Source organism: Pinus tabuliformis, chromosome 2_1 (genome assembly GCF_031772625.1).
Source record: "Pinus tabuliformis cultivar Carrire ecotype Pingquan chromosome 2_1, CPIR1, whole genome shotgun sequence".
NCBI classification, from domain to species: domain Eukaryota; kingdom Viridiplantae; phylum Streptophyta; class Pinopsida; order Pinales; family Pinaceae; genus Pinus; species Pinus tabuliformis.
This window is the reverse complement of record NC_142299.1, coordinates 865,153,218-865,225,306: the sequence shown is the minus strand read 5'-3', so window position 1 is coordinate 865,225,306 and position 72,089 is coordinate 865,153,218. Positions and strand designations below refer to the sequence as shown.

Below are 72,089 nucleotides of genomic sequence, written 5' to 3'. Positions count from 1 at the left end.
TCAAACGTAGAGATAATTTCACGAATTAGGAAGAGGACCATGAGAACCTCAAGGTACGATATGAGTATCTTGAATGGTAGTATGGGGAAACTACGAGTGAAGTCAAGAACTTTGAAGTTGTGAAGGATCAAGGATTAGAAGAGATCACGAAGTTGCAAAAGTGTCTTGATGAGGCTCTCAATGAGATTGTTATCTCAAAGGAGGCAATTGAGTAGGGACCAGTTGGAGGAGCTACCCACACCAAAATCAAGGAACCTGATTGTTATGATGGAGTGAGAAGTGCGAAGACACTTGGAAACATTTTATGGGATATGGAGCAATACTTGGAATGCTTGGGGATTTTGATGAAGAGGCCAAGGTGAAGATAGCTTCTCAATTCTTTACAAAGGATGCCAAGATGTAGACCAGATTGCTCATGGTTACGTTGAGGACATCTCTACTTGGGAAGAAATGAAGGAAGCATTACAAACTCACTTTAGCCCACAAGATGAGACTTGGGATGCAAGGACGAAGATTAAGTATGTTGAGAAAAGGGGAGTCTACAGGCATATCAATGGGGATTTTCAAGTGTGGTCTTAGAACTACCTGATATGGAAAAGAAGGACAAGGTGTTCAACTTCATCGTTGGATTGAAACGATGTTCTCCAACAGAAACCCAAACTTTAATTGGACGAAGCTACCAAGTAAGCAGAAACACCCCACCTCTGATGGTGTTGTATTCGCTCAAATCCAAACAAAATCGTGTCGAAACACCCTAGCTTTACTGATGTTGTATTTTCTCAAATCCGGAACAATGGTTTGGAAACATTGGTTGAAGATTTTTTGTATTAAATATTGAAAACTAGCAAAATTGTGAAATGACATACACAAATGTCAAAAGACGTGTCGGTCCTGATTCGACAAGAGCCGTGAGATTATATTCTTTTTTTTAAGAAAAAAAACATACATACTTTCATTAGATAAAAGGTAGTTACAATTACTTTGGTAGAGAAATATACTGTCCCATTCTTTTGGAACATAGGCCTATCCACTATTTTCTTCGTGCTATGACTGTTGTCTTTAACAATATCCATGAGTTCTTTTTAATTTAAAACATGTATCTCAGTTCTTCCGGGAGGCTAAATTACTTCAAAAAAGATATTGTTTCATATTGTTACATAAACATTTTCATTCAAAACTTTAAAAACATATGCCTCTTATATTTGAATGATTGGTGACCATTGTATGTTGTCATTTTCAAACTCTAAGAACTTGATCTTCCTCAGATCCATGCTACACCCTTCTTTTTACAGTCCACCTTTTACCTGATTGATTTTGTTCTCTATATACATGATAGAAGGAGATCTTCTTGAATGTCATGATCATCAATATGATCCTTTTCATCTAATTAGATAGTGATGGATGCAGAAAGACAAATCTCCTTAAGCCCCAATCAATGATGACTTTAGAATCTCCAAGGATATCAATCTCCTCTATTTCAAGCAAGTTGGTGCAAAAGATGACTCCCCACAGAGCAAGGAGCTTCGCTCTATTATTAGTACCATCTCCACTAGACCAACAAAAGTGAGAAAAGTGCCCGGACTTCAAAACTATAAGCACCCCACTAGCACACGCTTTAATGATGGTCCATCAAAGAGACCCACTAGAAATTTTGACCATATATCCTTAGAAAGACAACTTCTTCTAGATACCGTTTTCCTCTTAGGCCTATCTCCATGTAATAGGCCACCACCGTAAGGCACGTTCTCCTTATGACAGGCTTGATTTGATAAAAAATCCAAGCATTCCTTGCCCTTCATATGCCCCACATAATGTAGAAAGGAAACCCTTTGTGCTCCTTAAAATCCTTAAACCATATTGTGAGACAATCTCCTATTGAAGACCTGTCCCAAGTGCCATAAACCTTTAAAATCTGAAAAACCCTAAACCAAACTTAGGCCACAAATGAGCAAGTGATAAATAGATGCCTCGAGCCTTCTAATTGTACCCTACATAGTTTGTAGACCCAAGGCCATAGAAACCTCTGCTTAGTCAATTTTCCCATGTTCAGGCCTTATTGTGGACAACCAACCATATAAAGCACTTCAATTTGAGTTGCATGTCCCATTTCCATGCCTTTTGGAAACATAACTCTCTATTATCTGAATTTGTATGCATGCAAATACATGAATAAATGTCTGTGAATAAGATTTGTTCTTTAAATATATTTCCATCCTAGCTCTACCTATACTCATGGTGTGACAAAATGATTCCTACAAGAGAAAAATATAGCTTATACTAATCCCATTCCTCTCTTAAAGGCCCTGAGAGGCCAATTTTCCTCGCCCCTAACCATGCATTCAATCCAAAATAGGATTGTGCACCACATAAATTTGATTCAAATAAGAAAGACCATTATTATGCAATAAACTCAGCAATTGAATAAATGGATGAGTTATATCTGTCATACTTTGCATGGAAGAAAATACGATCTCTACCCTCGACCTTGAGCCTACCTCCCACCTCAAATTTCCCAAAAACCTATGTTTTATCTTCATCATACTCCTTGCCCCTACATTGATCCAACTTACCACCTGTTCATTTTTGAGATATTTAGCTCTAATAAATTGTTGCCAAATTCCATCACTGTTTAATTTCGTCCACAAATCTTTAACAAGAAGAGCCACATTGAAATGTGGATCTTTAGTATCCCATCCTCCAACTTCTACCATGCTTTTTAACACCTCAAATTTGACCAAATGGAATTTTTCAACACTGCCATGGCCTAGGCTCTAACTAATGCACTTTATTTATTCTATTTTAAATTAATTTATTAAAAATAAAATCAAGTTATATTTTTTAATTCACCTATAACTTCTATCCTACATTTTTAGGTCCATCTCCTTCAACAATCTTATTGGTGATTTGTGCCTAAAAAATATTTAGTTTCAAATAAGTGATGATGGCATACATTGTGTCAGGGCCTCAAGTTGCCTCGTGCCCAAGAGAGTCGAAAAATCGACACCCTCGATTAAAGGTGTATGGGTGCGCCCAATATGTGTGATGGACACTTGTGTTCGGTTAATGGCAACTCCAATGTTGGCGTTCGGTTCAAGGCGACTTGGAGGTGGATGTTCGGTTATGTGCGACCTCACCACCAGTTAAAGGCATGCATTGGGTGTAGCGATCAGTTAAGCGTGATGGATGGGCAAGCGCATGTAGTGGGTGCACCATGATGGGAGGGTGCCCACTCGACTGGACTTGTGACAAAAGTAAGGAGGCGACATGGGTGACATGAGTCGGATGCCCGGGGTGGGCAAGCCCCTGGGCGGCTGAGTCGCTAGGCAGTGCAACTGCTCGACTGGGAAAAGACGTGTAGCGGATGTATGGTTGGATTGGGTAGAATATTTTATGAATGGGTGTGTCATGTGGATTGTACAAGTTGGGAGGGCAACGCATGGGCAGGTTGACTCGCAGGTGGAAATGAACCGATGAGTCTCTTGGAGAAACATTAGGGAGAGAACTGTATAATTATGGCATGGGATGTTTGAGTGGGATCATCGAACCATCGCACAAGAAAACACAAAAAATAGTGTGAGAAAGTGCAAGGGAGATGACGCATACATGTCAAGGTTTGGCATGACCGCAAGACTCAGTATTTCCAAACGGGTGTGTTTTTGGATTCCGTAGGTTGGGTGAAGATCGGGTTAGGCATGTTGCAGGTCAGGCAGACTGTGGGTAGAATGTGTTGGTGGAACAACGTAGAGGGTCGTTGCACGATTGTGTGGGCAGGCAGTCAGGACAGGTGTGTTCAAAATAGTACAACGGACCAAATGGTCAGACAGACCGCTACCGGAAAACACGTTTAGGAGAAATGACTATGCCTGAGGCCAAGTTGCGATGAATGAGTAGACCACCGGGTGAATCCAAGGGTCATGGGACCTGTAAGGAGTTGGTGGACCATGGGTAGAGGTAGCACAATAATAGGCAAGTATGTGGATGGTGCACGATTTGTGAAGAATTCCGGCAGGGTGGACATAGGTCATGTACAAGGCAACATACAAGCAGAACATGCACAGACTACGCGAAGGTTGTGAAAATTGTAAAGTTTGTAAATTGTACATTGCTGAATTATAATTGATTGTCCAAACTTATATTTGGGAGTTGCCCCTCCCTTATGATATGTGTGTTCATTGTTGAGTTATATTTATTTCCACTGCATGTGAAGATTAACTAATAAAAGATAAATGAAATGATTTCCGTTGCATGATAACACTTAGTGAAAAATTTGTTAGGTGTTGAGTAGGCATAGCCCTTGAATTCAAGTAGTAGAGAAACAAAAAAATTCGGTAGTGTTGCACCCACCTATGTGTGGTTGGAAGACATCGTTGGCATAGGGGTGTGACAATTGGTATCAGACCCCATTTTGCAGAAAGGAGCTTTGACAAAGAGGCAGGAATATGACAGGCAGTGGTTGCAGTTGGTATTAAAGTTGGGCATTGTGTAGTTGGTCACAGCGCGACATTAGGGATTTTGTAGGGGTTAGGACCAAGCTGAATGTTGAAGTGTATGGTTGTGACACATTCAAGGGCAAAGCTAATTGCAGACAATGTAGAAGAACCACAGGTGGCAGGTTAATCTAGTATGAGTCCCGAGACAGTTTTCATGAACATGATGTTGGATCATATGGATGAGACAACTTTGAAGATAAGTGCATTGGAAGTTGAGAATATTGAACTTAGAGATAATTTCATGAATCAGGAAGAGGACCATGAGAACCTCAAGGTGTGATATGAGTATCTTGAATGGTAGTATGGGAAAACTGCCAGTGAAGTCAAGAACTTTGAAGTTGTGAAGGATCAACTATTCGAAGAGATCACGAAGCTACGGAAGTGTCTTGATGAGGCTCTCAATGAGATTTTTATCTTGAAGAACGCAGTTGAACAGGGACTAGTTGGAGGAGCTGCCCACACCAAAATCAAGGAACCTGATTCTTATGATACGGTGAGAAGCGTGAAGACACTTGGAAATGTTTTATGGGATATGGAGCAATAATTGGAATGCTTAGGGATTTCTAATGAAACGGCCAAGGTGAAGGTAGCTTCCCAATTACTTACAAAGGATGCGAAGATGTGGTGGAGAAGGAAAGTAGACCAGATTGCTCATGGTTATGCTGAGAACATCTCTACTTGCGAATAAATGAAGGAAGTGTTGCAAACTCACTTTATCACACAAGATGAGACTTGGGATGCAAGGAAGAAGATTAAGTACACTGAGAAAAAAGGGATATTGCAGGCATATCAATGGGAATTTTCAAGTGTGGTCTTAGAACTACCTGATATGGCAGAGAAGGACAAGGTGTTCAACTTCATCGTTGGATTGAAACAACGTTGTCCAACAGAAACCGAAACTTTAATTGGACGAAGGTAGCAAATAAGCAGAAATGCCCTGCCTATGATGGTGTTGTATTCCAAACAAAATCGTTTCGAAACGCCCTGGTTTTATTGATGTTGTATTTTCTCAAATCCGAAATAATGGTTTGGAAACATTGGTTGAATATTTGTTGTATTAAATATTGAAAACTAGCAAAACTGTGAAACGATGTACATAAACGCCACAAGATGTGTCGGTCCTGATCGAGCAAGAGCCGTGAGATTATATTTTATTTTTTTAAGAAAAAAAAACATACATACTTTCATTAGAAAAAAGGTAGTTACAATTACTTTTGTAGAAAAATATATTGTCCCATTCTTTTGGAATGGAGGCCTATCCACTATTTTCTTCGTGATATGTCTATTGTCTTTAACAATATCCATGAGTTATTTTTAATTTAAAACATGTATCTCAGTTCTTCTGGGAAGCTAAATTACTTCAAAAAATACATTATGTTTCATATTATTACATACACATTTTCATTCAAAGCTTAAAAAAAAATGCCTCTTATATTTGAATGATTAGTGACTGCTGTATGTTGCCATTTTCAAACTCTGAGAACTTGATCTTCCCCGGCTCCATGCTACACCCTTCTTTTTACAGGCCATCTTTTACCTGATTGATTTTGTTCTCTATATACATGATATAAGGAGAACTTCTTGAATGTCATGATCATCAATATGATCCTTTTCATCTAATTAGATAGTGATGGGTGCAGAAAGACAAATCTCCTTAAGCCCCAATCAATGATGACTTTAGAATCTCCAAGGATATCAATCTCCTCTATTTCAAGCGAGTTGGTGCAAAAGATGACTCCCCACAGAGTAAGGAGCTTCGCTCTGTTATTAGTACCATCTCCACTAGACCAATAAAAGTGAAAAAAGTGCCCAGACTTCAAATCTTTAAGCACCCTACTAGCACACACTATAATGATGCTCCATCAAAGAGACCCACTAGAAATTTTGACCATATATCCTTAAAAAGACAACTTCTTCTAGATATTGTTTCCCTCTTAAGCCTATCTCAATGTAATAGGCCACCACCATAAGGCACGTTCTCATTATGACAGGCTTGATTTGATAAAGAGTCCAAGCATTCCTTGCCCTTCATATGTCCCACATAATGTAGAAAGGAAACCCTCTGTGCTCCTTAAAATCCTTAAACCATATTGTGAGACAATCTCCCATTGAAGACTTGTCCCAAGTCGCATAAACCTTTAACATCTAAAAAACCCTAAACCAAACTTAGCCTACAAATGAGCAGGTGAGAAAGAGATGCCTCGAGCCTTCTAGTTGTACCATACATAGTTCGCGACACCTAAGGCCATAGAAACCTCTTCTTAGTCAAATTTCCCATGTTAAGGCCTTATTGTGGACAACCAACCATATAAAGCACTTAAATTTGAGTGGGATGTCCCATTTCCTTGCCTCTTGGAAACATAACTCTCTGTTATCTGAATTTTTATCCATGCAAATACATGAAAAAATGTCTGTGAATCAGATTTGTTCTTTAAATATATTTCCATCCTAGCTCTACCTATACTCATGCTCTGATAAAATGATTCCTACAAGAGACAACTATAGCTTATACTAATCCCATTCCTCTCTTAAAGGACCTGAGAGGCCAATTTTCCCAGCCCCTAACCATGCATTCAATCCAAAATGGGATTGTGCACCACATAAATTTGATTCAAATAAGAAATACCATTATTATGCAATAAACTCAGCAACTGAATAGACGGATGAGTTATATCTGTCATGCCTTGTATGGAAGCAAATTTGATATCTACCCTCAACCTTGAGCCTACCTCCAACCTCAAATTGCCCAAAAACCTATGTTTTATCTTCATCATACACCTTACCCCTACGTTGATCCAACTTACCACCTGTTCATTTTTGAGATATTTAGCTCTAATAAATTGTTGCCAAATTCCATCATTGTTTAATGTCCTCCAGAAATATTTAATGAGAAGAGCCACATTGAAATGTGTATCTTTACTATACCATCCATCAACTTCTACCATCCATGTTAACACCTCAAAGCTCACCAAATGGAATTTTTGGACACTGCCATGGCCTAGGCTCTAACTAATGTGCTTGATTTATTCTTTTAGAAAATTTTAAATTATTTTATTTAAGAAAATATCGAATTATATTTTTTAATTCACCTATAACTTCTATTCTACATTTTTAGGTCCATCTCCTTCAACAAGAGTATTGCTGATTTTTGGCTAAAAATTTTTCAATTTCAAATATGTGATGATGGCATACATTGTGTCACAGCCTCGAGTTGCCTAGTGCCCAAGAGAGTTGAAAAACTGACGCCCTTGTTTAAAGGCGTGCAGGCACGCCAAATATGTGCGACAGACACTCATGTTCGATTAAAGGTGAATCAAGTGTTGGCATTCAATGCAAGGCAACTTTTAGGTGGACATTCGGTTATGTGCGACCTCACTGCCAGTTAAAGGCGCACATGGTTGTAGCGATCAGTGAAGCACGGTGGATCGGAAAGTGCATGTATCGAACGCACCGTGATGGGAGGGCACCCACTAGACTAGACTTTCAACCAAAGTAAGGAGGCGACATGGGTGACATGAGTCAGATGCCTAGGGTGGGCAAGAGCCTGGGTGGCCGAGTTGTCGAGCGGTGCAACTAGTCAGTTGGGCAAAGACGTGTAGTGAATGTATGGTCAGCTTGGGTAGAATAGTTTATGAATGGGTGTGTCATGTGGAGCGGACAAGTTGAGCGGGCGACACATGGGAAGGCCGACTCGCAGGTGGACATGAACCGACAAGTCACTTGGAAAAACATTTGGTAGATAACTGTATAACTATGGTGTGGATGTTGGAGTCGGATCATCATCGAACCATCACAGAAGAAAACACAAAAAATAGTGCAAGAAAGTACAAGGGATAGGAGGTGTTGCAGAGGTGTGGCACGACTGTAGGACTCAGTATTTCTAAACGAGTCTATTTTGGGGTTCCGTAGGTTGGGTGAAGGTCAGGTTGGGTGAGTTGTAAATTAGGCAGACTGTGTTGGTGGAACGTCATAGAGGCCGTTGCATGAATGTGTGAGAAAGCGGTCAGGATAGGTGCGTTTAGAATAGTATAGTAGGTCGAATGGTCAGATAGACTGCTACTGAAAAACGCATTCAAGAGACATGACTATGCCTGAGGTCGAGTTATGATGAATGAGTAGACCACTGGGTGAATCCAAGGGTCGTGGGACCTATAAGGAGTCGGTGGGTCGTGGGTAGTGGTAGCACAACAACAATCAAGTGTGCAGATGGCACACAATTTGTGAAAACTTCTAACAGGGTGGACACAAGTCGTGGACAACACTGTACGAGGGAAGCATATAGGCAAAACGTTGTAGTATGTGGACATGAAGGTTGGGTAAGGCACATTGCTCACTATCATGGACAATGGTGAAACCCATAACTTCATTAGAGAGGAGGCTACAAGGAAATTTGGGTTGAAATTTGTGCGAACCCAAGATCTTCTTAAGGCAGTGAACTCTCCACCAGACAAAGTTATTAGCATTGTAGAGAATGTGGAGGTACGCATTGGTGAGTGGTCTAGGAAGATCAACTTCATTGTGGTACAGATTGATGACTATGAGGAAGTTCTGGGGATAGAATTTATGAAGCAATATGAAGTTGTGATGATGCCACATATGAAGAAGCTATATATTTATGATGGACAGGAGGACAAACCATTGGGGGTACCTACTGTGGTTTTTATGACAGGAGGATGTAAATTGACAAGGATGAATGTGGAGGACATCAAGCAAGATGAAGAGGTCTATGAGAGGTTGAAACGTGTGGAGGAAAAACTCATAGAGAAGGAAGATATTATGAGAGAATTTTTTGATAGTGTTCTGGACTTGACAAGTAGACTAGAGGAAGTGGAGGACAACATGGATGTGAATTCGAAAACTCATCAGTAGGAGAGTCGGGAAGCATACATGTAGAGACTGGAAAAAGCGGATCCTGATAGATGGATTGAGATGTTGGAGAAGGAGGATGGAAGGCCTTCAACCTTCCCATCCCCTCCCTCTTTCTAGACTTAGCATGGGGACAAGGCTCATTGTCTTTTACTCATGTCAATGAGTCCTCTTTTACATAATGGACAAAAACTTGAGGGGAGATAGATCTGATTGAAAATGGGATATGATTATAGTCATGACAATATGAGATGCATGTGTTCTTATGCAGGAGATTCTATGTTTGGATTAGCTACCAAAGTAATCACCATAACAGGGGGATCCAACACATGAGGTTCTAGTAGAGTTATGACCGAATTTGGGCGTGGAGCAGGTCACAGGCAGAGCTAACCCCTTTTAACCCCCTTAGTACCATCAAAATCTCCCTCAAGTCTCTTAAGGACCTAGTTGACCCTAAATAGATGAAACGAGTTTATTTAATCTCGTGCTCTTGTTGGATTCCCTAGATTGGGAAACCGTCCGTTCCATTAAGCTTCATATTTAGGAGCATGCTGCAGACATTAGACACAATCATTCCTGCTTCTCAGCTATAGTTGAGCATGCGGAGAAAACCATGCACCATGTCTGCATTGAGGACTCTCAAGTCATCGCTAGAATAAATCACATCCATCATAGGAAGTTACGTGAGGCCATTAAAATTGAAAATCATGTGACAAATCTCAATAGGAATGATGGTTGGAAATTGCGTAAGAGTTGGGTTCCAACCCTTTCTTCTTGATCTCTCAATTTATATTTTTTCATTTTAAAACCTTTTATATTTCTATTTTTGTTTTATTTTTTAGTTTTATTTCTTTTATTTATTCATTTTTAATGAGGTCTTGTTTTAATCATTTGCTAATATCTTTATCTTTTTTACTTATCTTGATCTTTATGATATTTCAATTTTATTTTTTATTTATATTTTATTATTGTGATTTGTTAATAGAAATATGTGATTTAGTTATTTTTTATCTATTTGGTTAGACATTTTATGTTTTTTTTTTAATCGTTATATTTTTTTTCCAAAGACTATCTCTGAGACATGATGCATTTTGACTATTTATAACTAATAATAAATATAATTTTCATCCTCGTCCTAAATATTATAATTATAATTTTTATTTAAATAAAGTTTTATCTCTTTTGATTATCAATGATTGGAAGGATATTATAATTTTTATTGTATAATTTTTTATAATAAAATTTCTATACTATTTCTTTGGACTATTTTGATGTTTTGGAGGATATTTTTTACCAAAAAAAACAACATATAATGAGTATAACAAAATAACAAATAGCAAAATTGATTACTTAACGAATAAATTTACATATATTATATTTTGTTTTACACAGAAAAATTTTAAATAAAAAGTTTCTATGAAAAAAATAATAATGAAGAATATTAATTTTTATTTACATGAATAAAAAATTATGTTTTCTTAACACCATTTCATATACAAATACAATTTTTTTTATTTTGAAATTTTGGAGCCGTTTCTTTAAATTATTTCAATGGTGATGTTCAAAATTAATGTGATATACAACTAACAAAGTAAAAAGTCAACATTATTAACATCACTACGTTGTTAAGAAATTCCATTTTGTCATGCATAGAGTTCCCATAGAAAATAATACTTATAGCCAAAAGAACTTAATATTTGATAGAAATAAAAATGGTCTCTTTCTAAATGAATTAAAAACTAATTTGCTTCCTGTATCTAATATAGACAACATAGAAGACCTCTATCATAATTTTACAACCCTCTCATATTCTATTAACAAGTTCTCAATTGAAGTTTCAAATAATAAAAGAAATAGCAAAACCAATCCATGGTATGACAAATATTGTAAAAGTGCAAGGAGAGCAATTAAGGAAGCTGTTGATGAATCTTTTAAAATGGACAAGATAAAAATATACAAAGCCCTAACTAAAAGGAAAAAGAGGCAGTACATTCGTCAAAGACAAGAGAATCTCTTACACCTCTCTAAGGTAGCTCCTAAGAAATTTTGGAGGCAGATTCTAACTAGGAAGACTAAGGATAATAATAAAATTTCTCTTTGCGATTGGAATTCCTATCTTAAAAAGCTTTATGAATCTCCAAATGTCATGGATAATTTGGAAACCCTTCTCACAACGAAAGAAGTTTTCTCTTTAGAAGACATTAAGTTTGGGGTTAATCGCCTCGCTAATGGGAAAGCTAAGGACATTGAAGGTTACCAAGCGGAAATCTTAAAAATTGGAGGTCCTATCCTCATCCCCCACATCCACAAGCTTTTCAATCAAGCAGTCAAGCAAGGGTTCCCTAAACCTTGGACTGAGAGCCTCATTATCCCTATTTTTAAAAGTGGGGATACAAATAACCCCTCTAATTATCGAACAATTATGATCAGCCCTCTCTTAGCCAAGTTATATGGTAGTATTTTGGAAAAAAAGTTAAGCATATGGCTTGAAAGTGAAGGTAAGCGGGCTAAAGGCCAAGTAGGGTTCAGAAGGCATCACTCAACAACAGACCACCTTGTTACGCTTAGGATCATTGTGGAGGAATGTCGTAATGATAAATCCAATTTATTTTGTTTCTTTGTGGACTTTAGAAAGGATTTCGATACGGTTCCTAGATCCAACCTTTGGAATAGATTAGAAGAGCTAAAGGTTCCTCTCGAGTTGAGAGCTGCCGCTATAAGGTTATACGAGAATGTAATTGCCAAGCTAAAGAGCAATGAAGGGTGGTCGAAAGATATTAAGTGTAACATCGGAGTTAAACAAGGTTGCCCCCTCTCCCCTACCCTATTTGGCATTTACATCGATAAGCTCGAAGGCTATTTAGAGGAAGCAGGATGTGATGGCACGATCTTAGCTGGGATAGTCGTCATCCTTCTTCTTTATGCTGACGATATTGTTCTTTTGGCAAGGTGCCCATCTGATCTTAATAAGCAACTCAGGCTTCTTAAGGATTTCTGCTCTACCATGGGTATGACTGTTAACACTGACAAAACAAAAGTTATGATTATCAAATCCAAGAAGGACACTTACGCTAATTTTATGTATGACAATAATAACTTGGAGGAAGTGTATTCTTACAAGTACCTAGGAATTGATATTAATCACAAGCTCAACTGGAACCATAGCATTGAGAAAAGGATTAATGGGGGGTGGAAAGCTTACTATGGTCTTGAAAATAATTGTAAAATTGCAAACCTTGTAATGTGGGATAAAAAGAAGTTCCTCTTTGAAACTTTAGTCACTCCTGTTATCTTATATGGCTGTGAGGTTTGGGGTTGCAGTATCTCCAGAGAATCATGGAGAAAGATTGAGCAAATCCAGAAGCATTTTATAACTTATAACCTGAAAATTAAAAGTAATACACCCTATCCTATTCTCCTTATAGAAGCAGGTATTTCCCCTATTGAGAGCCTAGCTATGCTTAGGTTTCTGTTGTACAAGCACAAAATCAGTAACATAAACGATCATAGACTTCCTAAGATAGCTTTAAATTCTAGCCAAAACTACCTAAGGCTCAATCGAGGGTGGCATAAAGACACAAGGGCCTGGTTAAACTATTGGGAGATCAACGAAAATGATGCGTTGCAAAACATAAATAACATTAAAGATATTGTTACTTCTAAGTTCAAAGAAAAAATGTGGTGTGAGAAAGACTTAGCGGCTAAAAGAAAATTAAGTTATTATAAGAAGGTCATCAACCCGACCCTAGAAGATCAAAAGTATCTCTCTATTTTAACTAGCTCAAAGAAGAAAATTAATATAGTAAAGATTAGAACGAATTCTCATGAGCTCCATAGTGAAACAGGTTGTTGGGCAGTTCCTAAAACGCCATGGACGGAAAGGATCTGCCATATATGTAAGAATAGGAACATCGAGGATGAAAACCACTTCCTCTTAGAGTGCCCCGCGTATAACCACATTACATCTCAGTTTCACAATCTTTGTTACAATACTGACCTTCCTAGCCTTTTACAATGCCAAAATTATAGTGAGCTCGGGAGGCTTCTCTCCAAGCTTTTTGAGCATAGGAATAAAATCTTAAATCAAAATAGACAATTTGTTTCTTTAGGTCTGATAGACCATTATTTGGTCTCAGCGGACGTTAACCATCATCATCATCATCATCAAAATATAATAAAAAATATATTAAAAGATTTATATTTTTATATTATAATATATATATATATATATATATATATATATATATATATATATATATATATATATATATATATATATATATATATATATTTTATGGTGACATATAATGAATATAGAAAAAATTTCAATGTAACACCCCTTCGTATTAGTTTTTCTTTATTTTTATTAATTACATGAGACTATGAGTAAGTCGGCTCCAGAAACTTAGTGGACCTTGTGAATTACTTAATTTTACATAAATATTATGTGCATAAAAATTGTTGGAGTTCAAAAGAGTTGGCCTGTAATAAATTGTAAGACAATTATGAGAGTTGTTATTCTTTCTTTGGATAAAAGAGAAATTTCTCAAAAGAGAGGGGTTCTGTTTTCTTGGAGTTTTGGGGACAAAAAAGAAATAACTAGTTTCTCATGTTGGCATGACGCTTCCTAGAGGGAACCCTGAGCTGGACTGGGCTAGGCAAAAACCTTGAACAGACATAGAATCATATGGTATTAGACTGGACAATGGTCCTTATGTCTATTGTTGGATTCTTATAAGGCTGTGCATACTACTCTAAAGTGGAAGCTCGAGGCGTAGAAGTGGACGTAATTTCCCTTTTCATGATTGGGTGGATCAACTCAGCCTGATTGAATTATTGGAAGGCTATGAATCAAATAAATGTTTACTAGTAAATGTGTATACTTATCTGTATTCTGTCAATGACAAGTAGTTGGTTTAATTAATCTTATTATTTTCGTTTCAATGTTGAAAATGAATATGTGGAAAGAAAAGAAACCCTGTAATTGCACAGTAGTGGATTTATGTAAACCTTACCCCTTTATGTTAATATGACAGGTTTGCAAATTGTAAAAATATTAAGTGAAGGAGTCCTTGGAAAGTTATCGAAAATATTGCATGCACACACATTGCTATTTTTTTTATATTTAGTGAACATAGTGAAAGTTACATAAAATATTGCGTCTGTGCACAATTTTCTTTTGTTTATATTTAATGAATAGAATGAGTATATCTGTGATTGTATATTATCCCTGAGACTAAGCCATAACTGGACAACAAGAGTGGGGGCCTAAGAGGTAATCAAGATTAGCCTCATTTTTATGACTAACCTTAAAGAAGGCTAAAAATTTAATAGAAAATGACCAGGACAAGGATAAATAAAGAAGAAGAAACCATTATTACTAATTTTCCTAAGGAATAACCATATACATAATTTATGTGTTAGATTTCTTGTAATAATTTGATTATAAGGAATACTGATAAAGGGTTGTTGGTGGTCCTAGAGAGGGTTGATACCCGACCATGATAAAGGAACCGACAACCAATTCTAGTCCCCCTCTAGAAGCAAGGAGTGAAAACTATTAACTAGACTTGACAATAAAATCAGGTGGAAAAATACTTTTAACACTATGTACGTAACAAACAAAAGAAACCTAATACATAACATTTAAAAAAGACAAGTATTCGAATTGGAGATGAAATACATAAAGCCATAATAAAACATGCAATTGACCGAAAGCTGTTTCGTAAATAATATTTACAATTTCCTAAAAACTGAAGTTCATTGTTTCAGAAATTTCATAGCGAAAGACAAACTACATCATGCTCGAGCACCAATCTAGCTGGTTGAGACCCTCGAAACTAGAGTTTGGGAAAAAAGATTTAGTTATAATTATAAAAATGACAATGTATACATATAACAGTATTAAGTCCATCAACAATAGCTTTAAAGACTGTATAAGTTTGAAAAGAAATCGGAACCCTCACATGGGTCTCCCTAATTCATAATTAATTTAGAAGCGACCAAAAATGGAGAAACAGTAAAAACCCTAATAGAAAATCCACGGGATATGGTCTCTCAAACTCTGTTAGGAAATATTCATTGCATGGAATCCATCGTGGGTACTTGCAAAGAGACAAAATTTGGGGCTTGGTCTCGGAGGATGAAGAGAACGCACATGACAGAAACCATAAAGTTAACTAAAGGCATACCTGAAAAATTTTGTTGGGTTCATGGGTGAGCTTGAAAATTTGGTTCGTGAAGCCAAAAAGCATGATGGGTGATGGAGTTCAACCTGTTCAGTTTGACTAGTAATATTAGAACAAAAACCTGAAAACATTCAAGGAAATAATCAAACTATGGTTTCCTTGCATTAGAGGTATTACCTTAGGACCAACATTCAACGATTAAAGACCTTCTTATGCTGAGAAGGACCCTTCTCTGAAACCTACCAAAACACTGAAAGGTTGCAATCTGGTTCAAGCCAGGTTGGTGTAACCTTGCAAGGTAAAAGAGTTGCAGAGTTTAGTCAAGATTTAAATGGATTTAAATGAACCCCTTCTTGGAAAAGAATGTAAGTACCCAAAGTCTTTGTCGAGTGATTACCTGTGGATGTTGGGTAAATTTAGTGAACATCTGGTTGGATCTGCCCAGAATCATTGGGTCACTATGCCGAACTTGTAGGTGAGAAATGGTGGATACAGAAGGTAGTCAGGGTAGGAGTTATTTACCCTAACCCTTCCCGACAAGCCTCAATCATCATATTGAGGAGAAAACCATCAACGACTATGAATAATCCACCCGTGCCATCATTGACTAGAAGTTTCTGGTAGGAAACCTTTCCAGAATCTTCCATTGTGTAATTTTCTATAGATATAATGACGGGTTAAGGTCAGAGGACCCAAAAAATGGGGTCACTGATGAAATTAATAATCTTTGTAAATATAAACTGTGTAATTAATTAAAACATGACTTACACCTTTGCAAATATCTGAATGGGTATCACCAATGTGTGATTTTGATTAACACATATTCTTTTTATATACATGGGGTTGATCTTGTTCACGTTAATAGAATTTATTTTTATGCTTGGTTAATGTATGTGATAAGTTTGTCAGAGAGCACTTGGAATGCCCTTTAAAGTGGTAACAGAGCCACAGCTTGCAGCACTGTGACCTTGTGGGAAATTCAAAATAACCAAAGTGTTCATAATTCACAGAGATGAAGTGAGGAGTAGCTGAAGAAGAATGAGGAGGGGATTTGGAGCTACCCCACATAGGGGACCTGCAACAGGAGCTCGGACCAATCCAGAGATGTGGTTCCATTTAGGGGAAGGCACTACAAATGTAAATGGTATGTTGTTAGATACCGTCCAGTAGTTTCGAGCTAAGATGACGAATTTAAGGGCAAATAATGAGAGATTAAGTTTGGAACAAGAAAGGATCGTGAAAAGTCTGTCGAATAGAAAAAAAAACAGAAGAATATGGATCCTAGTATAGATAATAAAAATAGGGAAGAGGCACAGCGACAACAGAGAGAACATGTAGAAAGTGAAGGAGCTCGAATGGATAATGGGGAAGAGTATGGTAATAGCTCTGGTGACAGGGGGGCTAAGAGGCCAAACATAAAATTTCACGGGTAATTTAAAAAGATAAATCCCCCATAGTGTAGGTTTTAACCCTGTACAGAAATTACCTGCATGCGAATTCTAAAACACAGAAAATAAACAATGCAAGAGCATAACACATAAAACACATATACACAGAGATTTTCCCCTGGATCCCCAAACCGGGACTACTAGATTGATTTTTCATTATGTTCCTTTCAATGTTACAATACATACTTATACATGCCAAAGCATCCAATACCATGGAGTGAAAACCATCACATCCAAAACCATGGACCGAAAACCATTGCGTCCAAAACCGTATGCGAAAAATCATGTGCAAAACCATAGGTAGGTCTGCCCAACCTAATATAGCGTCCAAAAACAAAAATTTGTGCGGAACTGCCTCGGACACCATAGAGTGGGGTTACCTGCACCCCTCAAACCCCCTGTGACCCCTTCGCTACGCAATTGGCACAACGAAGGGGAGGCTCTACCCCCCCTCTAACCCCCCCTATTAACTACGTGGACTAGTCGCGGAAAGAATATAACACAATGCAACATTCTCCCACTTGTTGTTTTCTTTCCACAGGGGGCCACAAGAGAGCTTAGTCATTTATCCAGCCCTGCGATGCCCATTGTTTCTCTACACCAAGAGAACTTCTCAGAGCTCACAAATTTTGTCAATGCATCTGCAATATTCTTCAAATAGTCCACCTTTACCAGCAACACCATTTTGTCTTCTATCATACCCCTCACAAAGTGATACTGAACATCAATGTGCTTTGTCTTTGAATGATATTTAGGGTTCTTTGCCAAGAAAATTGCACTTTCGCTGTCACAGTCTATCCTTATAGCTCCCTGTACTAACCCCATACTTGAACATAATCTCTGCAACCAAACTAATTCCTTTCTTGCATGAGTGGCTGCCATGTATTCTGCCTCTGTAGTTGATAGTGCCACTACATACTGTTTCTTACTCATCAAACTGTCTGCACCTTTTTTATAGACATTTTTGTGCCTTACAGCTCTAAGCATGAAATGTCCATAAACCAAGGGATCCTAAGTCCCTAAAAGTGTTGTTCCTACCCCTAGAGGAACAAGGTCAACCAATTACAGCTTCTCCCAGAAGTTCTCCACCAGAAACTGCTCAGAATTAGTCAAATCAGGATCATTTCAGCTGCTCCACTAGCCAGCTGCGTTGCATAGCACCCCAGTACACTAGCTAGGTGCGTTGCAACGCACCTAAATGCACTACCAGGGTGCACTGAGTGGGAAATGACAAATGGCAGTGTCATTCCGCGAGGTGGACAGACAATGGAAGCTTCCAGAATCTTCCCCAATGACAGTTGCCTCACTGAGTTCGACCAAGGATGAGTAAGAGGCTCTCAGTCTCCAAGTGGAAGCAAGAACTGACAGAGAGAAGCCACAAGTCAAATCATAAGCTGACTCATCCTCTTTGCGTACATCTATATATGGATCCCTCATCCCAGAGATCCAGGGGCTGGAATTTTGTACTTTGCAGAGAATTTTTGTTGGTTTTGAGATAGAGATCAGTGCATTGGGTGATTTATGCTTTGTTGGAGGTGAAGAGGGGATTCCTTTGCTGGGGGGTTGATGCTGGATCAGGAATCATCGGTTGTAACTCCTCTTGGACCTTCTTGTTATATCAATAAAACTATTTGAGTTTCTCCTACATGCTTGTGTATCAATGATGTTTTGTTATATTTGCATGTTTAGCTTAAATCTGATCCTAAGCTATTTACGAATGTACATCCATGTCTTTGTGTAGTTTTCCTCTTCTGTGATCTTGCAGGAACTTGGTGAAGCTGGGCAAGTAAGGGAGCAGGTAGCTGGAAGCTGTCAAAGAAGAGAGAGATTGGATTAAAGGACTAGCGAAAGACACAGGTTGGTTCATCCTATTCCTCTTCGTTTACAATTCATAAAGAAGAATACGAAAGTAGTTTTCCTTGTTTGTTGCTAAGGCACTGTCACACCTTAGTGGGATAGGGGCATTCTGAGTAGACACTTTTCCCATCAACAAAATGGCGACTCCGCTGGGGATCCTGTCTAGTTAGTTTGTTTGTGTTTCCCTTGTTGTTCGTTTCATGAACACAGAAGTAGCAATCGAACTGCATTTGCCATTATCAAATGCAAAGTAGACACCTGCTACTTCAATCCACTCACTGGATTTGTTTATGATTTGAACAGCTGATTCACAAATGATCTGATTACCCTTTGTGATAGCTCTTAGACCTCTTTTAAATCCACCCTCTGATTGTGCATTACTGATTGCTTTTACTCGGCCAAAATCCATAGATTAAACTGCAAACCGTGACCCAGAACCCTGATAGAAGTCTCGTTTCTGCCCCAGCGCAGGCATTGTGAAGAGACTCTGCATTTCAAAGCAGTTCCTGAGAGGGCTACCTGCGCTGCAATTCAGTTTCTCTGTGTAATAGGTGCGCTGATCAGCCTAGCCCTGTGCAGCTGAGGTTCTTTGCTTCATTTTTTTCAGTTTTTTGTCTCTGATTTTGCAGCCTGTGATTAGTGTGTGTCTGTTTTAAAACCCCTTTTCTTTGCCTTAATTCCGCCTCCTTTGTACAAAAAGGTTGTAGATGTTCTTTGTGTGTTTGTTACATCATTTACAGTTTTCCATTGAAAAAGTAGAATAGTCATACTGTCATCCTTAGATTTAGATCTGTCGTAAGTGTCGATTTTGATCTTAGGAGAAAGTTTGTTTGCCGTTGACAGTTGATTATACTTTTACTTTTACCTTTGGTTTGAATTTGTCACTTTCTAGTGTCGAAACGAGTGTTTATTTCAAAATCATAAAGTGTCTTAATCTTCTCTACCTTTTGATTTCGAAAAGAAACTTGTTTGTGTTTTTCAGTTGAAAGCAAATTTAGATTTGTACATCAACTTTCTTTTTAGGCATCAATATTAAGAAAGTGAAAACAAATACATGCATATGTTCATTTGCATATTGATAGTCTGTTTGGCTTGATTTAGGAAAAGTGCATCTACAGTGTGCTCTTTGCTCTTTGAGAAAAGATTGTGTCTTTCTTTTCCCCTTGTAGCTATGATTTTCATTGCTGAAAAGAGATAAAAGCTTGCTTATCATCTTTAGATTGCATTTTAGGAATTACATCTACATCTCGTGGTGATCCCAAAAGGCAAACTTCTAAGAAAGATCAACTTAAAATAAACTGAATGAATCTAACAACGCTTTGAAACTTAACGCACAACATTTAGAGGTCTAGGCTAGAGACGTATTCTGGCGTCGTAAAGCCTGATAACTGTTGTCCTCACTGATGGTTAGGTGATTCCTCCACTTTGAGACGATAAGTGCCAGTACGGACTTGTGCTCCCACGTACCGTCGAGTATATATTGGGAGAACCCTATAGGCTTAAAATATTTTATCCTTAGGAAGCCGTGTTGGCCGCCCTACTGATCACAATGCACCGAACACAGCATTCAGGAAGATTGACTGCCATACCGTGAAAAGTATTCTGCAGTTTTGCGATTGGTTTGGTACTCCCTCTACCTAGATCTCCAGAGCAGTCCCTTTCGTTCCTTTTCAGACTCCTTAACGGAAAAGGTCCATCTGAGCACTTGTCACTTCAGGCTCATTAAAAATCGAAGGAGACTAGAGTCATCTTTTGTTTTTTCTCGACTCTTTAAAATTGAAAAAACAAGTTGTGTCCAAGCGGCTTAAAATTTATTTTAAACAGAATATTCATACCCTTTTCCTACGTTGATCTTAGGTTGAGAAAATGGAGTCTACCAACCAAGGAATTCCCCTTGGTGGAAATCCTAGTCCCTTCTCCTCCTGGGGAGATGTTGGTGCACCCCATATGGCCACATTGTCGCTTCCAGGACTAACAATTGGCTTGCTGGTCTGGCTCCTCTCAACCAGTGTCATTCAGAACACCATTATTCCTGAACAATCGAATCAGCAACCAGACGAGTCCAGAGTTGCCCACCAACCTTCTACTTCCTCTAATTCCTCCTCTCCCCCTTCCTCTTCGCTTGATGGGGCTAGCAAAGCCAAAAGTCAAGTTCCTAAGGAGAAGAAGGAGAAGAAGGAGCCAAAGGCGAATGGGGGAAAACGAGTATCGTCTAACGAAAATCCACACACTGCACCAACCAGGCCTAAATCGCCATGTGTCACTTGCAGAGGGGACCACTTTCACAGAGATTGTCCTTACATCCCTCGGATATTAAGGGACTGGTCTCCTCGTTTGCACAATCCGGTGTCATCAACCTCTGATGATCATGTTGAAAGTACACCGTCAACTAGAGAAAGTGAAGCCCCATGACAAAACAGGAAAGCCAAATTTCCCTGTAAACTGTGCGAAGGCAATCATGCCGTCCACCGTTGTCCCTTCTTAGATGAAGCGAAAAGAGTTTTGGATGATCGTCCGATTTCACCATTACGACTTCCTCCTGGATATAAAAAACTCTTGCCGAGTCTGTCGCTAGTTGAGAATCCAGCTGGCCCGCTCAAGTGGTCGGCTGAAGTGCCTATCATCGAAGATAAACCATCTGAATCCATACCAGATGAAAGTCAAAAGGTCGAGACGGTAGTTGACTCGGTCTTGCCTTCAGAGGTTTTATCTTCGGATGATACAGTCACTTAAGAGAACAAGGATGACACCGTCCAAATTCTCTTCATCAACACAGACTCCGACAAACATGGGGGCACTCTACCCATTCCCTTACCGCAGGAGGGAAGTTCGTCAGAGCCATACCCGACCGTCTACTCGGTCCCACCTCCAAGCAACCTAGTTGTCTCCTTCGACTGGAATCAACTAGGCAGACCCCGTTTACCAGCAAGCATACCATTCTGAATTATCGTTCAAATATATAGAATGGTCATGGCTGGTACCATCATAGATGAGGGGGCTTCTGTGAGTATCCTTTCCTCTATTGCTTGGAAAGCGCTTGGTTCACCATCACTTTTTCCTGAGATGAGAAATCTGACAGGCTTTGATAAAGGAACCAGTCGACCTTTATGGATCCTTCCCAATGTGCCCATAACATTGAGAAGGAAGACAGTTCAAATGAACGTAATGGTTGTTCAAGGACCCTTGGATTATAACCTACTCCTTGGACGAGACTATATTTATTGAATGGGAACCATCGTCTCCTCACTCTTTAGAGTAATGTGTTTTCCGCACGAAGGAAGAGTGGTCAAGCTCGTGGACCAGCTTTCATTTCCCGGATCACGCATAGCAAATAGTCATATACCATCCCTAAATGGTCTCTTCACGCAAGAAATGTCTCATTCTCCAGTCCGTCCTCCTGATGAGCGTGAGTAATTCGGAGGGATATGACTGAAACCCAGGGGGCATGCATCTTGGTCTGCTTCGACAGGAAAACTTCGGGTATAGGGTAGGTTTCCGCGGGAGAATATGACTAGTCTGTACCCCATCCGTCGGTGGAAGAGGGGTTATTCTAGAACAACATTCTCTTGTCAAAGTTATGTGAGTTGACAGAACTGAGTCAATCACCTTTGTTTATCTCGGTAGACATCGCCGAAGAAGTGTTTTGTTTGCACCGCGAATAGAACAATCTTTGGGTGACCTGTAAGAGGTAGGCCTTTCCTGATAGAACAAATGTTTTGTCTGCAAATTGAGGGGTAACCTTGAAACCATATTTTATACCTTGGGGCATGCAAACCTTTTGGAGTGCAAGCAAAGGGGCGGCTATTTATTTTTTAAATTTTTAGGACCTCTAACCCTTTAAACTCGTAGGATTAGTCGTCACCTAGCTTGCATAAAGAAAGGATGTGGGGCAAAAATCTAAAAATCGCCGTTTTATATGAGACATTCTTATCATATGACTGGATTAATCGAGCAGTTTTAGCACATAGTTCAAGCTCGTTAAAAAATAAACATAAGACATGAGCAAGTGTTTCCACCCGCATTTAAGCTCGTTAAAAAATGAACTATTCCCCGGTAAATAACCACCGTGAATGAAGCATTTCAGCCATTAAAGCCTTGGTCGTGTTTGCACCGTCACCTCCACTTTTCCGTTGGCCGATCATTCACCTCCATTTGATTGTTTACCCATTTTGAGGAACAGTTGCGAAGAGTGATTTCACTAGCCATCCTTGTGACACTTCCGTGACTGGAAAATTCCAACCATTACCTGGAATCAGCTGCTACCCATTTTATCACTCGTTCCTCAAAAGACGAGTCTTCTTTAAGCTCTTTTCAACTGACTCGTAAAATATGAAAAGATTGCCGAGTTTTGGCCTTCCAGCTCGTTAAAGTGACCGGATGTGCTATCCCTCCTCTAGATTTTAAACTTTTTGGACCTGAGGGATTATTGCACAAAAAGATCGAGCGCTTGTTTTGTTCGGCTCGTTAAAACTATCGAAAATTCATCCCTTCTGTATTGTTTTATACTTTTTCGGACTTAAGGGATTAGATGACGAAAAAGGAATTTCGGAGTTACCTTTACGTACCTTTTCAGACTTTCTAAAAATGAAAAGGACCAAGTTATCTTTGTCGTTAAACTCGTTAAAAAGATTAATAGTGACAAACTTGTCTTTAGACGAGAACGAGTTTCACTATCGCTAGGCCCGTTAAAACATAGCGATGGGTTTGCCCGAAAGGCAAATTATAGAACAAGCATATGTTATCCTCCTCAAGCTTGACAAAAATAAAGAGGTACTGGTCAACAATGACTGGGGAAAAATTGGGAAGAAACTCAAAGAATCTTTATTGGTAGCAAGTCACTCTTGAACATGACACTTCCACTCCGTGCCTGAGTCGGGTTGGGTTGTTTCATTCACCGGTCACATCACCATGGTCACGCCATACCATCCACATTTGGGGTAAATGCTACCAATCCATCACATAAGTGTCGCCGACATGTTCAAGAGAAGTCATCCAGAGAAGTCACCCATGTCCCATCCACTACCATACATTATACTTCATTCCTTCATGACTGCCATCCTGAACCATATATCATCAGATCGTTTTCACCTCCATGAAAATAATTTGCTCCGTTCCGTGTCATCGATGTGGGATTCATTAAGGCCCTCCTTTGACGGGTCGCTTCTTGTCGACACCAGCTCATTATCCAAGAAGTTGATCTAGGAACACCCCATTCAGTACTTTGAAGCTTGCATGCCTCAATGGCAAGTTTCTCACTTCCGGCGACAGGTATACATCAATGACCTTCGACCGAAAGATTTTGCGTGGTGTTCGATGCCAAGTCCTTTATTCACACCACGTGAATTGTACTGCAGTACCTTGAGGGTCATCATCATTATCGGTGATTCCTCTCGCGCTTGTTAACAGTTTACATCATCGACTAGTAATCAAGCGATGTCTTTCCATGTTCGACTTCAAAAAATTTCTCACATGGATCGACTTGTACTTCGAGTGAAGATCGGACGAGATTGAAGACCCCGGATCTAGTTTCATCCATCTGGGCTGCGATATATATTCAAGAAAAATAAAGACATTGACATGTACAGCATTGCAGCACAGATAATCATCCTACCAAAAGGATGATGACTTCATCAAAATCATCAGTCTACCATCAGACGATTGTCTGTCCTGTGTACATAAAAATGAATTTATAAAGCTGAGCATGGGAATGCCCGCCTCAGCTAGATCATGAAAACAGTATGAAGATAATGTATTGAATCTTATTACAGGTCTCCTCCCAGCATTGAAAGAACTTCGGATCCTCCTAATAAAGCATTTCACCCGATAAACAACCTCATACTTTAGGGGGCAACTGTTATAGACATTTTTGTGCCTTACAGCTCTAAGCATGAAATGTCCATAAACCAAGGGATCCTAAGTCCCTAAAAGTGTTGTTCCTACCCCTAGAGGAACAAGGTCAACCAATTACAGCTTCTCCTAGAAGTTCTCCACCAGAAACTGCTCAGAATTAGTCAAATCAGGATCATTTCAGCTGCTCCACTAGCCAGCTGCGTTGCATAGCACCCCAGTACACTAGCTAGGTGCATTGCAACGCACCTAAATGCACTACCAGGGTGCGCTGAGCGGGAAATGACAAATGGCAGTGTCATTCCACGAGGTGGACAGACAATGGAAGCTTCCAGAATATTCCCCAATGACACTTGCCTCACTGAGTTCGACCAAGGATGAGTAAGAGGCTCTCAATCTCCAAGTGGAAGCAAGAACTGACAGAGAGAAGCCACAAGTCAAATCATAAGCTGAATCATCCTCTTTGCATACATCTATATATGGATCCCTCATCCCAGAGATCCAGGGGCTGGAATTTTGTACTTTGCAGAGAATTGTTGTTGGTTTTGAGATAGAGATCAGTGCATTGGGTGATTTATGCTTCGTTGGAGGTGAAGAGGGGATTCCTTTGCTGGGGGGTTGATGCTGGATCAGGAATCATCGGTTGTAACTCCTCCTGGACCTTCTTGTTATATCAATAAAACTATTTGAGTTTCTCCTACATGCTTGTGTATCAATGATGTTTTGTTATATTTGCATGTTTAGCTTAAATCTGATCCTTAGCTATTTATGAATTTATCCATGTCTTTGTGTAGTTTTCCTCTTCTGTGATCTTGCAGGAACTTGGTGAAGCTGGGCAAGTAAGGGAGCAGGTAGCTAGAAGCTGTCAAAGAAGAGAGAGATTGGATTAAAGGACTAGCGAAAGACACAGGTTGGTTCATCCTATTCCTCTTCGTTTACAATTCATAAAGAAGAATACGAAAGTAGTTTTCCTTGTTTGTTGCTAAGGCACTGTCACACCTTAGTGGGATAGGGGCGTTTTGAGTAGACACTTTTCCCATCAACAACCTCCAAATAGGTTAAACACATACCCACTTGTAGATCTTCTCTGATCCAGATCTCCAGCCCATTCTGCATCAAAAAAGCCACAAATATCCAACACTCTGTCCAATCCTGGTCTTCCTTGGTAGCATAAACCATAACCACTAGTGCCACGCAAATACCTGAAAACCCACTTCACTGTTGCCTAGTGCTTCTTCCCTGGTTTTGACATAAACCTTCTCAATACTCCCATTGCATGTGCAATGTTTAGTCTAGTATAGATCATTGCATACATCAGGCTATCGACTACACTTGCATATGGAACACGGGACATGTCCTCTTCCTCTTCTTGTGTCTTGGGACACTATTCAGCAAATTACCTCACACCTACATGAATAGGAACATTCACCAGTTTACTATCCTGCATATTAAACCTCTACAATATTGTCTCAACATACTTCCTCTGGTTTAACCAAAGCTTCCTCTTTGTTCGATCTCTTTTAATTTCCATGCCCAAAATATAGTTTGCAGCACCAAGATCTTTCATGTCGAATTTGGAGGACAATTGGGTATTCAAATCGTGGATAATTTCTTTGTCATTTCCAACTAGCAACATATCATCCACATACAAGACCAAATAAATAACACAGTCACCAATTAATTTAAAATACACATAGTGATCTTCTTCGCTTTTGGTGGAGCCAAGTCCCCGCATAAATGTATCAAATTTCTGATACCACATCCTTGGTGACTGTTTTAACCCGTACAGAGACTTCTTTAACTTGCATACTAGTTCTTTCTTACCCTTCATCGCAAAGCCTTCAAGTTGCTTCATGTATATTTCCTCTTCCAGATCCCCGTGAAGAATGCTATCTTCACATCCATTTGTTCTACCTCAAAATCAAAAGTAGCAGCAATAGATAAAAGTAATCTAATAGAAGTTACATTGGCAACAAGAGAAAAAATATCACCAAAATCAATTCCTGGCACTTGGGAATAACCTTTTTCTACCAACCGAGCTTTGTATGTCTCCACCTTTCCTTATGCATTTGATCTTCTTCTTGAACACCCATTTGCTACCAATGGGTTTCCTTCCAACTGGCATCTCCACCAGATCCCAAGCCTCATTTTTGTGCAAAGATTCCATTTCATCAAACATGGCCTCTTTCTAGAGTTTTCCATCCTCCAAATCTACTGCTTCCTTCACAGTTCTGGGATCATCGTCAGTAATAGATAAAGAAAAATTTGAACAGAAAGCGGAAGGACTATACCTTTCTGGCTACCTTCTTTCTTGAATTGATCTTCTCACACCTAGAGTTTGTGGCTCTTCATCTTCTGATTCCTCCTTTGTTGTAGAGTCTCATTCTTCCTCCTTAAGCTCAAACTCTATCTTCTCAGGTCCCTTTGGTTGGACTTCATGTTTAATAACATCTTTTACCTCTCTGAGCACCACATCTCGACTGTACACAACCTTCCTTGTTACTGGGATCCAAAGCTTATAACCCTTTAAACCATCCGTATACCCAATAAAGATGCACTTTTCATATTTACTATCCAACTTGGTTCGTTTGTCCTTTGGAACATGTACATATGCATCACATCCAAATACCTTCAGATGTGAAAGAGAGGGTTTCTTACCAATCCATACCTCTTGTGGAGCCTTATCCTCCAACGCTGATGAAGGTGATCTGTTGACCAGGTAACATGCTGTCTCCACCGCCTCTGCCCAGAATTCCTGTCCTAACCTGACACCACTGAGCATGCTTCTTTCCCTTTCCATCAACGTCTTGTTCATTCTTTCTACAACTCCATTTTGCTCAGGTGTGTATGGAGTAGTCTTCTGTCGTGCTATACCACACTTCTTACAGAATTCTTCAAATTCCTTGCTATAAAACTCTCCACCATTATCTGTCCTCAACACCTTTATCTTCTTCTCTGTCTAGTTTTCCACTAGAGCCTTAAATTCTTTAAACCTGTCAAAGACTTCAGATTTCTTCTTAAGTAAATATATCCATGTATTCCTTGAGAAGTCATCTATAAATGATAAATAGTACACAGACTTACCCAGTGATGGAACCTTCACAGGTCCAAACACATCGCTGTGCACAAGTTCTAGTATATGTTTCGCCCTCTTAGCACCAGAGGGGAAACTCACCTGATTCTGCTTCCCATATACACATTTTTCACAGAAATCAAAATCTAGAGAGCTATTACTCATACCTTCTACCATACCTTTACCATGAAGTATTCGAAGGCCCTTCTCTCCAATATGTCCAAGCCTTTGATGCCACATCATGGTCTTCTCTCCAGAGACCACTAGATTTTTTGCTCCACTTTTAGGAACCACAGAATTGTTGCACCCATCAACAACAATGCTACCTTGTAGCTTGTATAGAGTTCCAATTCAAACTCCTCGCATCAATACCAGTGCCCCCTGAACCATCTTGTAGGTATCCTTCTCGAACACTATTTTTACACCTGCATCATCCAACTTGCTTACAGAAATCAGATTTTTGGCTAATGCAGGGATATGCAGAACACCCAGAAGTGTTCTAACCCTTCCACCTTGCAAATTCAACTTTACTTTTCCGCGACTAATGATTCTAGCCTTCTTGTCATCCCCTAAGAGGACATCACCAACATCATATTTCTCATACTCGCAGAACCACTCTCTATAGGGAGTGAAGTGAAAGGATGCACCTGAGTCAATCAACCATGCCTCATGATCTACATGTGTACATGAAGAAGCCAAGTACACATCCCCGCCTTCATCTGAGGTGGTTTTCGCCTCTGCAAAAGTAGCATCATCAGATCCCTTTCCTTTATTAGGAGTTTTAGATTTACAGTCCCTTTTGTAGTGCCCTTCCTTTTCGCATTTCCAGAACACCACATTTACAGGATAGATCTCCTCTAGATTTAGATCTCCCACTTAATGACTTATTTTTGTTTCTGTTCTGGGACCATCCTCATACAGACAAGGCATCACCATTTTGGCTCTCCATATTTTTTTGTCTCATCTCCTCCGTCAGCAAGGATGAGACTATTTCATCAAAATGCAAGGCAGTTGCATTGCTACCTATTGCAATAACCAAACTATCCCATGAATCTGGTAGAGAACACAACAAACTGATGCACTTATCTTCATCTAAAATTTTAATATCAACAAATAATAACTGACTTACCACAGTATTAAATGCGTTTAGATGCTTTTTCACCGAGTCTCCATCTTTCATCCTTAGGTTATACAGTCTTTTCCGTAGGAACAGTTTATTCACCAGAGACTTAGATTAGTACAAAGTCCCTAACTTGTCCCACAAAGCCTTTGTCGTAGCTTCCCCTGATACATTCAAGAATATTGAATCTGAGACACACAATTGTATTGTGCTCTTTTCCTTCCAATCCAACTTCTTCTATTCTTCACCTGACACTCCTGTTGGTTTAGTACCTGGATCTACCACGATCCACTGATCTTTGTCCACTAATATATCCTCCATCTTGAGTTTCCACAACTCAAAACTCTGACCATTAAATTTATCGATCTCTGTCTTTCCACTACTCAACATCTTCTTTCACCACCAGAATCGATCTCGCAGATCTCCCACTGAACAAGGTCTTCCACAGGCTTGAAGAAAACCCCTCAGCAACAAAGGCATCCCCTTGAAGCTAAAACAACTCTGATACCAAATGTTGGTTTTAACCCTGTACAGAAATTACCTGCATAATAATTATAAAACACAGAAAATAAACAATGTGAGAGCGTAACATATAAAACACATATACACAGAGATTTTCCCCTGGATCCCAAAACTGGGACTACTAGCTTGATTTTTCATTATGTTCCTTTCAATGTCACAATACATTTTTATACATGCCGAAGCATCCAATACCATGGACCGAAAACCATTGCATCCAAAACCATGTGTGAAAAATCATGCACAAAACCATAGGTAGGTCTGCCCAACCTAATATAGGTCCAAAAACAAATTTTTTTGGGGCACTGCCCCAGACCCCATAGAGTGGGGTTACCTGCACCCCTCAAACCCCCTGTGACCTCCCCGCTATGCAATCGGCACAACGAAGGCGGGGCTTTGCCCCACCTCTAAACCCCCGGTTAAATACATGGGCTAGTCGTGGAAAGAATATAACACAACCCAACACACAGTTTGATGGAGAAGCAGAGGAGTTTGTGGAAGCTTGGCTAATTAATATGAACAAGTATTTTCATATTTATGAGTATCATGATAATTTAAAGGCTAGGCTAGTGGTTTATCAGTTGTAAGGTAAAGCTACATTATGGTGGGAGGAAATAAAAATAGTGTGTAGAATTGATGAGAAAAATGTGACTTGGGACACCTTCCCGAAATATTTTAACCATAAATATCTAATGGAAAGATTTTATGATGAAAAGGAGAAAGAGTTTCATGATTTAAAGTTGGGATAGTAGTCCATGGATTATTTTGTAACCAAGTTTAACTCTTTGTTATGTTATGTCCCTTATATATGAGAGGATAAAGTGAAGGTGCAAACTTTTATAAGCAGCCTTCCATCGTACATGAAGGAGATGTTGGAGTTCGATAATCCTAAGACAATGGATGATACCATAAGAAAAGCTCGTATTTGCTATCAGTATATGTGACAAAAGGGAGAAAACAACAAAGGTTGGATGGGTGAAAATGGACTAAATTTTTTTCCAAATCATAATAAAAGCACCAAGTTTCCTCGTAATAAATATGTACCTAGGAAGCAAGTGGGAGGCTCCCTAGGGAAAATCCAACAAAAAACTAGATCACCTAATGAATTCAAGTAGACATAAGTACCAACTAAATTATAATTAGGACAGTCATAGAAGTCACCCTTGTAGTGTTGGGGTTGTGCAGAACCCCACTATTACAAGAATTATTCCCACCGGGCTAGAACAAAACCAATTGCAAGTGTTCAAGAAGCCTCTACAATGGGAGATGTAGCTAGAAATATACCAAGAATTAATGCAGCCTTGGAAGATCATCAAGTAGAGTACCAACCTGTGATGGTTGAATTTGAAGGTAAGATAGCTAATCATCCTATCTCTATTTTAATTGATCCAGGGGAAAGTCTTAGTTATGTCAATCTTAATATAATTGAGTTATGTCAATTGCCAAGTATTAAGTTTAAAAAATCTTGGTTAGTGCAACTAGCCACTGGGGCCAAACGCAAGGTAGCCGCCAAGGTGGAAGGTTGTCTTATAGATATGGGAGGACGAAAAATTGACGTAGATTTAAATGTGTTACCTCTAGGATATTATGGCGTGCTGATTGGGATGGGTTGGTTGGAAGGGCATTGGACCCTAATAAATTATAAATATAAAACACTTAATTTCTTCACAGAAGGAGGGAATAGACAAGAAATTTAGGGTATTAAAAGAAATATTAAGTTGAGATCTATTACTGCTAATCAATTGAAGAAATGTGACAGGAAAGGTTTTCAAATTTTTGTAGTACAGGTGGCTTCTACCAATAACAAGGATAATATGACCTCTATGGAAAGCATACCTATAGTTCAAGAATTTGTAGATGTATTCCCAAAGGATATCTTGGGGTTACCACCAAGAAGGAGCATTTATTTTACCATAGAACTTGTCCCTGGAGCAACCCCATTGTCAAAATCCCCATACCATATGAGCATCCCTTAGTTACCCGAACTTAAGATGCAATTACAAGAGCTACTCGATAAGGGATACATTCACCCGAGTGTATCACCCTGGGGAGCACCAGTCTTGTTCGTGAAGAAAAAATATGGCACCTTGCCATTATGTATCGATTATAGATATTTGAATAAATTAACTATAAAAAATAAGTACCCTTTGCCAAGAATCAATGATTTGTTTGACCAAGTTAAGCATGCCTCGGTCTTCTCTAAGATTGACCTGTGATTTGGGTATGATCAAATCAAAATTACGGATGAGGACATTTGTAAAAAAACATTTAGAACATGTTATGATCACTATGAGTTTATTATGTTGCCTTTTGGGCTTACAAACACTTCTGCAATGTTCATGAATTTGATGAATGGAAATTTTCACCCCTATTTAGACAAGTTTGCTTTGATTTTTATCGATGATATTTTGATCTCTTCGAAGAACACGGAGGAGCATAAGGAAAATTTGTGAATATTTCTACAAAATTTAAGAGAAAACCATTTCTATTCCAAATTTAGTAAATGTGACCTTTTCAAGGAACAAATACAATATTTGGAACATGTAATATCTTCCGAAGCTATTTTTGTTGATCCAAAGAAAATCAGAACTATCCTGGATTGTCCTGTTCCTAGAAATGTTGCGTACATTCAGTCTTTCATGGGATTAGTCGGGTATTATTATCATTTCATTGAGGGGTTTTCCAGAATTTCTTACCCCATAACATCTCTACAAAAGAAAGGGAGAATGTTCAAGTGGACAACTAAATTCCAACGCAATTTCAAAGAATTGAAACACTTATTAACATCAGCACCAGTGTTAAACGTTATTGATCCAAAGAAGGAATTTGTAGTATGCATGGACACATGTCAAGTTGTGGGAGTTTTAATGCAGGACGAAAAGGTAGTAGCTTACGAATCATGTAAGTTGAAGGATCATGAGCAACGATATTCAACTTATGATTTATAGCTTACTAGAGTAGTACATGCTTTAATAGTGTGTCACGATTATTTGTTGGGGAAGAAATTTCTACTAATGACAGATCAAAGTAGTTTAACAGTTTCTTCAAAGAACCTAATTTGAATGTGCTACAAGCCAGGTGGAATACATTTCTGAGCGAGTTTGACTTTGATATAAGATGCGTTAAGGAAAGGATAACTGGGCAGTGGATTGCTTAAGTAGGAAGGTGCACTATGTTTATGAAATTAGGTATCACCGCATTGAATTTGACGTATCTAAACAACTTAAAGAAGTTACTATTAAGGACCCATAATATGAATTTATATGGCAACAAACCAAGAAAATGCAAAACTCTGGTAAGCAATCTGAATATAGTATAAATGGTAAAAATCAGTTAACTTACAAAGGAAGGATATATGTTCCTAATCAAATGGTTATTAAGCAAATGTTTTTGGATAAATACCACCGTAGTCCCTATGTTGCTCATCCAGGGTGCCCAAAAGTATTCTCTGCCATCAAGAGGTTGTATTTTTGGCCTGGTATGAGGAAAGACATCGCTAAGTATCTGGCCAAATGTTTGGAATGACAACATGTAAAAGTTGAGTCTTAGCATCCTGGAGACTACTCAATACTCTCCCTATTCCTGAATGGAAATCATAGATGATTACGTTATATTTTATAGCTAGGCTACCCAAAAGAAAAAAACAGCATGACTCTTGGTGGTGGTAGTCAAATTTAGTAAAACAACCCACTTTATTCCTGGTAAATCTACCTATAAGATAGTGGAAATTGTAGACATCTTTTTGAAATAAATATTTCAATTGCATGGCATGCTGAAGGTCGTGATTTTAGACAAGAATGTGAAGTTCACATCCGCATTTTGGAAGGCTCTTTTTACGGGGCTAGGTACATAAATCCAGTTTAGTACCATGTGCCATCCTTAGATGGTTGGTCAGACCAAACGAGTGAATCAAGTGTTGGAAGACAAGTTATGGATGTATGTAATGCAACAACCAACAAAGCGGGAATAATACCTTCACTTGGTCGAATATTCCTATAATGACAGTTACCATGAATCATTAAAAATGGGTCCTTATGAGGTACTATATGGTAGAAGATGTAAAAAAACTACTAATTGGAGTAGTCTAGAAGACAAGATGATGTTAGGACCTAACATGCTCAAGGAAATGGTGCAAGAGGTTAAAAGAGTTCGGTATAATTTGAAAGATCCCCAAGAAAGGAAAAAGATATATGCATATAGGAAAAGAACTTATAAAGAGTTCCAAGTGGGGGATCATGTTTACGTATGAATTAAACCAAAGAAAATTACCTTACAGTGTGGTGGTTGTGCTAAATTGGTGCTTTGCTACTGTGGATATTTCCATATTTTGGGAAGAACAGGGTCGATAACCTATTAGCTTGCCCTCCCAAGCTATGTAAAGGTTCATAATGTCTTCCATGTCTCCCTGTTAAAAAAATATGTGTATGACTCCAGACACATTGCTATCTGGAAATACATATAGGTAACTGATGAATTAAATTTTTAAAAAATATGTACACAATGAATTGAGGATATATGAACTAATCTCAACTAATGATTATTTGATAAGTTGAACTGGACAAAGAGTTCTTGGTAGAACCGTAGTGTATCCTCGATCAGAGAGAAGCAACAGTGCGAAAGTGAGTTTTCACTGAGGTTAAGGTGCAATGGAAGCACTTTAGCCTAGAGGAGGCCGCATGGCAAGATGGAAATATTATGCAGCAATCCTATCCTGATTTGTTCCATGGGCTAGACTAAACACTAAGGACAATGTTACGCCAAGGGAGGGAAGATGTAAGACCCACTGGTAACATAAATTATTGTTAGTTATTTTATTTTTATTTTTATTAATTACATGAGACCATGATTAAGTGGGCTCAAGAAGCCTAGTGGACTTTGTGAATTATTTAATTAAACATAAATGTTATGTGAATAATTGTTGGAGTTCAAGAGGGTTGACTTGTAACGAATTCTAATTGTTAGACAATTATGACTATTGCCACTCTCTCCCTGGATAAAAGAGAAATCTCTCAGGAGATAGGGGTTTTGATTTCTTGGAGTCCTGGAGGACAGAAAATAAAGAAATGATCTGTGGTGTTGGCAGGACGTTGCCTAAAGGTAATCTTGAGCTAGACTTGGGCTAGTGGAAAACATTGAACAGATAGAGAATCAGATGGTATTAGACTAGACAATGGTCCTGATGTCTATTGTTGGATTCTGATAAGACTGTGCATACTACTCTAAAGTGGAAGCTTGAGGGGTATCAGTGGATGTAATTTCCCTTCTCATGGTTGGGTGGATCAACTCAGCCCTGTTGAATTCTTGGAAGACTGTGAATCAGATAAGTGATTACTAGTAAATTTTTATACTTGTCTAAATTTTGTCAGTAAGAAGTAGTTGGTTTAATTAATCTTATTATTTTGTTACAATGTCATAAATGAATATGTGGAAAGAAAAGAAACCCTCTAATTTCACAGTAGTGGATTTATGTAAAATTTACCCCTTTATGTTAATCTGACAGGTTTGCAAAATGTAAAAATAGTATGTGAAGGAGTTATTGGAAAGCTACAGAAAATTTTGCATGCATATGCTCTTTTGTTTATATTTAGTGAACGTAATGAAACTTACAGAAAATATTTCATGCGTACACAATGTTCTTTTGTTTATATTTAATGAACATATTGAGTATGTCTATGACTGTATGTTATCTCTGAGACTAATACATAACCAGATAACGAGAGTGGGGAACTGAGAGGTAATCAAGATTAGCCTCCTTTTTATGACTAACCTTAAAGAAGGTTGGAAATTTAATAGAAACAACCAGGCCAAGGATAAATAAAGAAAAAGAAACCATTATTACTAATTTTCCTAAGGAATAACCACTTACATAATCTTTGTGTTAGATTTCTTGTAATATTTCAATCACAAGGAATATTGATTAAGGGTTATTGGTGGTCCTGGAGAGGGTTGAGACCCGACCACGATAGAGGAACCGATAGCCATGTTGAGTCCCCCTCTAGAACCAGGGAGTGAAAACTATTAACCAAACTTGACGATAAATTTAGGTGGAAAAATACCTTTAACACTCTATACATAACCAACAAAAGAAACCCAATATAGAAAATTTAAAAAAGACAGGTATCTGAATTGGAGATGGAATACATAAATCCATAATTAAACATGGAATCAAACAAAATCTATTTGGCAAATAATATTTACAATTTCCTAATAACTGAAGTTCATTGTTTCATATATTTCATAGGGAAATACAAACTACATCATGCTCGAGCACCAATCTATCTAGACGAGACCCTCGAAACTAGAGTTTGGGATGCAAGTTTTAGTTATAACCATAAAAACGACAATATATACATATAAAAATATTAAGCCCATCAACAAAAACTTTAAAGACTGTATACATTTGAAAAGAAACAGGAACCTTCACACAGGTTTGCCTTCTTCATAATTAATTCAGAACTGACAAAAAATGGAGAAACAATAAAAACCCTAACAGAAAATCCATAGGATATGGTCTCTCAGACTCTTCTAGGAAAGAGTCATTGCATGGAATCCATCATGGGTACCTGCAAAGAGACAAAATTTGGGGCTTGGCTTTGGACGCTGAAGAGAAGGCACATGATAGAAACCATGAAGTTAACTGGAGGCATACCTAGAAAATTCTATTGGGTTGATGGGTGGGCTTGAAAACTTGGTTCATGAAGCCAGAAAACCTGATGGGCGATGGAGTTCAACCTATCAAGTTCGACCAATGATATTAGAAGAAAACACTAAAAACATTTAGGGAAAACAATCATATTATGGGTTTCCTTGCAATAAAGGTATTACCTTAGGATCGGCGTTCAACGATTAAAGACCTTCTTGTGCTAAGAAAGACCCTTCTCTGAAACCTGTTGGAATGTCGAAGGGTTGCAATCCAATTGAAGCCATGCTGGTGTAACCCTGCAAAGTAAAAGAGTTGTAGAGTTTAGTCAATATTTAAATGGACTTAAGTAAACTCCTTCTCAGAAAAGAATGTAAGTACCTGAAGTTTGTGCCGAGTGATTACCTGTGGAGGTTCAGTAAATTTATTGAACATCTGGTTGGATCCACCCGGAATCGTTTTGTCACTCTACCCAACTTGTAGGTACGAAATGGTGGAGAGAGGAGGCAGTCAAGGTAGGGGTTAGTTACCCTAACCCTTCCCGAGCAAACCTCAGTCATACGATCAAGTAGCAAACCATGAACAACTATGAATAATCCACCTGTGCCATCATAGACAGGAAGTTGTCATGGGAAACCTTTCCAGAATCTTCCATTCTGTAATTGTCTATATATATAATGATGGATTAAGGTCGGAGGATCAGAGCAATGGGGTCACCAATGAAATTAATAATATTTGTAAATATCAACTGTGTAATTAATTAAAACATGACTTACACTTTTGAAAATATTTGAATGGGTACCCTGATGTATGATTTTGGTTAACACATTCATTTTAATACATAGGTTAATATTTTTCACGTTAATAGAATTTTTTTTATACTTGGTTGAAGTATGTGTCAAGTGGTAAGTATGTGACATAAACATTATTATCTTAGTTAACTATTATTAAATAAATTTCCTTAAATATTTTTTGGGATGAAAAGTGTATTAAATCACTAATATGTTTCTTTACAAATTATGTAAATAAAAAATATAATTTTTTTTTTTAAGACAAATTATTTCCCACATATATATGAAATATATCCTTAAATTATCTCAATTGATGGTGACATAGGATGAATATAACAAAAGGTCAACATTATTCACTGTGTTAATGGCGGTTGAGAAAGGTTTTTTTGTTTTTTATGAAGAGTCCATTTAGATCACTATTTTGTTAATCAATATTGAAAAAAATCTTTTTTACACATATATATTTTTAAGTAAAGAGATAATTTTAATTATTAATTTTTATATAAAAATGTCTATTTCACAACTATAAAATTTAAATCTTATATCTTATACTTCACATTTTATAATATAACTTTGTGAATTAATTTAATCTTAAAAACTTATATATTATGTTATATTTATTTCTCAATATATATATATTTTTTTTGACAAGTTCGGTAGCTGTATTAATCTCTGAAAAAACGTGGGAGTCAGGACTCATTAAGTACAATAGATGCCTAAGAAGTTCAAGATCTGTGGAGTTACATAGCAAAAGCTCTCCTCGATCCTGCTTGTTCTTGTTTTAAATGATTCTCGACAAGAATAAACTCTTACAAATTGAAATAGCAGAAATTGACAACGACAGTTCATTTCTGATATATGCTAATATGAATATGATGCTGAGCTGAATAATCTTTCCACTTTTCTACTTGAGGAATTCAGGTTTTCGCTGTTGAAGAAATTCTTCAAAAGATTATGAGCTGCTTTGAGCACCTCCTCCTGGTTGCCTCTTATCTCGAGTTGAAGAAGATAGGTCCCATGCTGGCCAAGCTATGAAACTATGGTTGACAGCGTATTATAATTAACAGAGAGGTGTTCCAAAAGCATCACTCCATCGCTAGAGTCCAGTAAAGTTGCCAGCATATGAGTTAAAAGGGCTGAGTAATGCGGTGAGGGATATTGGTGAATGGGGCAGGGTAGTCGAGGATCGGCCTTGGGAGAACAGGCAGGATCCATATGGGATCGGAAGAAGGCATGGAATCTTTTCCAGAAAAATGAGAGGGCTGAGGTGTAACAAGAACAGGTGAAGGTAGAGCGAATGAGGGACAGAGCGTTAGAAAGATCGATTCTGCACCTAATTCTGAAGGAAATAAAGTAGTGGCTGAATTTCTGGAAGGGGTGAGGCCACTTCTTGGCATCAGACCAGGAAGGATTGGAGCAGAAAACAGAGTATCAATTCATGGCAGAGATTGTTGGCTTACCACATCGTTGCAGCATAGGCTGCCCAAAGATCTTTCACAGGCCCTGTTTTCACGCCGGTTAGCTTGCTTGTTGAGATATCGAAGAATATGATGGTATTGCAGGTTGCCCAGTGTTCGGTTCAGGAGTTGGCATCTCTGGATGATCTGTTGTAGGAGGTTGTTGGGTGACTTTTTTTGATGAATCATAAGACTTATGACCACCGAGGAATCTCCAAAAACCTTTGCAGTTCTTATCCCAAGCCTGCTAAGCTGAGTTAATCCATGATACAGAGCTAATGCCTCTGCCCGATTGTTGGATAATTTCCCAAGACCCCATTCGTAATAGAGAATGCATTCCCCATTAGCATTAAGGATTAGGCCTCCCGCTCCAGCTATTCCTGGATTTGACTTAGATGCTCCATCAAAAAATAGGTAATAGCTGTTGCAGTTCTACAACCAGTTGGCAAACTCCTCCTCCTTTAGCATGATTTTCCATGGGTGGATTTCCTGATTGTGTTGGAATTTCTCTGTCATACCTTTATGAGTGCCATTGTTTTTGTCCAGAATGTAGCTGATGAAGTATCTTTCCTCAACACTGTATTTAGTTACATCGATGTTGCTGCGAGTTTTGACTGAAATGGTTTCGAGCGCAAGGTTCTTTGCGTTGTTGTTGATAGTTTTTGATGTTGTTCTTTTGTCCTTGAAAATTTGCCGGTTTCTTGCTAGCCAGATACTCCAAAGCATAGTGTAGGGAAGGGTGTTCCAAACTCTCTTCACTAGATTGCTTCCCTTATTTCCCCAGGGGCAGTTCTTTTTCCAGGCAAGGATCATTTCCACTATTGAATGTTGGGAAGTGCATGGGAACTTATCAACAAGTTCTAATTTTTTCCAACAGTCCATAGCATAGGTGCAGTCGAAAAATAGATGATGCATGGTTTCCTCAATGCCACAACAGTTGGGGCAGCAAGATGGCCCATTAATGCCCCTCTTTTGCAGGTTCTCTGCTGTTAATATCTTCCCTTTGAGAAGGGTCCAAGTAAAGAATTTGTTTTTGGGCAACGCCTTAGATTTCCATACAATTCTCCATTGATTCCATAACGGTATGTGGTGGGTGCTATTGTTGATATACTGGTGGCCTGCCTGAATAAAATAATTTGTTCTTGTGGGGTCCCATTGGAAGCCGTCCTTCTTGTTTTTTTGATAGGTGCTTTGCCATGAAGCAGAGACAAAAGAGCAGTTAAGCTGTTGTTGATTTCACTTGGGCTGGCAGGGAATGTCCATCCAAGCCAATGGTGAGACAAAGGGTCCCATCTAGAGATTTGGTCCAGATAGAATATCCCTCTGTTGTTGAGGAAAGTAAAGATAGGAACAACTTCATTGTGCCTGTTTATTGGCTGCTATCCCAAGATTTTATCAGCCCCAATGTTTATGCTAGATCCTCCCCTAGGAACTTTGGAAATATTCTGAGTCATCATTGGAATAGCTTTTTTGCACAGTCGCCAAATTTTTGAGGAATCCCTATTGGGTATAGTAGAGTCAAGGAGTTGTTGCCTGGGGAAGTTCAGATATTTGCTTTCCAGGACCTATTTCCACCACGCGGGAGGGCCAGTGATGAGTCTCCAAATTATATTTCCTCCAAAGGCAAGATTAGTGAAAGTGGGAGACCTAACACCGAGACCCCCTCTTTCTTGAGTCTGAATGACTTGTTTCCAACTGACAAGGTTGAATTTCTTCTTGTCGTTTTGCCCCCTTGCCAGAGAAAATGTCATAGAAAAACATCCATTTTGTGAAGGAAAGAGGCAGGAGCTTGGAAAAGAGAAAAGAGATAAAGGGGAAGAGAGGAAATACCTGATTTCAAAAGAATGAGCTAGCCTGCTAGGTTGAGCCACATTGAACCGCATTGTTGAACTTTCCTCTTCATCTTGTCAATGATGTTGTCCCAGTTTTCTGCTTTCAAAGGTCCTAGGCTCACAGGCATGCCCAGGTAAGAGAAATGAGTCCAGTCTAGATTGCAGGAAACTCTAAAGATATTTGCAATGTTGTGAATGACCTGATTAGAAGCGTTCCATCCACAAATACAACTTTTTTGCTGGTTGATCAGGCCTTCGAAGTACTCCATAAATCTATCAAGAAGAGACTTGAACCTTCGTGCTATGGTGATGGAGGATCCTCCAATGAGCAAGGTGTCGTCTGCGAACTGAGAATGATTGATGTTCATAGCTCCATTTCCAAATTTTATTCCTGAAATGAGACCCACTCTTATGTTATGGTTCAGAGCTTGACTGAAGGATTCTGCCATAAGAATGAAGAGATAAGGGGAAAGGGGGCATGTTGGGTCCCTATAATACTAGTAATTACCCCATTACTATTGTAGTTATACCCCTTATTTATATTTTTGTGCCCCTATTACCCCCATATTGTTATTTTTGTGCCCCATAGAATCCCTCTATTGTTATTTTTGTGGCTTTATATTATTATTGTTAGGTCGGCTGGATTATATTGTGACTCCTTAGACTCCTATATATAGAAAGGAGGTTTTGTCATTTGTATCATCCAAGAATTGTTCATTTATGTAATGTAAAGGAGGTTTCCCCCTCAAAGAGGCTGAATTCTAAGGCGTTGATCTCTCTTTTCTATCTTTTCTTGAGCTGGTTCCATAACATTTGGTATCAGAGATTTGGATTCTAGGGTTTCGCTGCTCCAAACAGGTCATCGTGGAATTTTCGCTATAACGTTTTTTCTGTGATGTTTCAGAAGTCGCAAAAAAAACCCATTTGAGAAGAAATCGCTCTGAACCTTGGGTCCGAATTTCAGAGCATTCCGCGCGATATTTGCGGAGATATGATCTGAGGAAGTTGGTCTTTTTGCAGACTCCTGTATTACACTCAAAACAGGTGACCTGGGGAAAATCGTCATAACTTTCTTTCTGAGCATCGGATTGAAATTTCGTAAGAAGGTACAGAAAGAGGACGGACTCTAGTTTTCTTTTATATATTTTTCAGAGTCAAAGGTTGAAACAGTGATACGTGGCACTTCATACAAGTTCGCTCTACTGAACTAGTCTATAATCAGGTCACTGCGGGAGATTGTGCATAACTCTTTCTTGGAGAATCCAATTTGGATCAGACTAGTGGCATTGGAAAGAGGACATAGAAGGATACTACAGTTCACAATTTCAGAACTGGATGATTCGAAATTATAGAGATACATCAGATTCAATATCAGGCTTCTACAAAGTAAAAAAAAGGTGTGTAGTTTTTTTTTAATTTTTGCATAAGCTTGGTTTGAAGGAATTCAAAGGGCATAGTAAAGTATTATTATCGGTAAATGATGCCCCGAGGAAAGAAAATGAAAACACCTAGTAAGGAACCTGAAAGCTCTAGCATGACTCATGAAGAAGAGGAAGAAATGCTACATGATATATCAAAATTACAAGAACAAGTGCAACAAATGTCACGCTCACAAAAGCTAACAGATGCTAAGATAAATGGCGTGGAATCTAAGATAAAGGGCATGGAAGCTCAGGTGAATGGCATGGACGCTAAAATTGATGGCATGGATGATAAGATGGAAGAATTGAAGATAAATATGAATAAGTTGCTACAAGAAATGGTCACTAAGGGTGAAAGAGTACTAAAGGAAACTCATGATGAGAACAAAAGAAATGTTAATCATGATTCCATAGACTCTAATGTTGGATCGAAGACTCACCATGTTCCAAAAATAGATATGAGGAAGTTTGATGGCAAGGATCCCGCCACATGGATATTACAGATGGAGCAATTCTTCGATCTCAATAATGTGCAAAACACACAAAAGGTACGTATGGCAACTTTATATTTGGAACCAAATCAGTTTGTATGGTATCAATGGCTTTGTTCTTGTAAACAATTTATCACTTGGGCAATTTTTACGGAAGAATTGATAGCACATTATGAGGATACAAAAAGCAACACTTTTTTTAGCCAATTGATAAGTCTCAAACAAAAGGGTTCAATAATGGAGCACATTGTGGAGTTCCAAAAATTGAACATAAGGGTAAAAGATATTCCAGAGGAGCATAGGATTGATGTGTTCATAGGGTCTTTAAAGGATAATATCCAACATGATGTGCGCCTTTGGGAACCTGATTCATTAGAGAAGGCATTCAGGTTAGCAAGAAAAATGGAAAGCAAAATTATGGCAACTAGGAAGCATACCATTCACAACTATAAAGACGGAAGTGTTGTTGCCCATAGTCTTCCACAACCTACAAGGTTGACACCAAAACAATTGGAAGAAAAAAGAGCAAAAGGGCTTTGTTACAATTGTGATAGCAAATACACAAAGGGTCATAAGTGTGGTGAGAAGAAATTATTCTACATAGATTGTGAAGAGGAAGAAGAAAAGGAGCAAGAAAGGTCAAAAGAAGAGGATATATTCCAGGAACAAAGCCTAGATGAAGAACAAATAAATCCGACCATATCTTGTAATGCATTGGCGGGAATTACCACTCCTCAAACCATCAAGATAGAAGGACAAATCAAGAAGAAAAAGGTAATAGTGTTGATTGATTCAGGAAGCACCCACAATTTTATTCATTGTAGGGTAGCAAAAGAATTGAATTGCTTCCTATATCCAGCACCAGAGTGTCAAGTGATGATTGCAAATGGAGGAACAATAAATTGTTCTGGAAAGTGCCATAATATCAAGCTATCCATGGGAGAATATGTATTGACTAGCCCAATGCTTTCCATTCCAATGGGAGGTGTTGATGTTGTACTAGGAGTCCAATGGCTACAATCCTTGGGTACAATAGCTTTTAATTTTCAAGAACTTTTCATGAAATTTTCTGTGGAAGGAAAGGAAGTTGAATTAAGGGGTATTGCAGGGAAACCAGGAAAGATAATCAGCTCTAATGGCATGACAAAGCTTCTAAAAAAGGAGCAAAGAGGTGTAATTGCACAATTATGTTCGCTAGATGTTTCCACATTGGAATCATCTATTTCTCCAGATCTCCAAAAAGTCCTGGACAATCATTCCAAGGTATTTGAGACTCCCAAAGGTCTCCCACCTATGCGTGATCATGATCATGCTATTCATCTGATTCCAGGAAGTGTTCCTCCAAACATCAGGCCGTACAGATATCCATATGTCCAAAAAAGTGAAATTGAACGTATGGTTGCAGAAATGCTAGAGGCTGGTATAATTCAATCGAGTCAAAGTTCTTTCTCAGCTCCAGTAGTATTGGTGCACAAGAAGGATGGATCATGGCGCATGTGTCCAGATTATAGGGAGCTCAACAAGCTCACTATTAAAGATAAGTTCCCCATTCCTGTCATTGATGAATTACTGGATGAATTGCATGGATCAATTTACTTCACCAAGTTGGATCTTCGTTCGGGATATCATCAAATCAGAATGAAGATTGAAGACATTCCGAAAACGGCATTTAGAACTCATGAGGGTCATTATGAATTTTTGGTCATGCCTTTTGGCCTTACCAATGCACCTTCAACATTTCAAGGTTTGATGAATTCAATTTTCAAACCATTCCTTAGAAAATTTGTGTTGGTATTTTTTGATGATATACTAATCTACAGCAAGTCTTGGAAGGATCATGTTGAACATGTTGACAAGGTGCTACAACTATTGGAGGAGAAACAATTATATGCAAAAAGATCCAAATGTTTCTTTGGAGTCCAGGAGGTGGAATATTTGGGTCATATTGTATCTCATGAAGGAGTTAAGGTAGACCCTAGCAAAATTAAAGCCATTAAGGAATGGAAAATCCCCACATCCATAAAGCATCTGCGAGGATTTCTTGGGTTGACAGGGTATTATCGCAAGTTCGTTAAGAATTATGGGAGAATAGCAGCACCTCTAACAACATTATTGAAGAAAGATTCATTTTCATGGACTCCGGAAGCAACAAAGGCCTTTAAACATCTTAAAGAGGCAATGTGCCAAGCACTGGTCTTAGCTACACCAGACTTCACAAAAACCTTTATTGTGGAATGTGATGCTTCAGGAAATGGAATTGGTGCTGTTCTAATGCAAGATGAAAGACCCATTGCTTTTGAAAGTCGTCCAATCAAGGGAAAGTTTTTAAGCAAAGCTATTTATGAGAAGGAAATGTTGGCAATACTCCATGCACTTAAGAAATGGCGACCCTACCTAATGGGAAGACACTTCAAGGTAAAAACGGATCATGATAGCCTTAAATACTTTTTAGAACAAAGATTATCCTCTGAAGAGCAACAAAAGTGGGTCACAAAGATGTTGGGTTATGACTTTGAAATCATCTACAAAAAAGGGAAGCAAAATGTGGTGGCAGATGCACTCTCAAGAAAGGATGAGGATATGGAAGCATTGTTGTGTGCCATTTCTATTATCCAACCAGATTGGATAAACGAAGCAAAGGAGGAATGGAAGAATGACGAAGAAGTGTGGGCACTTATTCGAAAGCTACAACAAGATTCCAGTACTTCTGATACATTTAGCTGGAAAAATGATTCGTTATGGTACAAAGATCGCTTATACCTCTGTAAGAATTCCCAGCTAAAACAAAAGATTCTTATGGAATTGCACACTTCTCCCTTAGGAGGGCACTCAGGATTTTTAAAAACTTACCACAAGGTTAAGAAGGAATTTTTTTGGGATGGCCTTAAATCAGATATTCAAAAGTTTGTGGCGGAATGTTTGGTTTGCCAACAAAATAAAGTTGAAACAATTAAGACACCGGGTCTATTACAACCTTTATCCATTCCAAGCCAACGTTGGGAGGAGGTTTCAATGGATTTTATCACAGGTTTACCCAAGTCTGAGGGAAAGAGTGTCATCATGGTGGTAGTTGACAGACTTACCAAGTATGCACACTTTTGTGCATTATCACATCCATTTAAAGCCAGTACAGTTTCTACTGCATTTATGGAAACAGTTCAAAAGCTACATGGAAACCCAAAGATTATTGTAAGTGACAGAGATCCCATTTTCACTGGAAATTTTTGGACATAATTATTTTCTTGTCTTGGTACTCAGTTAGCTCATAGCTCATCTTATCATCCTCAATCTGATGGGCAAACTGAGATAGTAAACAAATGTTTGGAAGGATATCTTCATTGCTTTGTATCTGATAAACATACACAATGGGTCAAATGGTTGCCTCTGGCTGAATGGTGGTATAACACTTCCTTCCATACAGCAACAAAAATGACCCCATTTATGGCACTTTATGGGTACCAACCACCATCAATCACATCATATTTAAGAGAAAATTCTAAGGTTCAGGCAGTGGAACATCACATCGAACATCAACAACAAGTCCTCCAACTCTTAAAGGATAACCTCATGTTGGCACAAAATAGAATGAAACAACAGGCAGATCAACATCGCAGTGAAAGAAGTTTTGATGTAGGTGATTGGGTATTCCTACGGCTACAACCATATAAGAAAATGTCCCTAAAGCAAGCTAAGAAGGATAATAAATTATCACCAAAGTATTATGGTCCGTACAAGGTGTTGGAAAAGATTGGTACTATGGCATACAAATTGGAGCTTCCTGCAGCTTCTCGATTGCACCCAGTTTTCCATGTTTCATGTTTAAAGAAGGTTATAGGCAACAAGCTCCCAGTTCAAACAATATTGCCAGAACTTGACGAGGAAGGAAAAATTATATTGGAACCGGAAGCAGTCACAGAAACAAGAACTCGACAGCTACGAAATCGATCAATTTCAGAGTATCTTATCAAGTGGAAGAACTTATCCGCTGAAGATTCCACATGGGAGGATGAGAATTTTATGCAGAAGTACATAGAACTGCTCAAGCGTTGAGGACAACACTTTTTTGAAGGAGAGGGGCATGTTGGGTCCCTATAATACTAGTAATTACCCCATTACTATTGTAGTTATACCCCTTATTTATATTGTTGTGCCCCTATTACCCCCATATTGTTATTTCTATGCCCCATAGAATCCCTCTATTGTTATTTTTGTGGCTTTATATTATTATTGTTAGGTCGGCTGGATTATATTGTGACTCCTTAGACTCCTATATATAGAAAGGAGGTTTTGTCATTTGTATCATCCAAGAATTGTTCATTTATGTAATGTAAAGGAGGTTGCCCCCTCGAAGAGGCTGAATTCTAAGGCGTTGATCTCTCTTTTCTATCTTTTCTTGAGCTGGTTTCATAATAGGGCAGCCCTGTCTGAGACCCCTGGAGGATTGAAAGGCATCACCCGCCTTCCATTGACTAGAGGGGAAATCCAAGGTCCTGAGATGCAAGATGAAATGAGACTGAGGAAGGGCAACTCAAACCCCATCTTTCTTAAAACAGCAAAGAGGAAAGAGTTTCTGACTCTATCGAATGCGTTGGCCAGATCAAGTTTGAGGATGAATCCTTTCTCGTTCCTAGATAGACTCGAGTGAATAGCTTCCTGTACAAGCAGAATAGAGTCTGTTATTTGCCTGTTGGGTAAGAACCCTCCTTGATTTTCAGATATCAAAGAGGAGAGGAGAGGTTTGAGACGAGAAGCCAAGATTTTAGACAGGATTTTATAAGAGGCGTTGCAGAGAGATATGGGCCTAAACCGGGAGAAGGAAGAAGGTTGATTTTCTTTAGGGATGAGGGCAAGAAATGTTGCATTAGTGTAACCCCCTATCTTTCCCTTCCGCTGGATCCACCTGATCGTCTTGATTAGGTCCTTTTTTATTAAACCCCAGAATGCCCTATAAAAACATATGGGGAATCCGTCAGGCCCGGGCACCTTGTCAGAATTCAGAGTCCAAATCGCACTTCTTATTTCCTCCTCTTCGATTTCTTTATTCAGGCTATTGTTCATATCCTTGGTAAGACCTTTAGGGAGGTGTTGGAGAAGGTCCTCGTAATCCTCAGATTCTCCTTTGGTTTCAGTGAGCAGATCTTTGTAGTACTCTATAGCAGCATTTCTAATGTCCTCTTTGGTGTTTCGCTGGTTGCCGTCCTTATCCAAGATGGAATAGACATTGTTCTTGATTTTACGAGTTGTGGCCTGCTTATGAAAAAATGCAGTGTTTTTATCGCCTTCTTGGAGCCAGAGCTGCCTGGATTTTAGCCGCCATCTGGATTCTTCCTCCCTGTTTATATGACTCAGTAGAGAGTAAAGGTTCTTTTCTTGTTCCATACTCTCCTGGGAGAGTCCTTGTTCTTCTATCGTCCTCTGGATTTCCTCTAGTTCACCTTTAACTTTCCTTTTGTTCTCCTCAAGTTCCTTATAGCTTACTCTTGCCCATTCTTTGACAGCTTGCTTGACTTTTCTTTGTTTGGTCTCCCATATGAAACTGGGCGACCCTTCTACATGCTGATTCCACGTTCTCTAGACTATTTCTCTAACAGCAGGCACCTCATTCCACAAGGGGCTATATTTGAACGGAATGGGTCCTAGGGGGCATTGGGACTCTAGCGTGAGAGTAATGGGATGATGATCAGAGGCAAAAGAGGGGAGAATGGTGGCATATCCCACGTAGAAAGAGGAAAGATAAGAGATATCGATGAGAAACCTGTCTAATCGTTCCATAATGTTGCCCGATCCAAGTCTGCGGTTGTTCCAAGTGTACCTACGGTTATTTGGGGCCACGTCCACTAGATCATTATCTTGCATGATAGCTTCCAGCCGACCTTTGAAGGGATCTGGAGAGAAGGTTCCGCCCCTTTTTTCGTTTGCATGCAATATGAGATTGAAATCTCCAACCACTATGATGTTTGTGTTTTGCTCACTATCGATACTGGCCTGAAGATCGCCCGAGCATATCTCCTTTTCTTTGTAATGATTGGGCGCATACACGTTGTAGATGATTACTGTTTGATCATTTGTTCTGCTTTCAAGCACTGTTCTGATCCAATGCTACTGTAGGTTTACCGAGTCACAGGTCCACTTGTTGTGATCCCAAAGTGTGGCAATGCCTCCCGAAGCGCCTCTTGCATCGTTACACACCCTTTGTACTTATTTTGCTGGTCTGTGATGATTCTCATTGCTTGCTGATCCTGCTTTATTTCCTGAATCAGTAAGATATATGGCTTTTCGCTATGTATTAAACTTCTGAGGGCAGAGATTTTGGAGGGGTGCCCTAACCCGCTTCTGTTCCAAGACAGTATTTTCATCATTGGGAACTTGGCGTACGGAGAGGTGCTCGCCTCTCTTGTTCTTTATGGTTTGTTTCTTTTTCTTGATTCCCCTAAATGAAGGATTCTATTGGTGTTTGAGTTCCCATGGCTATGTCTTTCTGGGCGTTCTCGTCCCTGTGTTGCTTTGTTGATTTCCTACCTGGTCCAGGCTTCTTGTAAGTATCGCTCGCTGTTCCATGCTCTTTAGTGCTGCTTCTGGTGTGTCTAGGATAGGAGGGTTCAAGAGAGACTTGCGAAGAGGTGATTAGAAAGGGGGGGGGGATCAGATGGCTTGGAAGGGTTCAGGGGGGGCTGAGGGGGGTCCATAGAGGGTGGATCAAGGGAGGATAAAACCAGGAAGGGATTAGAGGAGGGGGGGATCGGAGGATCAGAAGAGAGATGGATAGAAGATGGAGGGGAAGATGAAGATGGTCGAGAGGCAGAGGGAGCTGAAGGAGCAGATTCCTGGGGGGGTTTCTGAGGAGGAACAGATTTCTTCTTTTTGACCGGTTCCCATTGGCCCTCTTGGTCCTCACTTTCTGCATCAACGAGTTTGGGACATCTATTGGCGAAGTGTCCATATTCGTGGCAGACCTTGCATTTAAAAGGTATCTGCTCATAATCCAGCTGTTGGATATGGCTCCACTCGTCCACTTTCAGTTTTATTGCTTCTGGTAGACCTTTGCCAAGATCCACTTCCACACAAATCCTTGTGCAGGCCTACATGTTGTCTTTTGGCTCACTGCGGTCGATGTATTTTCCCATAGCATTTCCGATGGCACGAACAGACTCATCTCCCCAGCAATGAAGGGGGAGGTGAGGGAGGCGAACCCAGACTGGGATAGCGCTGGGGACGCCCAGTTCAGGATCAAAATCAGGAGTCCATTTGTTGAGATAGAGGCCCCTGGAGTCCATGAAATAGGGCCCGTTTCTGAAGATTAAGTCCTTATCCTCTTTAGATTCGAAGTGGAAAGTGAAGTACCCTTTCCCACAGAACTTGATGGAGATTTTCCCTTGGATCTTGTTGGCCAGTTTCTTTCAACCCATCTTTGTACCATTCTTGGAGAGGGCCAGAGGCATGTGAATTGGCCTATGAGTCCTTTTTCAGCAAGATACAAGGCCGCCATGCACGGCAAGACCAGAGGCAGTTGAACTTCTTGAAGCACATCTAGCTTCTTGACAAATCTTGATAAGGCGGGTCTGGGACGCTGCGGGGGCAGGGATTTTACCAGTTCTGAAAACGATTTTTGAGAGTCGACCCCCTCCAGAGATGGATCTGAGGGGGCCATGGCCAAAGGCCTGCGCTCAGGCAGGCGCAGAGCACGGGTTGCAGTCGCGCGCGCAGCAGGGTTCCTCGGCTCCGTTCGTAGCTCTGTAAAGTTTTGTTTTATTTATTTCTCAATATATATTCATAAAATTTAAATCTTATATCTTATACTTTAACATTTTATAATACAATTTTGTGAATTAATTTAATCTTAAAAACTTATATTTTATGTTATATTTATTTCTCCATATATATTCATAAAATTTAAATCTTATATCTTATACTTAACATTTTATAAAACAACTTTGTGAATTAATTTAATCTTAAAAACTTATATATTATGTTATATTTATTTCTCCATATATATTCATAATTTCAAATTATTCATTTTCCACAGTTATATTCTTAAATTTCCAACTATTTCGACTGTTTTAGCCAACACCTTATTATCTCCCCAAAATTAAACACTTAACCGCCAACAAAAATTGAACTTTTTAATAGTTTATAGCAAAATATCTTTAAAAAACACAAGTACAGATAATTCGAACCATTAAGACGCTTGTGCTTCGAAACCTTACCATCATAACTTGTCCAATGGCTAATGTTAACCGCCAAGGTAATAAATGCGTTGCCCAGCCAATGTTAATTTAACGCATCATAGGAAACTTGGCAAGAACTTGTATGACTCACTAGTTTATTGTCATTTTTTAAATAATCAATTGTGTAAATGATAATTAATTAACCAGGGAAGAATGTAAAAATAAATAAATGTACCTTTGTTATAATAGCAAATCAATTGTGTAAAAATAAATAAATATTAATTAACCAGGGAAGAATGTAAAAATAAATAAATTTATATTTGTTATAATAACAAATATATTAATATTAGATAATAATTTTTTATTGGAATATATTTTATTCTCAAGAGAAAATTTTCATCATTTTAATAATTTAATTATTTAAGAAAAATCTTTTGGTATAAATTATATAAGCTATGACCAAATTTTTTTCCTATAATTCATTATACTATGAATTTAGAAATTTAATTATTATGTATAAATTATTATTTTGTTAAGTGTTTAAAAATGATATAAATACCATGAAATAACATAACAATAACTTAAAAATTATACTTTGTTTTTCTATTTAAGTATTTAAATAAAAACCAAAAATTACTTATATTTTTTTAGTTTTAAATGTTTAAAATCACTAGTTAGGTCGATAGGTCTTCCTATGCATCAACAATTGTCAACACTTTTACCTTGAACCATTCGATCAAGTGAGACACTTTCAACCATTGATTTGAAGTGTCATTTGGCAAGCATGCACTGCACTTTGACTGCTTTTTCCAAATATATGAGTTGCCTTCTTTTCACCTCCTAGTTCTGTTGTGCATTGAACCTGGCCCTTTGAGTTGCCTTACTACTTTTTCCCATTCTTTTATGTCACTCTTGAAGATATTTTTACTGCTTTTTCCCTGCCAGTTGTTGTTGTTCTTCTTCTTCCCTGTCTTTTCGCAAGCACTATTCTTCTTCCCTAGCTTTTGGCAAGCACTGAGCTTCATCTACCATCGCCTCACAAATTGTCATGGGCTGCGCGTGTTTCTGGATAACAAGGAACTTCACACGGGAGATACTTTGTCCCCTGCAATCCTCGGAGCCATTCAAAGTGCGTCAGTTCATATTGCCCTTTTTACTAAGCGTTATGATGAATCCCCTTGGTGTTTGGAAAATCCGCATTGGATTTTGAGATCATATCACAAGTGTAACTTGAAGATAATTCCTGTGTTTTATGACATTGAGCCTAAAGACCTCTGTTACGTTGAGAGTGGGTGTTACGCTAAAGCCTTTGAAGAACACCAATGCAAAGCCAAAGTCACAGTGGAATGCATCCAGACGTGGAAGGCAACCCTTAATCAAGCCTCCCAGATTTATGGTATGCTATTTAAATCAATTTAAAGGTAAAACCCTTTTATTTTCTTACAAGTCCATTGATTTTATAGTCTGCGAACAAATGTATTGCGCAACAAATAATCCTTTTTAACCGATGGATTTGCTTGGAGAGGCCAAATACTGTGGAAAATTTGCTAGAATTTTGGTGATATAGAAAAATCATGTCTCATCTTTCCATAATTGTGATGAAATTTTCAAATTTTTAAGAATTTCATTGGGGATTAGACAAAATCTATATGAACGGGTCTGCTATGCATAAATTATAATAAAAATTGCTTTGCTTTAGTTTATAAATTATTTGTTATATATTTTTGGAGGAACCGCATATTTTTCTGTAAAATTTCTTTAGAATGAGATAGGTATTTGTTAGAATCATAGATTTGAGTTATAAATTCTCCACAAAGTTATTTGAATCATATTCAACTCATGCTTCAAATTTCTGACAAATTTTTATTAACTCTATAATTAAAAAACTATTTATTACCCAATTAACTCAACACCATTAACCTGCCCAAATTTTTTTTTCACAATACTGGCATCCTTTCTAAAATTTTTATCTTCCTTCTTATCTTGAAAGCCTGGAATTCGTCAGATCAAAACAGAGAATTTCAAGTTTTCGCTGAAGTGCGATCATATGTAACAAAAGTTAAACCAAAATTCTGTTATTTCAAAAATATTATCTTATTTTCGAAACCTGGTCTTCATTGTGATGTAGTATAATCATATGGTTAGCATTAATCATATTTTCTAGGATGATGGCTCTAAAAGGTTTTTTTGAGTGCATCTTTATGAAAAAATAGGATGATATTTTTATTTATTAATAAAAATTATAATTTTTTCTTAAAAAAAATAGTTTATATATCAATTTAAAAATAAAAATAAAAAAATCAATCTTACTGTGAGTGTTTGTAAAAGATATAACTAAATAAACCAAAACATTTTATCCAAATAGTGTGTGGTAAGCAAAAATATAACTTTAGATGACTTATTGTTGGAGCCTAAGGGAGCCTATTGAATTAAGCAAACAATGACCCTAGAATCACTGATACAGGGCCACGCTTCAAGCCCTTGAACGAACTTAATTTCTAGATTTTCCAGCACAGAAAATGAGATTTTTAATTTTTTTTGGCAAGTTTATGAGGAAAGGATATGTGAGTTTTTAATTTAATTTATGTTGTTTTTTAAAGAATGTTTGCATGGTTTATCCTAGCGATTCTATTTTGTTGCTGTTATGTTGAGCAGAAGAATCGATAGAGCATGAATTTGAGAGATAGTAACCAGATCGAGGAAAAGATAGCGAGATTTCAATGCGAGTCCACGCAATTACAAGATTCACAGCGCGGTTAGTTGCAAATGCAAAGAACCATATCTGCTAAATACCGCGTTGAGTTGAAAAACAGAATAATCATATCAAACTACAACAACGACCTTCTCTATTTTGATGCAATGATCAAACGGGTTCCCTAATATTTTTACTAGTTTATTCCTTACTTTATTCTCTATTTTCTGCATAATATGACATCATAATTACATGTTCATGCTACTTTAGGTAAGAACAAGAAGATTTTATTAGTAGATTTAAATATTTAGAAACGCTGAATTTGATCTTGCTTTTAATTTTTATCATTAGGATTCTAGAGTATTTCCTTATTGTATTGTGACATGATTAATCATGTAAATTGAAATATTTTAGGTAAAATCATAATGGTATTTTTGTGTATATTAATTTCAAACCATGTAGTATAATTCATCCTCAGGATTATTCTCAATTGTCTAAATTATTTTTACAACTGTTAGTAAAGCATCTGATCTGATTGTAGGTCTGTCGGACTATGTATATGACCAGATTCAATAGATCATCTAAATTTACAAGTAGCGTTGTTACAATTACTGTTGGTGCTGAGGTTTTTATGGGAAGATGGCCCATCTAAAGGTGAAATTACTGTTGTTCTTGTCAATGATATCCGCTTGTTGTCACATGGAAGAATTGAAGCTCACCCTGTTATACAGTTTCTTGAAAGGGCGTTACGCGAAAATAAGAAGAAGGCTCTTGAGGTGAAGGAGGCTCCTCTTGTTCTTGATCTGCCAGAGGAGGCTCCTCTTGTTCTTGATCTGAATCCGTGACTCAGCGCTCCTCTTGCTCACAATCCGAATCTGTCTGTCGAGGCTCTTCTTGATCTCTTCCTGATCTGAATGTGCCACTTGATCTTGAGGATGATTAAGGAAGAAACAACAAATCGACCAAAAATTAGGTCAATCAATAATTTGGGCATAACTTGTTTTAAATGTAGAGAACGACCAGTAAGGAGAATTCATATATTTTGAAACAATACACACTTATCACTATTCTGAAACAATACCCACTTTCAAAACTCTTATGTAGATATTTTGATTCAGTTCTTTATACATTTTCAATTAATATTTGCTTTTAATTTATGTGGAATATCCCTTACATTTCTTGGAATTTATAAACACATTTCTATTATGTAGATGATTTAATAATGTGGTTTAAGTTGAATCTTTCAATGAATTTCAATTATGAGTATTATATTTTAAATAAAAATTAGAAAATACAACAAAAGGCTCTTATTACACAGTAGCTATAGCCAGTATGTCGTCGATTGCAGGAAAATTGTGGAGCGGAATCGAATGTGGGAGTATGGTGTTTAAAGGAGGCTTTGACAGAGGGCGAGCTTGTTCATGGCGCTACAGTTTCCTCTGTTCGTAACATGTTCCTATAGTTCCATAATAGGAAATGATAGTGCTTCATGGCGGAAAGGCATGGGATTGATGATTTTTCCATAGGATAAAGGGTGGGATTTCTTTATTTTTTGCATAGAATCCTTTCTCGTGAGTTTTTGTGCTTTCTTGACTTTCCGTGCTTTCTTGATTTTCCATTGTTTCCTTTTCTGGTTCAGATCAATGGTTGAAAGTGTCTCACCTGATTGAACGAATGAATGGGATGCATCCAAGCATTGAAATTTCAGAAGTTGGGTTTATTGTGCATATGGAATGGCATGTGTTCATGCTTTTGAAATTTTACTCAGAGAAAAGAAAAGATGGATTTGGTATTCCATATGAATGAGATGTATTCTTCGTATATGCTTGGCCATCCATAGAGGTTTCTTGATTTTGGGTAATTAGCTTAACCTCTTGATTTTGGGTAATTAACTTTAAAATGAAATAAGACATTCAATGTGTTCCTTGTAATATATATATAAAGAAAAGTAATCGCACAGTGATCCAGTCCAAGAAAACAAGGTTTTCCACAAACCAATTAACTCTTCTATAAAAATTCAACAATTCCAATTTAATAATCCTATTGGCCTCTCTTTGTACCTTTTGGGACAGTTGATAGTAATTTATTGGGAAACTTTCTTTGTTTAACATCCATTGTATGCTACTGTTTTGTATTTATTTCTTACTATTATTCAAAAATTATTTAATATTAATCTGTATTTATTCCATGCTTCACTACAACATTACAAGATGTTTGATGCTCTCTTTCAACATTCTTCCACTTGTAATCTAACTTACAAGAGTGCAATGGATAATATATCAAACAACATGTTAATTGTTGAAAACCATGAAGCCCATAAACCCTTAGCACCATTTGAATTTATATGTATTCATTAGTTTCATCAATACGTCTATAAATTCTTAAAACTTTTAACTTTCAATTGTATGAATTTTCCATACTCTAAAATATATCAATATTAAAACAATTTGTAGTAATCATGACATATTTATATTCTTACATTAATCTAATGTTAATAATCTAAACTTTGTTGATGAAGCTTCATTATTAAGACTTATCAGGAAATTAATAAGATATAAAACTGCCCAAAATAAAATTAAATCTATATGTATTCATTAGTTTCATCAATACATCTATAAATTCCTAAAACTTTTAACTTTCAATTGTATGAGTTTTCCATCTTCTTAAATATATCAATATTAAAACAATTTGTAGTCATCATGACATATCTATATTCTTACATTAATCTAATGTTAATAATCTATACTTTGTTGATGAGCCTCATTATTAAGACTTATCATGAAATTAATAAGATATAAAACTGCCCAAAATAAAATTTAAAAAAATGATATTGAAGCATTGTTTTAAATGCACAAACAAAATATTGTTAGAAAATTATATATTACGGAGTAATGGAACACATAAAATATTGCAAAAATATAAACACAAAAAATGCACAAAAGAAAGAGAGACACAGATATACGTGGTTCACCCAGTTTGGGCTACATACACAGAGAAACAACCAGTCCTTCCTTTTATATTATCTAGAAAACTAAAGAGATACAACCTACAGCAGATCCGCTGTAACACCCTCTTTGCTCTTAATCTCCTCTCTCTTCCTCACTCAAAATATAGATGTACATAGACATAATACAATTCCCTCATATATAGTGAGGGGTTGCCTTCTAGGGCGAAAAACCCTATATTAAACATAACATCTACCATCAGATCATCTGTTTAATGAACAAACCAGATTGACTAGAAATTACTAGACTTTTACAAGGCAATTTTACATCTATTTTTAGCTTTGTTGGTGTTGCCCCTGAACCCCCTCCGGGGGACCACTGGCCCCTGGACCCCCTATCCGGGGGGGATTAGCCCCCTCGAACCCCTGCGTGGAGGGGTGTACAGTCTTTTTGGGGTATACATCCAGCTGAAACCTTTGAATATAGAAGATAATCAGGCTCCACACCCAACAATCTCCCACTTGGAGACTGATTATAGCACCTCCACCGCTGCTTCATTTTCTAGACAATAACTTCACTTTGGACCTAGCTATTTCTCATCTTCTTCATCATACTTGAAGACCAATTAAAACTGAGCAGATTCTCTGTTTCTCCCTGGTTACAACTTTTGTTAACATATCTGCAGGATTCTGGCTAGTGTGTATATTTTCCAGCTTCAACTGTACATCTTCGAATGCTGACCGTATGAAACGGTACTTGAGATGTATATGTTTAGTCTTGGAATGAAATGCAGAGTTATTTGCAAGATGTATGGCACTTTGGCTATCACTGTGTAACTTGCCCAACTCCTGCTTCTTGCCCAATTCATCCGGAAACCTTTGTAACCAAATCATTTATTTACTAGCCTCTGTAGCAGCAACATACTATGCCTCTGTTGGTGAAAGTGCAACAACACTTTGGATTTTTGAAACCCAACTGACAACTGTTCCACCTACAATAAACACATACCCTATTGTGCTCCTCCTGTTATCTCTATCAGCTTCCATATTTGCATCAACATATCCCTATAGAGCAATGTTTGAACTACCAAAGCATAATGCTTGATTTGTGGTACCTCTCAAATACCTGAGAATCCACTTCACTGCCATCCAATGTTCTTTTCCTGGATTGTTCATGTACCTGCTTACAACTCCCACTGCATGTGCAATATCAGGCCTTGTGCACACCATTGCATACATTAAGCTTCCAATTGTTGATGCATATGGAACTTTAGACATATGAGCCATTTCTTCCTGAGTCTTGGGACACGCCTCCTTACTTAATTTGAAATGGATAGCCAAAGGTATACTAACTCATTTTTCATTCTGCATATTAAAACTTTTCAACATCTTTTCTATGTATTCACTTTGAGACAATGTTAATTTGTGATTCTTCCTGTCCCTAGTTATTCTCATACCAAGGATTTGTTTTGCAGCACCCAAATCCTTCTTTGCAAATGAGTTTGCCAATTTCCTTTTGAGCACATTTATTTCCTGCATGTTAGAACCTGCAACAAGCATGTCATCTACGTACAATAACAATATAATATAGCTGCCATAAATTTGCCTTCTGAGATAAACACAATGATAAGAGTGACATCTAGTATAACCTTGTTCAAACATAAACCTGTCAAATTTTAGATACCATTGCCTTGGAGCCTATTTTAAGCCATATGAGCTCTTCTTCAACCTGCACAATAGCTTCTCCTTCCCTTTTAGCTCATATCCTTGTGGCTGCTGCATATATATCTCTTCCTCCAAATCCCCATGGAGAAAGGCTATCTTTACATCTAACTGCTCAAGATGAAAATCTTCAGCTACTACTAGACTTGAAACAGTTCTCATTGAAGTCATTTTAACAACAGGAGAAAATATTTCATCAAAATCAATACCTTTCTTCTATGAAAACCCCTTCACCACAAGTCTAGCTTTGTACCTCTGTTTTCCTTCATATTCTTCCTTCAGCCTATAAACCCATTTATTTTGCAATGTTGTTTTACCTGCAGGCAACCTCACTAAATCCCAAGTCTGGTTATGTGCTAAGGAGTCCATCTCTTCTTTCATGGCTTGCTCCCACTTCTTGCTGGTTTCTACCTGCACTGCTTCTTCATAACATTTTGGTTCACCAGAATCAATCAACAATACATAATATAATGAAGGAGAGTATCGTTTAGGGGGTCTACTTATCCTAGTAGATCTTCTAACACCACTTTCAGGAATTTGAAGTGCTTGTTGCTGTTGTGGTTGTTGTTCTGGCTATTGATCATTATGATTTTCAGGCACCATCACTTTTCCTATGATATCGTCAAGAACTGTGTATTCTCTATTTTGTTTCTCTTGTTTCTTTCCCTGCAACTGATTCTTATACAAGACCTTTTCATTGAATATTACATCTCTGCTCCTAATGATTTTGTGATTTTCATAATCATATAAGCCATAACCAAAATCATTAACACCATATCCAATAAAGGTACATTTCTTTGATTTTGCCTCAAGATTTGTTCTATTTTCTTTGTTAATGTGGACAAAGGCTTCACAACCAAAAGTCTTAAAAAATGAGTAGTTTACGTTTTTACCTATCCATGCCTCCTCTGAAATACCACCATCCAAGGAACTTAAAGGCCCTCTGTTTATTAGATAAATAGAAGTATCTACAGCATCTGCCCAAAATTGTAAAGGCAATCCTGCATGCAATCTCATGCACCTTGCACGCTCCATGATTGTCTTGTTCATCCTTTCTTACACACCATTTTCTTGTGGTGTTCCTGGAACTGTCTTCTCTCTATGAATTCCATTATCTAAACAGTACCTATCAAACTCTTTGCTACAATATTCACCTCCATTATCTGATCTGAGACACTTCAACCTTTTCCCTGTCTCATTTTCAACCAAAGCTTTCCATTTCTTGAAAGTATCAAATACATCAGATTTATTTCGAATACAATAAATCTAGGTTTTTCTGGTTGCATCATCAATAAAAGTAACATAATAACGAGAGCCACCAAGAGATGATACCTGAGCAGGTCTACACACATCTGTATGCACAAGCTCTAATTTTTCACTCTTCTTTTCTTTCCCAACTCTAAGGAAATTGACTCTTTTCTATTTTCCATAAACACAATTCTCATAGAATTTAAGATCAACATGCTTCAAACCTGGCAACAAATTTCTTGTGTGAAGAATCTGCATCCCCTTCTCACTCATGTGCCCGAGCCTATGATGCCACAATGCTGTATCTTCTCCTGTAGAGGTTAAAGAATTAACATAATTAGAAATACCATTGCATAAATACAATGTACCAACCTTTTCTCCTTTTGCTATTACGAGGGATCCTTTAGTGACCTTCGAGGTTTTATCTGTGAAAGTACTTACGCAACCTTCACCTCCCAACTACCTTGTTGAATTCAGATTTTTCTTTAGATCTGGAACATGCCTTACATTCTTCAATAGCCACTGATTTCCATTTTGCTGTTTTATGAAAATTGTACCCATTCCAATGATTTTACAGGGTTTATCATCACCCAATCGAACTTTTCCAAAATCTCCTTGAACATAATCATGAAAATGTTTCTTATCATGTGTGGCATGGAATGAGGCCCCTGAATCTACCACCCAGGCATCAATAATATTTTCTAATGAAAGAATCAAAGCATCTTGCAACACATCACCTATTACATTCGCTTCATGATTAGTTTCTTGCTGCGCGTCTCCTTCTTTTCCCTTTCGAGACTTGCAGTCTTTCTTCAGGTGTCCTTTCTTCCCGCATTTCCAGCACACTATCCCCAATTTGGATTTGGATCTGCCTTTTCTTGACTTACTCTGATATCATGGGCTCTTTCCTCTTTCCATTTTTCTTCCCCTAGTCTCTCCAGTCAAAGCATTACCTGATGTCTCACCAGAGCTTTTCCATCGCATTTCCTCGCTAAGGATTGATCCAACAGCATCATCAAACTTTAAAGTACTAGATCTAGAGACAGAGTTACTAACGGCCATAACTAAACCATTCCAACTTTCTGGCAATGAGCACAGAAATAACAAAGCCCTAACTTCATCATCAAAATTTACCCTTACAGAACTTAAATGACTTGTAACTATATTAAAATCATTTAAATGATCTGCAACAGATCCACCTTCTGACATCTTGATATTAAATAAATGCTTCATAAGAAATACCTTATTTGAGGCCGAGGGTTTTTCATACAGTTTGGCCAATGCCGACATTAAACCATGTGTTGTCATTTCCTTTGAAATATTAAATGCTACCGACGCCACTAGGCACAACTATATTGTTCCAAGTGCCTTTCTATCCAAAATATCCCATTCTGTGTATGTCATACTCGTCGGCTTCTTTGTCTTTTCTCTCAATGGTAGGTACAGATCTCTCTGATACAGATAATCTTCCATTTGCATCTTCACAGCTGGTAGTTTTGGCCGTTGAATTTTGCGACCCTAAACCTACCATCTTCCACCATTGCTTCCACCCGAACCAGGAACCCTTCTCTCCTGCGAGTTTATTAGCCAAATAGATCTTCAGCTCTAATAACTGTTGTTAGAAAAGTATATATTACGAAGCAATGGAACACATAAAATATTGTAGAAATATAAACACAGAAAATTCATAAAACAAGAGAGACATAGATAAATGTGGTTCACCCAGTTTGGGCTACATCCAAGGAGAAACAACCAGTCCTTCCTTTTATATTATCCAGCAAACTGAAGAGATACAACCTACAACAGATCCGTTGTAACACCCTCTTTTCTCTCAATCCCCTCTCTCTTCCTCACTTAGAATATAGATGTACATAGACGCAATACAATTCCCTCATATATAGTGAGGGGTTGCCTTCTAGGGCAAAACCCTAAATTAAACATAACTTCTACCGTCAGATCATCCTCCTAATGAACGGCCGAGATTGACTAGAAATTACTAGACTTTTACAAGGCAATTTTACATCTATTTTTAGCTTCGGGGGCACTGCCCCTGAACCCCCGCCGGGGGACCGCTAGCCTCTGGACCCCCCAGCTGGGGGGGATTAGCCCCCTTGGACCCTTGTGGGGGGTACAAGTCCCCCCCGCATCGAGGGTTGTACAGTCTTCCTGGGGTATACATCCGACTAAAACCTTTGAATACAGAAGATAATCAGGCTCCACACCCAACAATCTCCCACTTGGAGACTGATTATAGCAACTCCACCGCTGCTTCATTTTATACACAATAACTCCAGTTTGGACTTGGTTGTTTCTCATCTTCTTCATCACACTTGAAGACTAATTGAAATTGAGTAGATTCTCAGTTTCTCCCTGGTTACAACTTTTGTTAACATATCTGCAGGATTCTGGCTAGTCTGTATCTTTTCCAGCTTCAATTGTCCATCTTCCAATGCTGACCATATGAAATGGTACTTGAGCTGTATATGTTTAGTCTTGGAATGAAATGCAGAGTTCTTTGCAAGATGTATGGGATGCTGGCTGTCACTATATAACCTTCCCAACTCCTGCTTCTTGCCCAATTCATCCAGAAACCTTTGTAACCAAATCATTTCTTTACTAGCCTCTGTAGCAGCAACATACTCTGCTTCTATTGTTGGAAGTGCAACAACACTTTAGATTTTTGAAACCCCACTGAAAGTTGTTCCACCTACAATGAACACATACCCTATTGTGCTCCTCTTGTTATCTCTATCACTTGCCATATCTGCATCAACATATCTCTGTACAACAATGTTTGAACTACCAAAGCATAATGCTTGATTTGTGGTACCTCTCAAATACCTAAGAATCCACTTCACTGCCATCCAATGTTCTTTTCCTGGATTGTTCATCTACCTGCTTACAACTCCCACTGCATGTGCAATATCAAGACTTCTGCAGACCATTGCATACATTAAGCTTCCAGCTGTTGATGCATATGGAACTTTAGAAATATGAGCCATTTCTTCCTGAGTCTTGGGACACGCCTCCTTACTTAATTTGAAATGGCTAGCCATAGGTACACTAACTGGTTTTGCATTCTTCATATTAAACCTTTTCAACACCTTTTCTATGTACTCACTTTGAGACAATGCTAATTTGCGATTTTTCCTATCTCTAGTTATTCTCATACCAGGGATTTGTTTTGCAACACCCAAATCCGTCATTGCAAATGAGTTTGCCAATTTCCTTTTGAGCACATTTATTTCTTGCATGTTAGAACCTGCAACAAGCATGTCATATACATACAATAGCAATATAATATAGCTGCCATCATTTTGCCTTTCGAGATAAACAAAATGATCAAAGTGACATCTAGTATAACCTAGTTCAAACATAAACCTGTCAAATTTTAGATACCACTGCCTTGGAGCCTGTTTTAAGCTATACAAGCTCTTCTTCAACCTGCACACTAGTTTCTCCTTCCCTTTTACCTCATATCCTTGTGGCTGCTGCATATATATCTCTTCCTCCAAATCCCCATGGAGAAAGGCTATCTTTACATATAACTGCTCAAGATGCAAATCTTCAACTGCTACTAGACTTAAAATAGTTCTGATTGAAGTCATTTTAACAACAGGAGAAAATATTTCATCAAAATCAATACCTTTCTTTTGTGCAAACCCCTTCACAACAAGTCTAGCTTTGTACCTCTATTTTCCTCCATCTTCTTCCTTTAGCCTGTAAACCCATTTATTTTGCAATGTTGTTTTACCTGCAAGCAACCTGACTAAGTCCCAAGTTTGGTTATCTGCTAAGGAGTCCATATCTTCTTTCATGGATTGTTCCCACTTATTCTTGGTTTCTATCTGCACTGCTTCTTCATAACATTCTGGTTCACCATAATCAGTCAACAATACATAATATAATGAAGGAGAGTATCATTAAGGGGGTCTACTTATCCCAGTAGATCTTCTAACACCACTTTCAGGTGTTTGAAGTGCTTGCTGCTATTGTGGTTGTTGTTGTCACTATTGATCATTATGATTTTCAGGCACCATCACTTTTCCTGTGATATCGTCAAGCACTGTGTATTCTCTGTTTTCTTTCTTTGGTTTCTTTTCCTACAATTGATTCTTATACAAGACCTTTTCATTGAATATTACATCTCTGCTCCTAATTATTTTGTGATTTTCATAATCATATAAGCGATAACCAAAATCATTAACACCATATCCAATAAAGGTACATTTCTTTGATTTTGCCTCAAGCTTTGTTCTATTTTCTTTGTTAATGTGGACAAAGGCTTCTCAACCAAAAGTCTTCAAAGATGAGTAGTTTACCTTTTTACCTGTCCATGCCTCCTCTAGAATACCACCATCCAAGGAACTTGAAGGCCCTATGTTTATTAGATAAACAACAGTATCTACAGCATCTACCCAAAATTGTAAAGGCAATCCTGCATGCAATCTCATGCACCTTGCATGCTCCATGATTGTCATGTTCATCCTTTCTTACACACCATTTCCTTGTGGTGTTCCTGGAATTGTCTTCTCTCTATGAATTCCATTCTTTGAACAATACCTATCAAACTCTTTGTTGTAGTATTCACCTCCATTATCTGATCTGAGACACTTCAACCTTTTCCCTATCTCATTTTCAACCAAAGCTTTCCATTTCTTGAAAGTATCAAATACATCAGATTTATTTCGAATATAATAAATCCAGGTTTTTCTGATTGCATCATCAATAAAAGTAACATAATAATGAGAGCCACCAAGAGATGATGCCTGAGCAGGTCCCCATACATCTGTATGCGCAAGCTCTAATTTTTCGCTCTTCTTTTCTTTCCCAACTCTAAGGAAACTGACTCTCTTTTGTTTTCCATAAACACAATTCTCATAGAATTTAAAATCAACATGCTTCAAACCTGGCAAAAAATTTCTTGTGTGAAGAATCTGCATCCCCTTCTCACTCATGTGCCCGAGCCTATGATGCCACAATGTTGTATCTTCTCCTCTAGAGGTTAAAGCATTAACATAATTAGAAATACCATTGCATAAATACAATGTACCAACCTTTTCTCCTTTTGCTATTACGAGGGATCCTTTAGTGACCTTCCAGGTTTTATCTGTGAAAGTACTTACACAACCTTCACCTCCCAACTACCTTGTTGAATTCAAATTTTTCTTTAGATCTGGAACATGCCTTACATTCTTCAATAGCCACTGATTTCCATTTTTCTGTTTTATGAAAACTGTACCCATTCCAATGATTTTACAGGGTTTATCATCACCCAATCGAACTTTTCCAAAATATCCTTGAACATAATCATGAAAATGTTTCTTATCAGGTGTGGCATGGAATGAGGCCCCTGAATCTACCACCCAGGCATCAATAATATTTTCTAATGAAAGAATCAAAGCATCTTGCAATACATCACCTATTATATTCGCTTCATGATTAGTTTCTTGCTGTGCGTCTCCTTATTTTCCCTTCCGAGACTTGCAATCTTTCTTCAAGTGTCCTTTCTTCCCACATTTCCAGCACACTATCCCCGATTTGGACTTTGATTTGCCTTTTCTTGACTTACTGCAATATCCTGGGCTCTTTCCTCTTTCCATTTTTCTTCCCCTAGTCTCTGCAGTCAAAGCATTACCTGATGTCTCATCGAGTCTTTTCCGCTGAATTTCCTCGCTAAGGATTGCACCAACAGCATCATCAAACTTTAAAGTACTAGATCTAGAGACAGAGTTACTAACGGCCATAACTAAAGCATCCAACTTTCTGGCAATGAGCACAGAAATAAAAGAGCCCTAACTTCATCATCAAAATTTACCCCTATAGAACTTAACCAACTTGTAACTGTATTAAAATCATTTAAATGATCTGCAACAGATCCACATTCTAACATCTTCATGTTAAATAAACACTTCATAAGAAATACCTTATTTGAGGCCAAGGGTTTTTCATATAGTTTGGCCAATTCCGACATTAAACCCTGTGTTGTCATTTCCTTTGAAATATTAAACGATACCGACGCCGTTAGGCACAACCGTATTGTTCCAAGTGCCTTTCTATCCAAAATATCCCATTTTGTGTCTATCATACTCGTCGGCTTCTTTGTCTTTCCGTTCAATGGTAGGTACAAATCTCTCTGATACAGATAATCTTCCATCTGGATCTTCCACAACTGGCAGTTTTTGCCGTTGAATTTTTCGACCCTAAACCTACCATCTTCTGCCATTGCTCCCACTCGAACTATGAACCCTTCTCTCCTGTGAGTTTATCAGCCAAATAGACCTTCAGCTCGGATACCAGTTGTTAGAAAATTATATATTACGGAGCAACGGAACACATAAAATATTGTAGAAATATAAACACAGAAAATGCATAAAACAAGAGAGACACAGATATACGTGGTTCACCCAGTTTGGGCTACATCCACGGAGAAACAACCAGTCCTTCCTTTTATATTATCCAGCAAACTGAAGAGATACAACCTACAATAGATTCGCTGTAACACCCTCTTTGTTCTCAATCTCCTCTTTCTTCCTCACTCAGAATATAGATGTACATAGACGCAATACAATTCCCTCATATATAGTGAGGGGTTGCCATCTAGGGTGAAAAACCCTAAATTAAACATAACTTCTACCGTTAGATCATCTGCCTAATGAACGACCCAGATTGACTAGAAATTACTAAACTTTTACAAGGAAATTTTACATCTATTTTTAGCTTTAGGGGTGCTGCCCCCGAACCCCCACTGGAGGACTACTGGCCCCCAGACCCCCCAGCAGGAGGGGATTAGCCCCCTTGCACCCCCTCACGTGGAGGGGTGTACAGTCTTCCTGGGGTATACATCCGGCTGAAACCTTTGAATACAGAAGATAATCAGGCTCCACACCCAACAAATATGAGCTGTTCATATGTAAATTATGGTAGATATTCCACGGAAATAAAATGTCACAACTTATTAGGTTAGGTTAGGTTAATTTTTTTTAAGATCTTAGAATAGTTGGTTTGTTGTTTAAATGAATGGAGACACTAAAATGTAAGGAATAGAAAATAATAAGAGATACATATAATTATAAGAGATAAGAATTTTACTTTAAGAAGAAATAGTTAGAAGGTGAGGTCACCTTTATCTCTTTTATCTAGTATGGAAATATGAAAATAAAAGAAAATACATTCTCTATGGAGTTACTATACCCATGGCTTGTAAAACACCAACTCTCAATTCGATACTAAACTATGAAACAAAATAAAATAGCATAGAATGGAAACCATACTCCTCCTATAAATAGTAGCCCAATAGCCAACTAGAGTAATATTTGGCTCCCTCAACTATTATTATCTGGAGTAAAAGTCCACACATGGCTAGCCCCATATGCATAGATTTGACTCCCTCAACTACTGTTATGATTTTGGATTGTTTGGAGTAAAAATCCACACATGGCTAGACCCATTTGCATGAATAACTAGGCCAATGTGGCATCCTTTCATACCATGGTGGTCAACATCTTTGGTTTGTATGAGACAAAACTTTTACATATGAACTATGTTTGAAGTGATTCTTGCACCATGGTCAACATGTTAGGTCAACTTGTAGGAGAAAAACTTTTACATACTAACTTTGTTTGAAGCGATTCTTGCACCATTTGAAAAGTGTATGAGTGAAAAATAGTTCCAAGTGAGTCTAATATAAGTAAAATAATTTTGACACAAAAAATGTCATTTAATTATGAAGGTTTCAAATTCCAATTCTCAAAATTGAGACTTGTTATTAATATGAGCATTAGAGTTGATTGCTTCAATTTTTTCCACTCTAGTAATAAATGAAAAATAATATAATTATCCAATCTAACTCAATTAAATATATTAACACAAAATTAAGACTTCAAAAATACATTCAATTAAGATGATACACAAATTATACTAGTTCAATACAAAATATGATGCACCTTATTATATCAACTTTCACATGATGCAAATTTGAATTTTCCCCTGAAAAATTATTCAATGCACTAATCTTAAATTTCATCCTATATTTTTGTATAGAAAAATAAATTTATGAGAATATCTCTCTCTCTCTCTCTCTCTCTCTCTCTCTCTCTCTATATATATATATATATATATATATAGATATAGATATAGATATAGATATAGATATAGATATAGATATATCTTAAATTTTGTCCTATATTTTTGTATAGAAAAATAAATTTATGAGAATATATATATATATATGTATATGTATATGTATATGTATATGTATATGTATATGTATATGTATATGTATATGTATATGTATACCTGTTTCATAGAGATAGCAAAAAAATGACCTGATTTTGAAAAAGGGTGATGTAGAACACACATGTTTTTTTTAGAGCATAGTTTTTGGCACTTTAATTTTTTTTATGTACATTACGTTTTAGAATGGTAGTGATTTTCACGCTGATTTAAAAAGTGGGTATTCTACATCATACCCTTTTTTTAAAAGCCCTATTTTTTGACTTTAAATTTTCTAATGTATGAAATGTAAATAATTATTTTGTAAATTTATTAATTTTTGAAGTGGTCGTTTTCTTCATTATTTTTTTTTTTTAATTTTAATTTTAATTTTTTTGTAGTGAGGTTTTTATTTTTTTGCATTTTCAAATTAGAAGGTTGATATTTTGAATTTTCGATATTCTACATATTTATACATCCTTAATTAATTTTTCAATCCACATGAAATAATTGTTTCTAAAAAATAATATTCTTTTCACAATAGACATAAAAATAACCATTTTTAACATAAATATAACTAAAAAACTACACGTTTTGATAATTTTTTGCTCGAATTGACATGTCAAAATCGCAATTTTTATACGAAAATTTTAACTAAAAATGGTTAAATAATAGTTTTTTTATGAATTTCATGTCAAAAAAATAATAATAATCACTTTTTATTACAAAAAATAATGATCAACTTAAAAATTAATGTGAAAATCACATATTACAAATATTGTACGTATAACATCCTTAATTGAGTGTTTATTCTTCTCATAAAATGTCAAAGTCAAAACGTAAGGCTTGATTTCCAAGCATTTTTTAAATTTAATCAACAATGTCATGTAATCCAAACTCTTCATCCTCTAGAGTTTCATCATTGTCTTCTCCCACAATATTTTTTGCTTCCTTTTGCTCATTTTCTTCTTCTAATGGATCTTTGATGTCTGAGAATCTCCCATTGTATGTTTTTCCAAACATTTCATGTAATGGTGGTTGGGGTTCCTTTGCCTTTTTTGCCACACATGATTCACTAAAGTTCCCTTTCTTCAACCCAATTTCTTGCATTGCATCAGGAAGAAATTGAAGAGCATTAATTCTTTGCTGAATGAAATTGCATTGTATTGGATCTTTTTCAATTGTAATGCAATTTCTTCCTTTTTGAAGGAAACATGCTAGTGTTGTACCTAATTATCAAGCACAGAGGAAATAATGAAGTAAATTAGTACAATGACATATAAATTAATAAATAACATATTGAAATTTAATTCCATATAATAAAATTTACCTGAGCCAGAAAATAAATCCAAAACCCAATCTTCTTCATTTGGCTGTCGCAAAGACATGGCTAAATCGAGCTCCTAAATAACATTGTGTTACATTGTTTAAGTGCTCAAATGGCTTGATCGAGCGCTTAAAAAGGGCTCAATTGAGCAATCATTTTTTCCACCCAAAAGTGCCATCTCTTGGAGTGAAATCATATCATATGTAGCTAAAGGCTAGACAAAATATGTTTCAGAAAGAGACATAAACGGTCATAATACCTACACATATCCCTTATATAGGGATTTAGAGCACCAGTCATTCAAACAATACAATTTAATATGTAATTCCATTTATTGAGATCAAGAACTACTACATTCATGACATGGTGCAAAGGAGAGAAATAAGGATCAAGTACATCTCCACCAATGAACTAGCAACTGATATTCTGATGAAGTTGTTGCCAAGGGGGAAGTTCATGTATTTTAGAGACAAGTTGGGGCCCGTCAAGATCACCCGTCTCATTGAGAGGGGGTGTTGATTTGTCTGTAGCACGGATGAACATTCTCCTGAAGGGGATAATGGGTCCAAGAGACCCATAGAGCTCAATAGGTATGGTTGAGTGAGTGTATCTTGGAGGAGGAACCTTATCACACTCTAGAAATGGTGGAGTGAGGTCATGGACCTTGATCACACACCAAGCATGGTGGAGTGAGGTCCTTCAACATTTGTACCATGATCACACACTAGAAGGGTGGAGTGAGGTCTTGGACCTTAATCACACATTGGGTAGGGTTGAGTGAGGTCTAGTTCAACATCTAGACCCAATCACCAACAAAGAATTGGTTGAGTGAGGTCTTGGCCGATAGTGCTCACCAGGAAGGGTGGGTGAGCGCTTGCTAGTTGAGGGCATCAACATTTTTTTCCTAGGTGGTGTCCATGGGATTCAAGGAATGATCACTTTGGAGTAGTGAGTCCTGATATGTTGATGTTGTTTCCATGGTTTTGGTACCACCCCATATATGGTTGCTAGTGGATGTTGATGATAGATGATCATGCTAGTAATAATGGATAATCTTTTTCTTTAGAGAACTTTGTTCAATCTGAGAACACCTATGAAAATGATTATGAATACCTCCCTAGTTAAGAGGGAGTGTTGAATTTGTAACTATGGTTGGTTTTCATAATGTACTTATGGTCTGATATAATTGTATTTATCATTGTAAATCATGTTTATAAATGCTTGAGTCAAACGAAAATTTATTTTGAGTCAAAGTCCCATTGCGTCTTTTAAAAGATGTAAATTTGAATATTTTAAATGAAATTTTTGGCTTCAAAAGTGACAAGTTGGATTCCCTCCAAGTCAAGTTGGCCCTAGCCAAGAGACACATACATTTACCCTAGACAACATACTATATAAAGGTAGCTTGAGCTCCTCATTTGTGCAATCCACATGCCTCTCTTAAGACAATTTCTGGGCAAGTGAGAAAAGGAAAAGAAGGATGAAGAAGGAAGGGAAAGAAGGCCAAAATTTCTTTATCTTATGTCTCTCTAGAAACTCACACATGTGAAGGAATCTCTCTCTGTGATTCACAGTTTCTAGGGAAACTGTTGAGGGGGGGAAAAATTTTCTAGGTTACTGGGGCAATTGCTGCAAGGCCTTAATTCGGGGGAAACTGGTATTGCAGGAGGGCTGAAATTATGGTAGTGCATGATCAAAAGAAAAATGTAGGATTAGATTTGGGTGACTTGACTTGAAGGAGAATACCGGGTTTGACCATAAGTCTAGATGTGTCTCTCATTAAACAAGAAGAATTTCTCTATTGAAAAGGTTGTTAGGTTTTCCCCATAGTGGGTTTTCCCAAGGTAAATCTTGTATCTCTTTTGTGCATTGTGATCTCTATTATTCTATTATTCTTTATTGTTGAATTTATGAAGTATAATTGATGAATAATATATTAGAACAACTTAAAATAATATCTACATCAAAATTACTTATTCGAATTTCATAAATATTGTGCTAACCTTAATTTCTCTAGAAAATCAACATATTTAACATAGTCTGATATCCATTTATGGGAAAGATTTGACTTCCTCAACATTAAAATAGTGATAAGGTTCTTAGACCTTCCAGAGACTTCTTGAAATCCCACATGTGGCTAGCTTAACACATATGCATAAGGGAGTTGATGTGGCATCCACTTGTATTATGGTGGTCAACTGCATAGGTAAACTTGTGAGAGGCATAACTTTCTCATACTAGATTTGAATGAGGTGATTATTGTGATATTATAAAGGTGTTGGTATTTAGGATATGGAATATTGTACTCTCTATAGAACTACCTGAGATGTGTGGCATATATCATTGCTATAAAAGTATCAACCCCCTCTATTTTCCTCTCTATCTTCCCACTCACCATTGCTCTACCCAACAATGGAACAAAATACAATCACATATAATGGAACCCCTACTCCTCCTATTATCCTGGTATTAACATAGTCTGATATCCATTTACAGGTAAGATTTGACTTGTGTTATTTTTTTTTCTTAGGGCTACATTATTCTTTGCTTGGATAATTGCATTTGACCATTTTCATATTACATTCACCCCAAAACATTTAACCATCATTAGAAATTATATACAAAGAATAATGACATTATCATAATTGCAAAACATAAAGAATCATGAGAAGAAAAGCACGCACAAAGGAAACACCATGATTTTTTTCAGATACTAGGGAGAAATCCCACAAGGGGAAAACCCATCCAATTTTTTTTCATCTATTAGATTTTCCTTGAAAGTTCAACAAAGAGGTACAAAGTAAAATATGATGATTTGTTCACAACTTCATTTGTGAACATGTTTTATTTCCAATACTAATCATACTTCCAAAGTGTCAAGTTTATCATAATGTTGAATCAAAACATTGAGTCATACCAACACTATCTCATCTATGCATATATTCTGATTAGGGTTTTTCTTGGAGATAAGGTCTCTGTAGATATCACAAAGCATAGATGCCACTGCTGTGGAATACAAAGGATCATACATGTGATATATAGATTTTTAGATAATACCATACATACTTCTATATAGTGATGCCACCATTCATATGAATGTAACAAAGAGTAATGAAATCACATACATATAACTCGATCATAGTGAGAGCACAATGATGTAGTGAGACCATACACCAATGTTGTCAAGAATCAAGAACATAATCAGATACTAATCAGGACAGTGAGAGCATGACCAATACCAATCAGATAGAGACTGTACTGATACCAATAATACATTAAGAAGCCATTTTCTGATACCATCATACAATGGGATACAATGAAGTAACACTGTCGATATGCAAGACCAATCTAGATCATATCTCAAGTGCATATTCATGATGTTATACAAGTTGAGATACCATACACATTGTGATGTTATATGAATGAAACATTAGCTTGAGTAATAGTCATGTCACATGAGTGAGAGCGCAAGAATGTGAAGTCATGTAGATTGAATGACGAGCATATAAGTGAGGCTTGTGCCAGAGTGATAGATAAGAGACTTGTGCCATATGATACACGAGGACTGTGTAAAAAAAATTGTGTCATAATAATATGTGTGAACGTATTCATAAGAGCGAGACTTAAATCTATACAAGATACTATCCCATTGTAGTCATCTAAAAATCTTGAGATAAAGTGAGAGACTATGTGAAAGACCTATTACCAGAGCGAGAAGTCTAAAGATTGTAATCCGT

General features: G+C 37.6%; 1 protein-coding gene across 1 annotated transcript; it reads right to left on the bottom strand.

The window, feature by feature from the left end:
* Positions 1 to 40,145: 40,145 nt before the first annotated feature.
* LOC149203414 (uncharacterized) lies at positions 40,146 to 40,577 on the bottom strand. Its single transcript, XM_089401866.1, has one exon. The coding sequence runs from the start codon at positions 40,575 to 40,577 to the stop codon at positions 40,146 to 40,148; it is 432 nt and encodes a 143-aa protein (XP_089257992.1).
* Positions 40,578 to 72,089: the final 31,512 nt, after the last annotated feature.

Coding starts and splice junctions, on each gene's coding strand:
- LOC149203414 (XM_089401866.1), bottom strand. CDS start 40,577: ATGGCAGAATCCTTCAGTCAAGCTCTGAACCATAACATAAGAGTGGGT.